A 72,089-nucleotide genomic window follows, 5' to 3' on the forward strand; every position below is an offset into this window, starting at 1 on the left:
TATAATATAATTTTTTCTAGTAATATTGAGTTGCAGGTACTTGTATTTTTAGTATTACTGAAATATAATATAATTAGATATAATATAATTAAATATAATATAATTTTTTTTTGTAATATTGAGTTGCCGGTACTTGTATTATTAGTAATACTGAAATATAATATAATTAGATATAATATAATTAAATATAATATAATTTTTTTTTGTAATATTGAGTTGCCGGTACTTGTATTTTTAGTAATACTGAAATATAATATAATTAGATATAATATAATTAAATATAATATAATTTTTTTTTAGTAATATTGAGTTGCCGGTACTTGTATTTTTAGTATTACTGAAATATAATATAATTAGATATAATATAATGAAATATAATATAATTTTTTTTTGTAATATTGAGTTGCCGGTACTTGTATTTTTAGTATTACTGAAATATAATATAATTAGATATAATATAATTAAATATAATATAATTTTTTTTAGTAATATTGAGTTGCCAGTACTTGTATTTTTACTAATACTGAAATATAATATAATTGGATATAATATAATTAAATATAATATTATTTTTTTTGTAATATTGAGTTGCCAGTACTTGTATTTTTAGTAATACTGAAATATAATATAATTAGATATAATATAATTAAAAATAATATAATTTTTTTTTGTAATATTGAGTTGCCGGTACTTGTATTTTTAGTAATACTGAAATATAATATAATTAGATATAATATAATTTAATATAATATATTTTTTTTTAGTAATATTGAGTTCCCGGTACTTGTATTGTTAGTAATACTGAAATATAATATAATTAGATAAAATATAATTAAATATAATATTATTTTCTTTAGTAATATTGAGTTGCCGGTACTTGTATTTTTAGTAATACTGAAATATAATATAATTCGATATAATATAATTAAATATAATATAATTTTTTTAGTAATATTGAGTTGCCGGTACTGGTATTTTTAGTAATACTGAAATATATTATAATTGAGTTGCCGGTACTTGTATTTTTAGTAATTACTGAAATATAATATAATTAGATATAATATAATTAAATATAATATAATTTTTTTTTGTAATATTGAGTTGCCGGTACTTGTATTTTTAGTATTACTGAAATATAATATAATTAGATATAATATAATTAAATATAATATAATTTTTTTTAGTAATATTGAGTTGCCAGTACTTGTATTTTTACTAATACTGAAATATAATATAATTGGATATAATATAATTAAATATAATATAATTTTTTTTAGTAATATTGAGTTGCCAGTACTTGTATTTTTACTAATACTGAAATATAATATAATTCGATATAATATAATTAAATATAATATAATTTTTTTAGTAATATCAAGTTGCCGGTACTTGTATTTTTAGTAATACTGAAATATAATATAATTAGATATAATATAATTAAATATAATATAATCTTTTCTAGTAATATTGAGTTGCAGGTACTTGTATTTTTAGTATTACTGAAATATAATATAATTAGATATAATATAATTAAATATCATATAATCTTTTTTTGTAATATTGAGTTGCCGGTACTTGTATTTTTAGTATTACTGAAATATAATATAATTAGATATAATATAATTAAATATAATATAATTTTTTTTAGTAATATTGAGTTGCCAGTACTTTTATTTTTAGTAATTCTTAAATATAATATAATTAGATATAATATCATTAAATATAATATAATTTTTTTTTGTAATATTGAGTTGCCGGTACTTGTATTTTTAGTAATACTGAAATATAATATAATTGGATATAATATAATTAAATATAATATAATTTTTTTTAGTAATATTGAGTTGCCGGTACTTATATTTTTAGTATTACTGAAATATAATATAATTAGATATAATATAATTAAATATAATATAATTTTTTTTTGTAATATTGAGTTGCCGGTACTTGTATTTTTAGTATTACTGAAATATAATATAATTAGATATAATATAATTAAATATAATATAATTTATTTTAGTAATATTGAGTTGCCAGTACTTGTATTTTTAGTAATACTGAAATATAATATAATTAGATATAATATAATTAAATATAATACAATTTTTTTAGTAATATTGAGTTGCCGGTACTTGTATTTTTAGTATTACTGAAATATAATATAATTAGATATAATATAATTAAATATAATATAATTTTTTTTAGTAATATTGAGTTGCCAGTACTTGTATTTTTAGTAATACTAAAATATAATATAATTCGATATAATATAATTAAATATAATATAATTTTTTTAGTAATATCAAGTTGCCGGTACTTGTATTTTTAGTAATACTGAAATATAATATAATTAGATATAATATAATTAAATATAATATAATCTTTTCTAGTAATATTGAGTTGCAGGTACTTGTATTTTTAGTATTACTGAAATATAATATAATTAGATATAATATAATTAAATACAATATAATTTTTTTTTGTAATATTGAGTTGCCGGTACTTGTATTTTTAGTAATACTGAAATATAATATAATTAGATATAATATAATTAAATATAATATAATTTTTTTTTGTAATATTGAGTTGCCGGTACTTGTATTTTTAGTAATACTGAAATATAATATAATTAGATATAATATAATTAAATATAATATCATTTTTTTTAGTAATATTGAGTTGCCGGTACTTGTATTTTTAGTATTACTGAAATATAATATAATTAGATGCAATATAATTAAATATAATATAATTTTTTTTAGTAATATTGAGTTGCCAGTACTTATATTTTTAGTAATACTGAAATATAATATAATTAGATATAATATAATTACATATGATAAAATTTTTTTTAGTAATATTGAGTTGCCGGTACTTATATTTTTAGTATTACTGAAATATAATATAATTAGATATAATATAATTAAATATAATATAATTTTTTTAGTAATATTGAGTTGCCGGTACTTGTATTTTTAGTAATTCTTAAATATAATATAATTAGATATAATATAATTAAATATAATATAATTTTTTTTTGTAATATTGAGTTGCCGGTACTTGTATTTTTAGTAATACTGAAATATAATATAATTGGATATAATATAATTAAATATAATATAATTTTTTTTAGTAATATTGAGTTGCCGGTACTTATATTTTTAGTATTACTGAAATATAATATAATTAGATATAATATAATTAAATATAATATAATTTTTTTTTGTAATATTGAGTTGCCGGTACTTGTATTTTTAGTATTACTGAAATATAATATAATTAGATATAATATAATTAAATATAATATAATTTATTTTAGTAATATTGAGTTGCCAGTACTTGTATTTTTAGTAATACTGAAATATAATATAATTAGATATAATATAATTAAATATAATACAATTTTTTTAGTAATATTGAGTTGCCGGTACTTGTATTTTTAGTAATACTGAAATATAATATAATTAGATATAATATAATTAAATATAATATAATTTTTTTTAGTAATATTGAGTTGCCAGTGCTTGTATTTTTAGTAATACTGAAATATAATATAATTAGATATAATATAATTAAATATAATATCATTTTTTTTAGTAATATTGAGTTGCCGGTACTTATATTTTTAGTATTACTGAAATATAATATAATTAGATATAATATAATTAAATATAATATAATGTTTTTAGTAATATTGAGTTGCCGGTACTTGTATTTTTAGTAATACTGAAATATAATATAATTAGATATAATATAATGAAATACAATATAATTTTTTTTTGTAATATTGAGTTGCCGGTACTTGTATTTTTAGTAATACTGAAATATTATATAATTAGATATAATATAATTAAATATAATATAATTTTTTTTAGTAATATTGAGTTGCCGGTACTTGTATTTTTAGTATTACTGAAATATAATTAGATATAATATAATTAAATATAATATAATTTTTTTTTGTAATATTGAGTTGCCGGTACTTGTATTTTTAGTATTACTGAAATATAATATAATTAGATATAATATAATTAAATATAATATAATTTTTTTTAGTAATATTGAGTTGCCAGTACTTGTATTTTTACTAATACTGAAATATAATATAATGAGATATAATATAATTAAATATAATATTATTTTTTTTGTAATATTGAGTTGCCAGTACTTGTATTTTTAGTAATACTGAAATATAATATAATTAGATATAATATAATTAAATATAATATAATTTTTTTTAGTAATATTGAGTTGCCGGTACTTGTATTTTTAGTAATACTGAAATATAATATAATTAGATATAATATAATTAAATATAATATTATTTTTTTAGTAATATTGAGTTGCCGGTACTTGTAATTTTAGTATTACTGAAATATAACATAATTTGATATAATATAATTAAATATAATATTATTTTTTTTAGTAATATTAAGTTGCCGGTACTTGTATTTTTAGTAATACTGAAATATAATATAATTAGATATAATATAATTAAATATAATATAATTTTTTCTAGTAATATTGAGTTGCAGGTACTTGTATTTTTAGTATTACTGAAATATAATATAATTAGATATAATATAATTAAATATAATATAATTTTTTTTTGTAATATTGAGTTGCCGGTACTTGTATTTTTCGTAATACTGAAATATAATATAATTAGATATAATATAATTAAATATAATATAATTTTTTTTAGTAATATTGAGTCGCCGGTACTTGTATTTTTAGTATTACTGAAATATAATATAATTAGATATAATATAATTAAATATAATATAATTTTTTTTTGTAATATTGAGTTGCCGGTACTTGTATTTTTAGTAATACTGAAATATTATATAATTAGATATAATATAATTAAATATAATATTATTTTTTTTAGCAATATTGAGTTGCCGGTACTTGTATTTTTAGTAATACTGAAATATAATATAATTAGATATAATATAATTAAATATAATATAATTTTTTTAGTAATATTGAGTTGCCGGTACTTGTATTTTTAGTAATACTGAAATATAATATAATTAGATATAATATAATTAAATATAATATTATTTTTTTTAGTAATATTAAGTTGCCGGTACTTGTATTTTTAGTATTACTGAAATATAATATAATTAGATATAATATAATTAAATATAATATAATTTTTTCTAGTAATATTGAGTTGCAGGTACTTGTATTTTTAGTGATACTGAAATATAATATAATTAGATATAATATAATTAAATATAATATAATTTTTTTTAGTAATATTGAGTTGCCGGTACTTGTATTTTTAGTATTACTGAAATATAATATAATTAGATATAATATAATTAAATATAATATAATTTTTTTTTGTAATATTGAGTTGCCGGTACTTGTATTTTTAGTATTACTGAAATATAATATAATTAGATATAATATAATTAAATATAATACAATTTTTTGTAGTAACATTGAGTTGCCAATACTTTTATTTTTAGTAATACTGAAATATAATATAATTAGATATAATATAATTAAATATAATATAATTTTTTTTAGTAATATTGAGTTGCCGGTACTTATATTTTTAGTATTACTGAAATATAATATAATTAGATATAATATAATTAAATATAATATAATTTTTTTAGTAATATTGAGTTGCCGGTACTTGTATTTTTAGTATTACTGAAATATAATATAATTAGATATAATATAATTAAATATAATATAATTTTTTTTTGTAATATTGAGTTGCCGGTACTTGTATTTTTAGTAATACTGAAATATAATATAATTAGATATAATATAATTAAATATAATATAATTTTTTTTAGTAATATTGAGTTGCCGGTACTTGTATTTTTAGTATTACTGAAATATAATATAATTAGATATAATATAATTAAATATAATATAATTTTTCTTTGTAATATTGAGTTGCCGGTACTTGTATTTTTAGTATTACTGAAATATAATATAATTAGATATAATATAATTAAATATAATATAATTTTTTTTTAGTAATATTGAGTTGCCAGTACTTGTATTTTTAGTAATACTGAAATATAATATAATTAGATATAATATAATTAAATATAATATAATTTTTTTTAGTAATATTGAGTTGCCGGTACTTATATTTTTAGTATTACTGAAATATAATATAATTAGATATAATATAATTAAATATAATATAATTTTTTTAGTAATATTGAGTTGCCGGTACTTGTATTTTTAGTAATACTGAAATATAATATAATTAGATATAATATAATTAAATACAATATAATTTTTTTTTGTAATATTGAGTTGCTGGTACTTGTATTTTTAGTAATACTGAAATATTATATAATTAGATATAATATAATTAAATATAATATAATTTTTTTTTAGTAATATTGAGTTGCCGGTACTTGTATTTTTTGTATTACTGAAATATAATATAATTAGATATAATATAATTAAATATAATATTATTTTTTTTGTAATATTAAGTTGCCGGTACTTGTATTTTTAGTAATACTGAAATATAATATAATTAGATATAATATAATTAAATATAATATAATTTTTTTTAGTAATATTGAGTTGCAGGTACTTGTATTTTTAGTATTACTGAAATATAATATAATTAGATATGATATAATTAAATATAATATAATTTTTTTTTGTAATATTGAGTTGCCGGTACTTGTATTTTTAGTAATACTGAAATATAATATAATTAGATATAATATAATTAAATATAATATTATTTTTTTTAGTAATATTGAGTTGCCGGTACTTGTATTTTTAGTAATACTGAAATATAATATAATTAGATATAATATAATTAAATATAATATAATTTTTTTTTAGTAATATTGAGTTGCCGGTACTTGTATTTTTAGTATTACTGAAATATAATATAATTAGATATAATATAATGAAATATAATATAATTTTTTTTTTGTAATATTGAGTTGCCGGTACTTGTATTTTTAGTAATACTGAAATATAATATAATTAGATATAATATAATTAAATATAATATGATTTTTTTTAGTAATATTGAGTTGCCGGTACTTGTATTTTTAGTAATACTGAAATATAATATAATTAGATATAATATAATTAATTATAATATAATTTTTTCTAGTAATATTGAGTTGCAGGTACTTGTATTTTTAGTATTACTGAAATATAATATAATTAGATATAATATAATTAAATATAATATAATTTTTTTTTGTAATATTGAGTTGCCGGTACTTGTATTATTAGTAATACTGAAATATAATATAATTAGATATAATATAATTAAATATAATATAATTTTTTTTTGTAATATTGAGTTGCCGGTACTTGTATTTTTAGTAATACTGAAATATAATATAATTAGATATAATATAATTAAATATAATATAATTTTTTTTTAGTAATATTGAGTTGCCGGTACTTGTATTTTTAGTATTACTGAAATATAATATAATTAGATATAATATAATGAAATATAATATAATTTTTTTTTGTAATATTGAGTTGCCGGTACTTGTATTTTTAGTATTACTGAAATATAATATAATTAGATATAATATAATTAAATATAATATAATTTTTTTTAGTAATATTGAGTTGCCAGTACTTGTATTTTTACTAATACTGAAATATAATATAATTGGATATAATATAATTAAATATAATATTATTTTTTTTGTAATATTGAGTTGCCAGTACTTGTATTTTTAGTAATACTGAAATATAATATAATTAGATATAATATAATTAAAAATAATATAATTTTTTTTTGTAATATTGAGTTGCCGGTACTTGTATTTTTAGTAATACTGAAATATAATATAATTAGATATAATATAATTTAATATAATATATTTTTTTTTAGTAATATTGAGTTCCCGGTACTTGTATTGTTAGTAATACTGAAATATAATATAATTAGATAAAATATAATTAAATATAATATTATTTTCTTTAGTAATATTGAGTTGCCGGTACTTGTATTTTTAGTAATACTGAAATATAATATAATTCGATATAATATAATTAAATATAATATAATTTTTTTAGTAATATTGAGTTGCCGGTACTGGTATTTTTAGTAATACTGAAATATATTATAATTGAGTTGCCGGTACTTGTATTTTTAGTAATTACTGAAATATAATATAATTAGATATAATATAATTAAATATAATATAATTTTTTTTTGTAATATTGAGTTGCCGGTACTTGTATTTTTAGTATTACTGAAATATAATATAATTAGATATAATATAATTAAATATAATATAATTTTTTTTAGTAATATTGAGTTGCCAGTACTTGTATTTTTACTAATACTGAAATATAATATAATTGGATATAATATAATTAAATATAATATAATTTTTTTTAGTAATATTGAGTTGCCAGTACTTGTATTTTTACTAATACTGAAATATAATATAATTCGATATAATATAATTAAATATAATATAATTTTTTTAGTAATATCAAGTTGCCGGTACTTGTATTTTTAGTAATACTGAAATATAATATAATTAGATATAATATAATTAAATATAATATAATCTTTTCTAGTAATATTGAGTTGCAGGTACTTGTATTTTTAGTATTACTGAAATATAATATAATTAGATATAATATAATTAAATATCATATAATCTTTTTTTGTAATATTGAGTTGCCGGTACTTGTATTTTTAGTATTACTGAAATATAATATAATTAGATATAATATAATTAAATATAATATAATTTTTTTTAGTAATATTGAGTTGCCAGTACTTTTATTTTTAGTAATTCTTAAATATAATATAATTAGATATAATATCATTAAATATAATATAATTTTTTTTTGTAATATTGAGTTGCCGGTACTTGTATTTTTAGTAATACTGAAATATAATATAATTGGATATAATATAATTAAATATAATATAATTTTTTTTAGTAATATTGAGTTGCCGGTACTTATATTTTTAGTATTACTGAAATATAATATAATTAGATATAATATAATTAAATATAATATAATTTTTTTTTGTAATATTGAGTTGCCGGTACTTGTATTTTTAGTATTACTGAAATATAATATAATTAGATATAATATAATTAAATATAATATAATTTATTTTAGTAATATTGAGTTGCCAGTACTTGTATTTTTAGTAATACTGAAATATAATATAATTAGATATAATATAATTAAATATAATACAATTTTTTTAGTAATATTGAGTTGCCGGTACTTGTATTTTTAGTATTACTGAAATATAATATAATTAGATATAATATAATTAAATATAATATAATTTTTTTTAGTAATATTGAGTTGCCAGTACTTGTATTTTTAGTAATACTAAAATATAATATAATTCGATATAATATAATTAAATATAATATAATTTTTTTAGTAATATCAAGTTGCCGGTACTTGTATTTTTAGTAATACTGAAATATAATATAATTAGATATAATATAATTAAATATAATATAATCTTTTCTAGTAATATTGAGTTGCAGGTACTTGTATTTTTAGTATTACTGAAATATAATATAATTAGATATAATATAATTAAATACAATATAATTTTTTTTTGTAATATTGAGTTGCCGGTACTTGTATTTTTAGTAATACTGAAATATAATATAATTAGATATAATATAATTAAATATAATATAATTTTTTTTTGTAATATTGAGTTGCCGGTACTTGTATTTTTAGTAATACTGAAATATAATATAATTAGATATAATATAATTAAATATAATATCATTTTTTTTAGTAATATTGAGTTGCCGGTACTTGTATTTTTAGTATTACTGAAATATAATATAATTAGATGCAATATAATTAAATATAATATAATTTTTTTTAGTAATATTGAGTTGCCAGTACTTATATTTTTAGTAATACTGAAATATAATATAATTAGATATAATATAATTACATATGATAAAATTTTTTTTAGTAATATTGAGTTGCCGGTACTTATATTTTTAGTATTACTGAAATATAATATAATTAGATATAATATAATTAAATATAATATAATTTTTTTAGTAATATTGAGTTGCCGGTACTTGTATTTTTAGTAATTCTTAAATATAATATAATTAGATATAATATAATTAAATATAATATAATTTTTTTTTGTAATATTGAGTTGCCGGTACTTGTATTTTTAGTAATACTGAAATATAATATAATTGGATATAATATAATTAAATATAATATAATTTTTTTTAGTAATATTGAGTTGCCGGTACTTATATTTTTAGTATTACTGAAATATAATATAATTAGATATAATATAATTAAATATAATATAATTTTTTTTTGTAATATTGAGTTGCCGGTACTTGTATTTTTAGTATTACTGAAATATAATATAATTAGATATAATATAATTAAATATAATATAATTTATTTTAGTAATATTGAGTTGCCAGTACTTGTATTTTTAGTAATACTGAAATATAATATAATTAGATATAATATAATTAAATATAATACAATTTTTTTAGTAATATTGAGTTGCCGGTACTTGTATTTTTAGTAATACTGAAATATAATATAATTAGATATAATATAATTAAATATAATATAATTTTTTTTAGTAATATTGAGTTGCCAGTGCTTGTATTTTTAGTAATACTGAAATATAATATAATTAGATATAATATAATTAAATATAATATCATTTTTTTTAGTAATATTGAGTTGCCGGTACTTATATTTTTAGTATTACTGAAATATAATATAATTAGATATAATATAATTAAATATAATATAATGTTTTTAGTAATATTGAGTTGCCGGTACTTGTATTTTTAGTAATACTGAAATATAATATAATTAGATATAATATAATGAAATACAATATAATTTTTTTTTGTAATATTGAGTTGCCGGTACTTGTATTTTTAGTAATACTGAAATATTATATAATTAGATATAATATAATTAAATATAATATAATTTTTTTTAGTAATATTGAGTTGCCGGTACTTGTATTTTTAGTATTACTGAAATATAATTAGATATAATATAATTAAATATAATATAATTTTTTTTTGTAATATTGAGTTGCCGGTACTTGTATTTTTAGTATTACTGAAATATAATATAATTAGATATAATATAATTAAATATAATATAATTTTTTTTAGTAATATTGAGTTGCCAGTACTTGTATTTTTACTAATACTGAAATATAATATAATGAGATATAATATAATTAAATATAATATTATTTTTTTTGTAATATTGAGTTGCCAGTACTTGTATTTTTAGTAATACTGAAATATAATATAATTAGATATAATATAATTAAATATAATATAATTTTTTTTAGTAATATTGAGTTGCCGGTACTTGTATTTTTAGTAATACTGAAATATAATATAATTAGATATAATATAATTAAATATAATATTATTTTTTTAGTAATATTGAGTTGCCGGTACTTGTAATTTTAGTATTACTGAAATATAACATAATTTGATATAATATAATTAAATATAATATTATTTTTTTTAGTAATATTAAGTTGCCGGTACTTGTATTTTTAGTAATACTGAAATATAATATAATTAGATATAATATAATTAAATATAATATAATTTTTTCTAGTAATATTGAGTTGCAGGTACTTGTATTTTTAGTATTACTGAAATATAATATAATTAGATATAATATAATTAAATATAATATAATTTTTTTTTGTAATATTGAGTTGCCGGTACTTGTATTTTTCGTAATACTGAAATATAATATAATTAGATATAATATAATTAAATATAATATAATTTTTTTTAGTAATATTGAGTCGCCGGTACTTGTATTTTTAGTATTACTGAAATATAATATAATTAGATATAATATAATTAAATATAATATAATTTTTTTTTGTAATATTGAGTTGCCGGTACTTGTATTTTTAGTAATACTGAAATATTATATAATTAGATATAATATAATTAAATATAATATTATTTTTTTTAGCAATATTGAGTTGCCGGTACTTGTATTTTTAGTAATACTGAAATATAATATAATTAGATATAATATAATTAAATATAATATAATTTTTTTAGTAATATTGAGTTGCCGGTACTTGTATTTTTAGTAATACTGAAATATAATATAATTAGATATAATATAATTAAATATAATATTATTTTTTTTAGTAATATTAAGTTGCCGGTACTTGTATTTTTAGTATTACTGAAATATAATATAATTAGATATAATATAATTAAATATAATATAATTTTTTCTAGTAATATTGAGTTGCAGGTACTTGTATTTTTAGTGATACTGAAATATAATATAATTAGATATAATATAATTAAATATAATATAATTTTTTTTAGTAATATTGAGTTGCCGGTACTTGTATTTTTAGTATTACTGAAATATAATATAATTAGATATAATATAATTAAATATAATATAATTTTTTTTTGTAATATTGAGTTGCCGGTACTTGTATTTTTAGTATTACTGAAATATAATATAATTAGATATAATATAATTAAATATAATACAATTTTTTGTAGTAACATTGAGTTGCCAATACTTTTATTTTTAGTAATACTGAAATATAATATAATTAGATATAATATAATTAAATATAATATAATTTTTTTTAGTAATATTGAGTTGCCGGTACTTATATTTTTAGTATTACTGAAATATAATATAATTAGATATAATATAATTAAATATAATATAATTTTTTTAGTAATATTGAGTTGCCGGTACTTGTATTTTTAGTATTACTGAAATATAATATAATTAGATATAATATAATTAAATATAATATAATTTTTTTTTGTAATATTGAGTTGCCGGTACTTGTATTTTTAGTAATACTGAAATATAATATAATTAGATATAATATAATTAAATATAATATAATTTTTTTTAGTAATATTGAGTTGCCGGTACTTGTATTTTTAGTATTACTGAAATATAATATAATTAGATATAATATAATTAAATATAATATAATTTTTCTTTGTAATATTGAGTTGCCGGTACTTGTATTTTTAGTATTACTGAAATATAATATAATTAGATATAATATAATTAAATATAATATAATTTTTTTTTAGTAATATTGAGTTGCCAGTACTTGTATTTTTAGTAATACTGAAATATAATATAATTAGATATAATATAATTAAATATAATATAATTTTTTTTAGTAATATTGAGTTGCCGGTACTTATATTTTTAGTATTACTGAAATATAATATAATTAGATATAATATAATTAAATATAATATAATTTTTTTAGTAATATTGAGTTGCCGGTACTTGTATTTTTAGTAATACTGAAATATAATATAATTAGATATAATATAATTAAATACAATATAATTTTTTTTTGTAATATTGAGTTGCTGGTACTTGTATTTTTAGTAATACTGAAATATTATATAATTAGATATAATATAATTAAATATAATATAATTTTTTTTTAGTAATATTGAGTTGCCGGTACTTGTATTTTTTGTATTACTGAAATATAATATAATTAGATATAATATAATTAAATATAATATTATTTTTTTTGTAATATTAAGTTGCCGGTACTTGTATTTTTAGTAATACTGAAATATAATATAATTAGATATAATATAATTAAATATAATATAATTTTTTTTAGTAATATTGAGTTGCAGGTACTTGTATTTTTAGTATTACTGAAATATAATATAATTAGATATGATATAATTAAATATAATATAATTTTTTTTTGTAATATTGAGTTGCCGGTACTTGTATTTTTAGTAATACTGAAATATAATATAATTAGATATAATATAATTAAATATAATATTATTTTTTTTAGTAATATTGAGTTGCCGGTACTTGTATTTTTAGTAATACTGAAATATAATATAATTAGATATAATATAATTAAATATAATATAATTTGTTTTAGTAATATTGAGTTGCAGGTACTTGTATTTTTAGTATAACTGAAATATAATATAATTAGATATAATATAATTAAATATAATATAATTTTTTTTAGTAATATTGAGTTGCCGGTACTTGTATTTTTAGTAATACTGAAATATAATATAATTAGATATAATATAATTAAATATAATATTATTTTTTTTAGTAATATTGAGTTGCCGGTACTTGTATGTTTAGTATTACTGAAATATAATATAATTAGATATAATATAATCAAATATAATATAATTTTTTTTAGTAATATTGAGTTGCCGGTACTTGTATTTTTAGTATTACTGAAATATAATATAATTAGATATGATATAATTAAATATAATATAATTTCTTTTTGTAATATTGAGTTGCCGGTACTTGTATTTTTAGTAATACTGAAATATAATATAATTAGATATAATATAATTAAATATAATATTATTTTTTTTAGTAATATTGAGTTGCCGGTACTTGTATTTTTAGTAATACTGAAATATAATATAATTAGATATAATATAATTAAATATAATATAATTTGTTTTAGTAATATTGAGTTGCAGGTACTTGTATTTTTAGTATTACTGAAATATAATATAATTAGATATAATATAATTAAATATAATATAATTTTTTTTTGTAATATTGAGTTGCCGGTACTTGTATTTTTAGTAATACTGAAATATAATATAATTAGATATAATATAATTAAATATAATATAATTTTTTTTAGTAATATTGAGTTGCCGGTACTTGTATTTTTAGTATTACTGAAATATAATATAATTAGATATAATATAATTAAATATAATATAATTTGTTTTAGTAATATTGAGTTGCAGGTACTTGTATTTTTAGTATTACTGAAATATAATATAATTAGATATAATATAATTAAATATAATATAATTTTTTTTTGTAATATTGAGTTGCCGGTACTTGTATTTTTAGTAATACTGAAATATAATATAATTAGATATAATATAATTAAATATAATATAATTTTTTTTAGTAATATTGAGTTGCCGGTACTTGTATTTTTAGTATTACTGAAATATAATATAATTAGATATAATATAATTAAATATAATATAATTTGTTTTAGTAATATTGAGTTGCAGGTACTTGTATTTTTAGTATTACTGAAATATAATATAATTATATATAATATAATTAAATATAATATAATTTTTTTTTGTAATATTGAGTTGCCGGTACTTGTATTTTTAGTAATACTGAAATATAATATAATTAGATATAATATAATTACATATAATATAATTTTTTTTAGTAATATTGAGTTGCCGGTACTTGTATTTTTAGTATTACTGAAATATAATATAATTAGATATAATATAATTAAATATAATATAATTTTTTTTTGTAATATTGAGTTGCCGGTACTTGTATTTTTAGTATTACTGAAATATAATATAATTAGATATAATATAATTAAATATAATATAATTTTTTTTGTAATATTGAGTTACCAGTACTTGTATTTTTAGTAATACTGAAATATAATATAATTAGATATAATATAATTAAATATCATATAATTTTTTTTAGTAATATTGAGTTGCCAGTACTTGTATTTTTAGTAATACTGAAATATAATATAATTAGATATAATATAATTAAATATAATATTATTTTTTTAGTAATATTGAGTTGCCGGTACTTATATTTTTAGTATTACTGAAATATAATATAATTAGATATAATATAATTAAATATAATATAATTTCTTTAGTAATATTGAGTTGCCGGTACTTGTATTTTTAGTAATACTGAAATATAATATAATTAGATATAATATAATTAAATATAATATTATTTTTTTTAGTAATATTGAGTTGCCGGTACTTGTATTTTTAGTAATACTGAAATATAATATAATTAGATATAATATAATTAAATATAATATCATTTATTTTAGTAATATTGAGTTGCCGGTACTTGTATTTTTAGTAATACTGAAATATAATATAATTAGATATAATATAATTACATATAATATAATTTTTTTTTGTAATATTGAGTTGCCGGTACTTGTATTTTTAGTAATACTGAAATATAATATAATTAGATATAATATAATTAAATATAATATAATTTTTTTTGTAATATTGAGTTGCCGGTACTTGTATTTTTAGTATTACTGAAATATAATATAATTAGATATAATATAATTAAATATAATATAATTTTTTTTAGTAATATTGAGTTGCCGGTACTTGTATTTTTAGTAATACTGAAATATAATATAATTAGATATAATATAATTAAATATAATATAATTTTTTTTAGTAATATTGAGTTGCCAGTACTTGTATTTTTAGTAATACTGAAATATAATATAATTAGATATAATATAATTAAATATAATATTATTTTTTTTAGTAATATTGAGTTGCCGGTACTTGTATTTTTAGTATTACTGAAATATAATATAATTAGATATAATATAATTAAATATAATATAATTTTTTTAAACGTGAAAGTGTTCCTTGTGTAGAGACGAAGATTAGATATAGCTTAGGCATTTTAAAGGAGGAAGAAAGAGAAAGGTATTCAGTGTATACATCATAGGAGCATGCGCCCGATAGTAGAGACCGGGCAAAGGGTTAATGTCTTGTGGTAGGAAAGAGTATGTGTGTGAAGCGCATGTGGAAACAAGTTTTGATGATAGCCATGTTGGCTTGTTGTACTCACATTAGCTGCCAGCGAAAGCCTGGGAGAAAGCAAGAAAGAAGGTTTGCAATTTCACTTTTTATGTACTCGATCACATGATTGAGAGCTGGCTTGTGATTGGACAAGCCAGGGAGAAAATCGATTTCAAATCTCGAGCCACGAGAATTAGCTCCTCCCTTCGATTGTAGCAAGTTTCGAGTGCTACATATGTCTGGCTTGGCTCACAGACAAAGAAGGGTGTGAAAGCTGGCGATAGGCAGAGCTTATCTACTCTTTAAGCAAACCGGAAATAAATAGATTGGACAAAAGGGAAGAAAAAGAGGAGGAAAAGCATGAAACTCTAAATATGCAAGACTTTTAACAAAATTGTTGAATGACTGTGACCCATCGAATAAATTGCACACATAACAGCTGAAGTTATAACTGCAGACTAAGCAACTGTTAATTGACCATATTGTCGCTGGCTTGGAAAATATGTGTAAGGTGTGGAAACAGCCGATAATAAATACCGTTGCTTTCAACTGAAAAAAAATCATGTCAAATTTCTTTCCTTTGTTTCTTTGTGAAACTTTCATGCACAAAAAAATGTGATGACCATGTTACAGTAAGTTATTAAAATGTGATGACCATGTTACAGTAAGTTATTAAAATGTGATAACCATGTTACAGTATTAAAATATATGGCAATAATGTTTCGCATTTTATTACTATAACCTGATGATTTCTGATGGGACTAAAACATGGTAGATTATGTGTAGCTTAATCGTCATGTATTTTCATAACTTACTCTTTATATATATAGGAAAATAGATGGAATAGTAACAGCAGCAATGGGAGAGAAGGAAAGTAATGCCATAAATAGATTACATAAAAAAAAGAAAAAAGTCTAAAGTAGTAACAGTGTTAAACAATGATAATAAACTTCTAATTTACAGCAAATAAATCGAGATGAGCTGCATCCTCCCAACCAATCTGAGAAGAGAAGTGGAGACCTAGAAAACTATCCAGGAACTCTCTAGCTTCACTACCATATAACTAATATGTTGCATTGCCATACAAATAAGTGACTTGTGTAGTGAACAGAAACAGATGTTCGTCTCTCTTTGACATGGAAAGTAATGTCTCTCAATAGACATTGATATTTTCTGCTACTTTCTCCACCTGGCTTAAAACAATTAGAAGGACAACAAATAATTCCATTATTTGCTCTGGGATTTAATTTTCTTCTTTCACTAATTTCTAACAAGTACATCCAAATGAACCGTATGAACCAGTCAGTTGGTTATGTTGGTGTGGCCATGTTGGAAGGAACAATTAGTTTTAAGCATAGAGATAAAGAAGGGGGAAAGTTATTGATGGTTGTTGTAGCTAGAAATTTGTCAAAGATGAGCATCAGTCATTTCAGCTGGGGCCAAGTGGGATATGAGCGGTGGTGGTGAAAAGATTGAGGTTTTGTTTTTGATGCTTTAAAAATAATCAGTCATTTTTTTACCCTATTGTACCACGTATTCCAGGTTGGAGGAGAGAGAATCAGAAAGATCCTGGCCTGTGTCAGCTTTTGAAGTGTTGCTGTAGATGATAGTATCGTCTGCATAGATGTTGCTGAATAATCATAAAATATGATTTGGGAGACCATTGATGAAGATCAAGAAGAGAGTTGAACCCAAGATGGATCCCTAAAGCACATTAACATTATAAGTGTCGGAATTCTGCCCATCAATGGTTACTTTGATAAACCTCAAAGAGAAAGAATTGATCGTTGAGAGGACATTTCCAGCTATTCCATAAATGGAAATCTTGTGAAAACTTGTGATAGATTTATGTCCAATTCTATAAACCCTTAGATATGTCAAGAGCTCTTCCTCTAGAAACGATGCCACTATTAATAGATTTACAGATCCTGTGTGATATTGCCATCAGTACATCAGTCGTTGATTTTTCAGAACAGAAGCCATATTGCTTGTCACTAAATTGGTTGTTTTTGCTGAGATGGTTGACAACTTCTCTATTTATCACAGACTCAAGCAACTTACTCATGACGCACAGGAAGATGCAGAAGATCAATCCTTCATATTTTCATATATTGAGTGGACTGTCAAGTTTTTCAAGGTTTTAGAAAGCAACAAAAACAACATTTAAGCAACTTTTTAAGTATAGAAAGCAGCAAAAATAACATTTAAGCAACTTTTTAAGTATAGAAAGCAACAAAAATAACATTTAAGCAACTTTTTAAGTATAGAAAGCAACAAAAACAACATTCAAGCAACTTTTTAAGTATAGAAAGACAGCTTTTGTTTCTGAACATCTGTTTCAATAGAGATTTTTATGTGCAATTTTAGTGAGACATTGAGGAGTGTACCAGCATTAGCTATTTGGTTTCGGTTTTGCTGCATCTGAGTAGTTTTTTGGGTAGTTTATTACAAAAATTAGTTGATAATTGATTTGAACAAAAACCAAGTTGTAATCAGCAAGGAAGGAATCTCATGGCAATGTGTTTCACAGATGTGAAGCCCTTACAAAGAAATTCTGTCCATGGAAATTCCATCTAACACTAGGCACAGAGCGAAAGGAAAAGTCTCTTTTCGTTGTGGTAATTGTTGGTCGAGTTCTTGTTGTGAATGTCTTAAAAGGAGTATTGAAAGATTGGAGTTCAGTTGAACACCTTCCATGGAAATAATGATTGAGTAGAGAGAGACTGACAATGTCTCTTTTGTGAGAAAAAGATTGTAGGAAAGAGAACGGATCATCAATTCCACTAGATATCAAAGTTGATTTTGTATTCTGTCAAGACAAGAAAAGGTGCTCTATGCATCTCTTCAATACTAAATAATGTCGAGTTCTGCTGCTAGGAAATAGATGTGATGTGTTCAAAAAAAAAAAAAAGAGAAAGAGGATAAGTGAAACACAGTATTTATTTTTATTTATTTTTTATTTTTATTCATTTATTTATTTATTTATTATTTTTATAATAAATAAAAATAATAAATAAATAAATATTTTTTATTTTTATTTTTTTTTTTGCTAGCGAAGCACCAATTTGGCCAATGACTTGTTTCGTTTTACAAGTCAGATGGTTGGTTGGTGGCAGCTAATTGTTTTGTCCTTCATTAAAAAGAATAAAATAAAAAACGCATTGTCAATAGACAAAGTGTTTTCTTTTTGTGGGTCACCTTGAGGAAATTATTTTCTTGGACAATCAAAACAATGATTCACATTTCAAACTACGCATCAAATTTGTGCATGTTTGATTTCTCAATGTAAGTAAAAATTAACATAATCACAGGAACCCACACACACATTATTATTTTATTTTTTTATTTTTTTTATTTTGATGAACAAATGTTGGGTTACTCGACGTTGTCCAGGCCGTATAGATAATAAACTAGAAAAGTTACAAATGGATAACATCTTTCTCATACCTCACCCCCCCCCTCTCTCTCTCTCTCTCTCTCTCTCTCTCTCTCTCTCTCTCTCTCTCTCTCTTGCAATTGGCTCAATATAATAGCAAGAGAAAAAAGGAAAAAGAAATCTGACTGGCTTGGTTTCAGTGTTGTTTTTTAAACAACTATCAGTAACAATGAAAAGGGATATTGTTTTTTATTTGTTTTTTGTTTTTTTTCACTCTGCATGCATTAATTTTGTCAGAGGTGAATTTGAGCAAGTAAATATTACTGTATTTTTGTAGATTAGCTTAAGATTATGCTGAAAGAGACAAAACAATAAGCCACATAATAAGTGAATGCAGCAAACTAACCCAAAAAGAATATAAAAATAAACATGATCAAGGGGGAAAGGGAGTACATTGGCAATTATGCAAACAATTGCATCTTGAACACACAGACAAATGGTACAAGTATAAACTGGCAGCAGTACTGGAAAATGAAAGTCACAAGATCCTATGGGACATGGATATGCAAATGGATAAACCTATCCAAGCAAGAAGACCGGATGTCATGATAGTTAACAAGAAGGAAATGTCCTGCCAGATTATAGATTTTGCCATTTCAGCAGACCACAGAGTGAAGATCAAGGAGACTGAGAAGCAGAGCAAATACACGGAACAGGCCAGAGAGCTCAAAGGGATTTGGAAAATGAAGAAAGTGAAGATAACACTACTAATAGTAGGAGCAGTAGGAATTATACCGAAAAACTTTGAATCAGAGATTGGAATCAGACGGATGGCAGAGAAAATACAACGAATCTCAAGAATGAAAACTACACAAATATTAAGGAAAATTCTTGAAGGTGGAAACTAACATCACATATAAACTACACACAAACTGGACACAGAACCAGCTACAGACGCAAAAAACAAAGGAACATCACATAAAATCATGAAAACTGAAACTTTATAATTGTAAGATACCACCCCCCTCTTTTTTTTTTTTTTTTTTTTGTGAGTGTCACCATAAACGAACACCATGCCAAATAATGAGGTTCAAGGAGGATGGAAAGACCAAGGAGAGGAAGCACTAGCAAGCCCTCCGTTGGACGAGTGCAAAGAGGTCTGAGATCTTGGGAAGGCTTATTGCCATCAAAATGTGCTTCAATGCCCGCTTTGCACCCTTCAGTTGTTGCATTCAGCAAGGAGAAAGAAAATATTTGTCAATGGGGCATTTCTGATATGTTCTCTGATGACTTCCCAGTCAGCCCTTTTGTATACCTTGACATTTTACGTAATGGCTCCTTACCTTGGGGTTGGGATTTGAGTGCAATGTCTACTGATACTACTAGGTAGTGTGCGTTTCTGAGTGGACTGTGGGTATTAGTTACACAATCCTTAGGTACTGTGGTAAGGAATAGGTCTAGAAGTGAAGCTTGCTGGTGGTCACTATCTGGGAGGCTGGTTGGGAACATGACTGTCTGTGTGAGGGAATGGGCTATAGAGAAGTTATAAGTAGAGCATCCAGCTGCATCTGTGTAACCTGAGAAACCAAGCCAATTTTTATGGTGGACATTAAAGCCACCAAACACATAAAGGGTAAGACGAGAAAAGAAAATTGGGAAGAGAAACAGTTACACGGACGATTCATAAGCATGACAAAACATTTGGACATGGCTACAAAAAAGAAACCTTAATAGAGAAACTGAATCTCTAATAATAGTTGCACTAGATAATGTGATTAGAACCAACTACATCAAAGTAAGGATCGACAAGACACAAAACAGTAAATGCAGACTCTGTGGACAAAGAGATGAAACAATAGACCACATAATAAGCGAATGCAGCAAACTAACGCAAAAAGAATTTAAAATAGATATGATCAAGTGGGGAAGGCAGTGGGGAAGTGAGGAAGAAATATTCAGACAAATGGTGCAAGCATAAACTAGCAGCAGTACTTGAAATGAAAGTCACAGAATCATATGGACATGGACGTATTTAGTTCTCTCTTACTGCAAGAACTTAGATACCAGAGTCAGAAAGAAGTCAGTGCCCCCAAGGAAGGATACTCTGATCTGCAAAAAGTACCTGGGCAGCCCCATTAGCATTCCCCAGTAAGGGCACCTCAGGCGATTAGCAATAAACTAACTCCTTCTCAAAGAGAGACGGCAAGACCTGGGAGGGTGAACCTCCTAGAACTGCACAGAACTTTACCTCCGCTGCAAAATCAACAGGGACAGGATCATTACAGGAATGGTCTAATCTCTGTTGATTTTGGGGGTCCAGAATAAAAATCCCTAGCCGGATGGATATACAAACAGATAAACCCATCCAAGCAAGAAGACTGGATTTCATAATAGTTAGTAAGAAGGAAAAGTCCTATCAGATTGTAGATTTCATTGTTCCCACAGACCATAAAGTGAAGATCAAGGAGACAGAGAATCAGAGCAAATACACAGAACTGGCCAGAGAGCTCAAAGGGATATGGAAGATGAAAACGTCGATAACACCACTGATAGTAGGAGCAATCTTAAAAAACTTTGAAAATGGGAAAGATTAGAATCAGAGGGCTGGCTAAGAAGATACAATGGATAATACTAATAAGAACGGCTGAAGTCTTTATTGTAATAAAGGTTGCCAGAATGATCAGATGGACATGCAATGCCAGGTTAGATCTGATCCGGCATATCAGCTTTGATATTGGCGAGACTGAACATACTAAAGCTTGATGAGTTCCTGACAGTCAGTTGGCTATGTTAGTTTGACCAGGTTCAGAGAAACGATTCTTAGATAAAATAATGAAGAGATCTTAAGGGGGAATGCTGGAAGAAAATTAGATGACCCCCAAAAATACTTGGATGCAAACCATCTACATCTTAGATAATGGAATTTAAATGGAGTCAATCCTCAATCAATCTTGCAATCTGAGATTGCTGATTGCTAGAAATAAGTACCCATATCCTTGTGACCAAACTTTGAAGGGTGGTTGAAGTCTATAACAATTGTGTCTGATTATTTTGACACCTAACTCTCAAAACATGCAAAATTGCTGTCATTTCTTCTAAAGACTTGACTTTTTCAAACCATTAAGTAACAAATTACTTTATTGTTTGCTCTGGGATTTGATTTATTTCTTACATTAATTTATAACAAGTTCTAATGAACCATATTAATCAGTCAGTTGGTTATGTTGGTTTGGCTATATTAAGAGGAACAATTCTTGGATAAAATAAGGAAGAGATCTTGAGGTGGAATGTAGGCGGAAAGTTGTATGACCCAAAAAACTTGGCTGTAAACCATCTACAAGGATTTTAAACAATAGAATTTAAATTGAATCAATCCTCAAAACTGTCAACTGGGGTTGAATGTTACCAGAAATCGTCAGAAATCTCTGACCAAAAGAAAATGGTAAAATGGATTCGATTGATTTAACACCACAACAACCACTTGAATTTGCCTGTCAAGTATAACTAGAGTTAAATATAAAAAAAGAATTGCATTGTAAACAAATTGATTGGCACACTGCACATAATGCCATTTGTTAGTCACCCAGTTTGGTGGCATCAGGATGATCTAATTCCTGCTAGTGATTTTGTTTAGATTAAAAGTGATGGCAGACCATAAAATAGATGGAAAATTAGCAAAAATCAAACAAGGAGCTATAGAAACACTAAGAATTACAATGAGAATATAGGAATTCAATTCGAAATGAAAAACTTTGCTCTGAAGATGCGAAAACTCGAAACAACAGAGGCATAAAATTTCTTAATCAAGAAATGATGAGAGCATTTGGTAAACATAGAACTCCAAATATCTGTCATTCTGGAAACGACAGCATCAAATCAAAAAGAAATAATTAGAAGTGATGACTCAAGAAAAAAGTTGAAACTAAATTAAATAGAAATGTAGAAACATGATAAAAGGAACAAATAATTAAAAAGCATCCCGAGTGACATGCTCTGAACGCTTCATAAACCAGGCAAAAAAATTCTTGTATCTGAATCAAAGAAGCAGGAAACTAATGTCCATGCACTGTGTACTGCATCTGAAGGATGATACTGACCGACTTTATGTAAAATGGAAAGAAGGGGCAAGTTTGCTTGAATGATACAATGGAACGATTAGAAAAACAATACAAAATACAGAAAGGCTGATTGCCGTTGCCAAAAGACCAGCCAAGATGAAAAAAGCAGGAAGCAATAAATTGAGAAACAAAAAACAAGAAAAGTAAAATGAGAAGATTAGCAGCTACTTTAATGATTTATCAGATTGGCCATAGAAATAGTGAACAAAACCATGAACATAGCTATGAAAAGGAAATTTAATTACTTCTTACAACTGCACAAAACAATTCAATTAGAGCAAACTATATAAAAACTAAGGTCGACAAGACTTAGAAAAACTGTAAATGTAGATTTTGTAGATAAAGTAACAAAACAGTAAACTACATCATAAGTGAATGCAATAAACCTAAAGCAAATATAAAAACAGACATGACCCAATCAGAAAGCTAGTCTATTGAAAACTGTGCAAACGATTACATTTTAAACAATCAAACAAATGCTGTAGGTATAAAGGAATCCATATTGAAGGCATAAAATCTCCTAGAACATGGAAATACAAACGGAGAAACTCTTCCAAACAAAAAGACCGGGCATACTCAGAAAAAGAGATAAAAAAAAAGTTGGAGCGTCTTTGACTTGTTATCTACAAGGAAAATAAAACCATAGGTCTCTAATATTTTTCAATATATGAATCTTTGCGTTAAACAATGATTTTTCAATTCCTTATGTATGTGATCTGGTATTGGGATTGACAAAAGTTTGCTAATTATTTACTGAAAAATAAGGAAAATTGAGTTGGTTTAAATTAACATTAGCTCCGCGTTCATCAGAATAGATTACTGAGCCTTCAGCAAAATCTTGTTGGATAATTTAGCTGAACTTTCACACAGTCTCTTCTTTAAACATTAGGGTCAAGCTAAGGGTTCTTTTAAAACCAATGAAAAGTGTATGCTCTTGTACCGTGTTAATTGCAATATGGGACGTAGATTACATACCAAAGTAGACCCGTGCTATGTTGATGACAAGCCAAAGCGGCACAAACTTATACGTTGGGGATAACTCCTTGTACAACACAAGTGATTATGATGTGACAAGTTTGTGACAAGGTAACCAGCAATCAAAAACCATTACATAATTCTGTTCTCAGCTCTGAACCCCATATTTTCATTTCTTTTAAATTAAATTTTCGACATAAATAAAATGAAACGTTACATTTGGTGGTTATGTATGTCTAGTAGTGCAAACACTGGCAACATTTTTATAAAAAACAACAAACAAAACAAACTAATCCTCGTTTGCCATACTACCAACCTGCTGCTTGTCGACCACAGAATTGTAGAATTCGTTATGAGGTCACAGTATGGCTTTTATGCCCAATCAGCCCTGAACAGTCACGGATAGAAAAAACAAAATTACACATAAATTTTATTTACGCAGTAGCTTATTCTTGCTTCGTAGTATTTATTCTAAATTTAATCATTATACAATTAAGCCTGTTCAGTTACATAACTATTTATAACTGACAAATTTGAAAGTCTATTTTTAGGCATTCTTGTTATTACACCAATTGCAAACAAATCTTATCTGCATATAAACATACTAACCTATTTTTAAGTATATTTGCTTCATAAAAATTCTTCTAAATATAACCATTATGCAATTAGGCCTATTCAATCATGTGGATCTGAAAGTCAGTATTTTAGGTTTTATTTTAATCCAACTGCTATATCATGACAAATAACACCCTACCTGAGAATTCTCCCTTAAAACTCTTCAGCCTAACATTTGTGGACAATATGAACACGAACAAATACATTGAGGACATTGTAAAAGCTGCTGCAAAGAATGTGGCTTCCCTCTATCGAGCTAGAAGACTACTCACACCTGAGAATATCATGCAAGGCCAGCATTCGCCCATACATGGAATATTGTTGCCACATCTGGTCTGGTGCATCTACCCCTAGTCTCTCCTTCTCGGATAGGATCCAAAAAGGAGTTCTCAATCTAATAGATCCAACCCCTGTCCCATCACCACAATGTTGCATCGCTGTGCCTGTCTACAAATATTTTAATGGAATGTGTTCTGATGAACTTGTTGCACTTGTGCCCCTTGACATACATATCCCTGACAAACCCGTTTAGCAACAAAATCTCACCCCTTCACTGTTAAGGTCCCTAAATTCTAGAAAGCTTTCTATTCTAATAGTTTCTTCCCTTGAACAGCTAGACTTTGGAATTCTCTTCCTGCTACCTGCTTCTCTGGCTATACTCATATGCAGAAATTTAAATGTAATGTAAACCAGCATCTTGTTAATCTTTCCTTGGTCCCAAATAGTAGCCTTATGTTCAAGTGGCGATATGCCTCGTTAGGTGAACTTCAGTAAAAAAAAAAAAAAGTCACACCAATTGCAAAAAAGAGACATTTCTATAGTTAGCTTCATGCTTCTCTACAATAACATTGTCGCAAAAAAAAACTGATTAAATTGTAGATTACAAAGCAAAATATGATCAAAGAAGAAGTTAATAAATATCTTTCCCACCCAAAAATGTATTTCTTTATAAAATTAAATTTCATCATAATGCATTTCGATTCTGTAATATAAAGATCAACTAATTTTATTTTTTGTTTAAATTGTAAAATACAAACAAAGCCACATTCTAAACATACCACAATCAATCAAAATGTCAGTAAATATCCTTCCCACTTCCAAAAATGTTTTTCTTACGAAATTAAATTCCACCAGAATGAATTTCGATTAATTTGTGGAATAACTTAATCAAAAAAGTAATTTCATATTTGTACGTATGTTATCACCTTTCACACAACAAATAATGACAGACTGATGTCAGAATATTGCTAAAGTTGATCATGTATTCGTAATTCCCTAAAGAGGGCTCAACTTTTTTCTTAAAGGGTCCTTATAACTATACTATTTTTAAATATTAATAATGATTTTTAAACCTACAGACACATGTGTTTGTGGAATAAATGATTATATACCTGTATGTGCAGGATTCACTCCTAAATGAATGAATTAATTATTAAGTATTTTGGAATACAGGTGTTAAACGCAAAGGATGATAAGTGATGTCGACTATCTATATTTAGTTTAATTCTATGCAAATGGGGCAAAGAGCAGGGTAGAATCCCTTTGTGAAAAGTTAGATATGTCTGATTTTTGTGAACATTTTACAATAGGTATTAAACATCTATAATGATGGATGAATGGTGTTCGTTCTCTATTATAATTTTAGTGGGATGAAACAAGGTTCATCTGATTCCAAATGAATAGACGACAAAAGATGAGAGAAACGTTCAGACAGAAATACCTCTTGTTTGAAAAGGAATAAAAACTATTAAGCGATCTTTATAAAAGGTGTCAAGTGATGACATGTTTCCATGTAATTGGTGATTGGTGGCATATGAAATACATCTTGTCTACACTGTTTCTTAGCTCTAATTAGCCAGGTGAGAAAGCGACATCATGTGATCACTGGAGAAATAGTCTGATGATTATTATATTTCTACACCAAAACTTCTGATTGGTCATTTTCTCAGAAGTAAACAATTAAACCAAAATATTTACAGCAAAGGAAAATACATAAAAAGATATACTACACATAATCAATAAATATTCCCTAAATTTTTAGCTTATTGGGAGTATTTTAAATTCCTTTAAGAGGTATAATATGGGAACAACCTCCAATTTAAAAATTTTTATATTTCAGATTTGCATTGAATTTGATCCATAGTCATTAGCTAGGTTCCCTGAATTTCAATTTCTTATTAGGACCCTTTAAGATTTGAGGCATTTTCTAGAACCAAATGCAATGAATTTTTATCAAAATTAGAAAAGTATTCTATACATGAGGTTTAGTCGATTTTAATCTTTATAAGGATATAAAATGGTTCAAAACTGTTCCATTTTGGTGATCAATTTTATTTGTCCTTTGATAGATATTCATTCAATATGTATAGATTTATAATTATCATCCACATACATGTATGTTTAATCCTTTTTGAGAATCGTCAGTGTGGAGATAACTGTTCTGCTGGTTGCATGGTTCAAACTTCAGACACAAATCACCTTTCAGCTTGAGTCTTCTGTTCATGTGGCTGACTAATAGTTGTGCGAAACGAAGAAAATTAAAGTATTACATCATACATTATATCTTTACAAACTGCTACAGTGTTTCAAAAAACTTTCAGCTACACATTAATTTGGTAGTATATTTGTTGTCAAATAAATAAATAGTTACTTTCAAAGCCCGAATGCATTGGATTTCAAAATTTTGCTAGCAAAGTTATGTTTGATCTTGTTAAATGGTTTTGCTTAGAATTGCTTTGCTAGTCAGAATTACAAACCTCATGAAGGCCGAACAAGGACAGCATATTTGAATTACTTTCAAACAAATAATTCTCGACTGGAAGTCTCCTAGACCTTTTTCTTCCAATGTTCCCAGCACTGTGTATCCATTGGGATTTTCCAATCATTCAGTGGTCTCAGTTAAAATAAAGACAAAATGTAATAAGTTCTTTGAACAGTATATCAATACTTTATGACTGACTAGGATAGCTTCTGAACATTTATGTTAGATATACCTCTACGTTCCATATTCAAAAAGAACGTGTCCTCTATAGTATCAGACCTTTTCCTGGGGAAGCACCACCTTTTGATAAACTTTTGAGACTGACTTTGACTCCTGATCTAAAATGGAACACATGCTTCAAAGTCGTAGCCAAGTTCGCCAGAAAAATGGTTGGATCATTCTACCACTCTGGTAGATATAGCACTGCCAATGCAATCCTCTACCTAGGATGGAATACTGTTGCTACATCTTGGTAGGAGCTGCTTGGAGACCCTATCCTGCCTTAACATAGTTCAAAAACGGCTTCGAAACCGAGTCAGTGATGTCCTTTTCTTTTCTTTGTAACCTCTTTCCAACAGAAGAGACATTGTGAGCCTGTCTTTGTCCTATCATTATTTTCATGGCAGATGCTCGTCTGATCTCCAATCTATGATTCCCCCTTGCCAAACTTTCACAAAAAACACTCGTCTAACTAAAATCATTATCAACAATTTCCCCCACTCTCTATATGTACCTAAATCTAAAGAGATTCCCTGAACAAAGCTTCTTTCTTAGAACTACCCACCTGTGGAATTCTGTTCCACTGGACTTTTTTCCAGCTGACTAGAATATGGTTATCTTCAAGTCTAATGTAAATAAGTTCTTGGTGAGCCGGCCCTTTGAATAATCCAATATTACTCAATTTCCACCACTAATGATTATTATGCTGTTGTCCTGGTGACCACTTCACAGTCATGCTCAAGTGGCCCTTGAGCCTTGATAAATGCTAACTCACTTGTAAAAAAAAAAGATATACTCATAGCAGAGAATATGACGACTTCTGCAGATATTGACCGATTATCTTATGCAATTTGCAATACGAATTGTTTGTAATATGAATCAGAGCTGCTGGAGCCAGATTCAACAAAGCATGACATGTACTTTGTTAAATTTGTTTTCTCTTTTCATGGTAGGATATTTTTTAGATGTTTTTAAGAATATGTAAACATTATGAAACAATCGGTGGAACACGATACCAAGAGACTACTTCTCAATGAACAGTCTTTTATAAATATTTGTGGAGTTGTAAATTCCTCTGAAGTAATATTCTGCTTTTAATCCTCTCATGATGACAATCATCCTCCAACTGATGATCTCTTTCACTCTTATCCTCGAGTTGCCCCCGGGCCTTAATAGACAATTAATTATCTTATATAAGTAGAGACATTGTTGGCCTGTCCGTCTGTCAGTCACAATTGTTTTTAAACATAAATACATTGTGTAATTTATTTCATTTCGAAATATCAGAAAAACTAATTTAAAAAATGAAGACTGTTGCATTAATAATAATAAATGAATTACCAACAAATACAGCGAGTGCCATGACTGCAAACCGAAACTTTTAGATTTCTGTCTAAAGTACTACAAACTGAACCTTTTGAATTATCTTAAAACATTACTTTAACAAAATAATATTTTTCGTATGATGTCATAAATTTATGACGTCATGTGTAAAAATGTATTATATGCAGTTCTTTCACAATTACATAATCCGCCCAGCCTAACAAAAATATGCGAATAGGAGGGAATGGGGTGTATATTTGCTAGTGAGTATGGGGGTGTATATTTGCTAATGAGTAAAACAAAAATGGGGGTGTATATTTGCTAGTGAGTAAAAAAAAAATGGGGGTGTATATTTGCTAGTGAGTAAAAAAAAAATGGGGGTGTATATTTGCTAGTGAGTAAAAAAAAATGGGGGTGTATATTTGCTAGTGAGTAAAAAAAAATGTAGAACGCAGTTTCCTCTACAAATTTTGGCTTCCAATTTACAATTCCTATGATTAAATGGCGAAAATAAATGACGAAAAAATATGTTTCCCTAGTATTTACACTAATATTTATAAATAGAAAACGTCTGAATTGATGAGATTAAAAAAGAAATGATAAAGAAAGAAAGAACATCTCAAACAGGAAAGTTGAAAAAAGAAAAAAAAGGAAAGGACAAGAACCTATAAATCGATATAGAAAGCAGAACACGGAACAAATAACACTTCGAAAAAAAGGACAACAATTCTTGCTGAAAAAAGGATTTAACAAAGATGTCGTCAAAAAAGCCTTATCTTGCTGTTAAAAAATTTACTAAAATGTAAATTATGAGCTGAAACAGAAGTCATAAGACAAATTGCGAGGAGAATTATTACTACTGAATTAACGAGACCAAGTTTTCAGTAAGTACAAAAAAAAACTTTGTCGTTCTAAAAAGCATGTCTTGCTAATATGTCCTATTGTTAAAAGGCATTAGTGTTGGAAAAAGAAAAAAAACTCCTGCAAAAGTAAATAATATATTTTATTTTATTGGCTAAAGCGAGTATTCACACAAATTCAAAAAGACGTTGGATTTTAATCCGATTAAAATAAACTTTTCACTGGTCGATGAGAATGCACGTCAAAGAAGAAAAAAAAACAATTTCGCTAAGTACGACTCACAAAGTTCGCAGAGGAATCGAAAAGAATAGCCAATAGTAAATAAATGCTACAAACTCTCTTCCACAGATGAGTAACTAATTCTCTTTAAGGAAAAAAGAGGAAAAAAAGGTGTAGGATCATCAGGGAATTGAACCAGTACCTACACGTTGCGAAAATTGAAAAATGACAAATAAAATCTACTGCTTTCTGTATAAATGCAAATGCTGAATTATTTTCTCAGACAAATTGCCACACGAGGAAATAAATATATGAAAAAAATATTCGTTAAATAACCAGGTACAAATTTTGTAAACGTTTTTTTCCTATAGAGTTTGTACTATAGGAAAAGTAAATCAACAAATTGTATTGTTTCTGAAAAAACTCATTTTGTCATTAAGTAATTTCATACCGTCCAAAAAAAAATGGACGATTTTGGAAAACAAATTTTGGAAATGGTGAAATTCCAACAAAGTCAACTTGAAAAAAGGTTCAGAGAAGAGCATTTGGCAATACAGAAACAAAACGAAGAAAAACAGTTAAATTTGATAAAATATTTTGAAGAAAAACAAGGAAGAGAAAAGAAAAAAATGAACAAACAAATATTGGAAAAGCAGCTAGATTTAATGAAATTCTTCAAGGAAAAACAGGAAAGAAAAAGGAAAGAAATGAATGAACAAATATTGGAACTGAAAAAATTACATTTAGAGCAACAAAACCAGTCAGATAAAAAAAAAAATGGATTTGATAACACAAGTTTTAGTGAATAAGGACAGCGGAGAATAAACCAGCATGGCTTTTTCCCAAAATGCGATCTGGTCAGCTATTGATATATTTTACTATGCTCCTGAGGAAGACCTGACGTTTGAGGCATATTTCAGAAGATTTGAAGCTCTTTTTAAGATTGATTGCAGTGCATGGACGGATCAAAAGAAGGTTCGTTTATTGCTATGGAAGTTAGGTACATTTGAACATAAATTCGTGGACTATATTTTACCAAGAAAAACATTGTCATTTGATGAGGCAGTAAAACTGTTAATGGAGTTATACTGTCCAAAAAGAAGCTTTTTCATAAAAGATGAAAATGCATGAATCGTAAGGAGAGTCAGGACTATACAACTTTTGCATCTATAGTTAATAAGCACTGTGACGATTTCAAATTTTCGTCATTAACAGCAGACAATTTCAAATGCTTAATATTCACACAAGGTTTGATAGACACAAAAGACGTCATGCTCTAAATAAATTGGAATTAGAACCTGATTTGACACTTCAGAAACTGGCTGAAGATTGTCAGTGGTTTGTGACAATGAAGCAAGATTCCTGAAAAATAGAGGAAGCAAGTATCGCTCACATTAAAAAAAATATGCTTCAAAAATAAAGGACACCTGCCCGCCAGCAATTACCAATGAAGAAGCAAGAAGAACCCTTCACAAAATTATCAGGATAGACAAAATCCTAGGACCCCTTGTAGCAAATATGGAGGACTTCATGGGTACCAAAGGAAAATAACATGTGACCTATGCAAACGAGCAGGGCACAAGGCCTCATATTGCAGAGCGAAAGAAGCAAAAAGGAGCGACGTAAAAACTGCAAAAATTGACCCTTCACAAACAGGGAACATAAGAAAATATGTTGCGGTGAGAATCAGAAATAAAGAAGTAAAACTGCAGCTCGATTCAAGGTCGGATTTATCAATTATAAATTTTCACACGTTGAAGAGAATAGGAAAGCCCACGATGACAAAGATGAATAAAGTCACAAGATTGGTAACTGGTGAAAAAATAAATTTTGAAGGTGAGGTAGTTATTAATGTGCCACTAAAAAAATGACAAAAAGCTAAAAGTTTCATTCTAAGGAACGCAACAAACTTATTTGGGACCAATTGGATGCAGGTATTTGAATTATAGGACTCGCCAATGAGTGAATTTTGTCACAAAGTCAAAAACCTAACATCCAAAGCCGACAAACACAAAAAAGATCTAAAAAAATCTTTCATAAGCTTGGATGCTGCACAAAAATAAAGGCGAAATTCGAATTGATGGACGAAGCAAAACCAATATTCAAATAGCCACAGCACATACCGTTCACTTTGAGGGAAAAAATTGAAGAAGAATTGGAAAGACTAGTTAACACTGGGATTTTGACCCTTATTAACTATAGTGAGTGGGCAGCCCCCACCATATACGTGAAAAAAATCTAAAGAGATTAGGGTTTGCGCAGACTTTTTGACTGGATCTAATGCAGCGCTCAAGGACCATTACTACCCGCTACCAAACCCAGACGAAATATTCGCTAAGGTAAATGGCGGAAAATATTTTTCCAAAATAGACTTAAGCGAGGCGTACCTACAAATATCAGTAAAGGAAGATAGCTCGAAACTTTTGTGTATCTCAACACACAAAGAACATTATAAATTCAATAGATTAGCATTTGGTATAAAAGTAGCACCTGCAATTTTCCAACAGGTAATCGATACTTTGCTAAGCAGTTTGGATTTCACAATAGGCTATCTGGATGATATTCTTATGCGTAGTCAAAATTTTGAACAACATAGAGATCATGTATTTCAAGTGTTTGACAGAATAAAAGAATACGGCTTCACATTGAAGGAAGCAAAATACAATTTTTTTTGGAACGAATTAAATACCTGGGTCATATCATAGAGGTTCACAGCTATAAAAGACATGCCAGAACCTCATAATGTAACTACATTGCAAAGTTTTTTAGGGATCGCCAACTATTATCAAACGTTCATTAAGAACATGCATGAATTGCTGGCGTCATTGAATGTATTATTAAAAAAGGACAAAAAAATGGGACTGGACACCTGAATGCCAAGCAGCGTTTAAGAAATTAAAAGATGTATTAAGTCAGATTTATCCATGACTCATTTCAATTCGAAACAAGAGATTATTGCCGCAACTGACGCAAGTTCTTATGGGATCGGGGCGTACATTCTACACAAGATGCCTGATGGGTCCATTAAGCCGATCGCCCATGCGTCAAGAACTTTACTGCCTGCCGAGAAGAATTATTCCCAAATCAAAAAGGAAGCACTGGGAATCATATTTGGTGTTACAAAATTCCAGCGATTTTTACACGGTCATAAATTTAAATTAACTGACCATATTTGGCTCTAAAAAAGGTCTGTCAACTTACACAGCCAACAGACTGCAAAGATGGGGGACCATTCTACTGAATTATGATTTTAGTATGGAATTTCTTACATCTGCAAAGTTAAGTCAAGCAGACAGATTGTCGCAATTAATCCCGAAATCAAGGGAACCGCTGGAAGACACAGTAATAGCGTCACTACAAAGTGGAAAGGACTATACACAAATACTATGTAATACGATCAAGGAACTACCAGTCACTTTGGAAGATATAATAAGGGAGGCTGAAAAATATAGTTTCATCAAAGAAACAAAACAAAAATTTCAATCGGATAAATCGGCAGCGGAAGCTTATTCTATGTGTAATGAGGTACTGTTGTACCAAGAAAGAGTAGTAATCCCAGCTACACTACAAAAGAAAATTCTAAAGGATTTTCATACGAGGCACCCTGGGGTTACATGAATGAAGAGCCTCATGAGGTCCTACATTTACCAGAAAAGTATGGACACTGATATAAAAGGCACGGTAAAGTCGTGTAAGGGATGCGCATTGGCTGTAAAAGCGCCCCCAATACAATTTAGCCCATGGCCTAAAGCAGACCACCCATGGCAAAGAATACACATAGATTATGCAGGACCACTGGATGGAAACTATTATTTAATAGTGGTAGACAGTTTTTCAAAATGGCCTGAGGTATTTCGATGTAAAAGTCCAATGACGGATTTTACAATCAGTGCTCTTCACGAATTGTACGCTAGGTTTGGTATGGTTGATTGTCTAGTGTCAGACAATGGCACACAATTCACTTCAGCAGATTTTAAAAGCTTCTACGAGGATTTCCAGGTTAACCACATAACGACGCCAACCTATTATCCCCGATCGAACGGTCAGGTAGATGTAGACATGCTTAAAAGAGCCCTGAAGAAGGCTAAAGGAACGTCCTCAGAAAAGGCGCTACAATAGTTTTTACAAGTTTACCAAATTACGCCAAATGAAAGCACTCCATCGAAGATGTTGCCGGCAGAGTTAATGTTTGCTAGGAAAATTAGGCCGGTCTTTGAGAAACTTTTGCCAAAACATGTGAAATCGCCGAATACTATAGTTCCTAAAAAGAGGTATTTACCAGGTGAAAAGGCATTTTTCCAGGCACACAACAAAAATAATAATACGATGTGGGAACTAGGAAAGGTCCAGAAAATGGTCGGGCGGATGGTCTACATTATCGAAGGTCCCAGATTTACTCACAAGAAACATTTCAACCAAATTCGGAAACGTATCACAGATGACGAAAGACAACCTCCTGCTGAACAAGAAGAAGTAATGGACCAGATGTATGACACGTTCGACTTGGTAATACTACAAGCAGCCAGACAACGCCGGTCCTCCAGGAAAAGGAAAATGACCGACCTGATATAGATCAACCCCAGGAAAAAGAGCTATACGATCATCCCAGTGGAATGAAAAGCTCGGGAGGGGGGTGTTGTGGGGTACAAATCACCCCTATTTCAGAACTAAGTAGAATCAACCAATCCTATGAATATCACTGGTTTCAGAGACATGTTTAACCGCATGTTACGAACACGTTCCTCTCATACCACTTTAGTGGCACCTGTATGTAAATACATATTATATTTTATACACTTTACACTACTTGTGGTTTCTTTCATTTGCGACCTCTAGCACGGGTCTACAACATTTACAAAATTCAGATTTTGCAGAGGCAAACCAATTGCAATAAAGCAAAACGAAAAGCATTTTGCAAAGTTATCATTCAAAGATGAAAAATGAGCCTGGCTTATTGGATTTGATTTTCTTTAGTGACATGACTCACTGTCACTTGAGTGGGCATATAAACAAGCAGAATATGCACTGGGCCAGAAAGTAACAGTATGGTGTGTCATCGGACGAAATGGCCACATCGGGTCATACTACTTTTAAGAGGAGAATGAGAATCCGGTGATGATGTACACAGACTGTTATATTGCATTCATGCAGACAAAGTTCATTCCTACACTAATGAGGCTGCAATTTCAATCAGATTCGAAGAATGCATTTTTCAAAAAAAAATCTCCTCTGGGAAAAATTTGAAATCCAAATAAAATAGGGCACTTTTTTTAACTACACTGTATGGTTTTTATATTAGAAGTTTATCCGATAATATATTGTGTATTGCTTTTTATTATATTTATATTATATTATTTATATTTATTTATTTATATATTTATATTATATTATTTATATTATATTTATTTATATATTTATATTATATTATTTATATTATATTTATTTATATATTTATATTATATTATTTATATTTATTTATTTATATATTTATATTATATTATTTATATTATATTTATTTATATATTTATATTATATTATATTTATATTATATTATTTATATTATATTTATATTATATTATATTTATATTAGAAGTCTATTCGATAATATATTGTAGGCTTTTTATTGCTTTTATCTTGTTGATATTATTGTTTGCACAGATAAAATTATCAAACAATCGATTTTTCAGTTTGCAGAGCTAGAAATAACCAAAGAATATAAAAAAATGAAAAATGAGACTTGTACAGGATTTAAACCTGTGCCTCATAAATGGGACTGTCTAACGTAGGTGGCGTTTGGAACCATTTGACTAACGAGGCATGCATCCAAAGAAAACTGAAATTGTATAAAGAACGCATCTTCAAACCTGTGCCTCATAATTTTTTACGTTTTTAATAATGATGCTTATCTCGTTGGTGCATCAACAGCGAAATACAATATTTTTATGTTTTTAATATTGGAAGTTTATTTCCACAATCTATTGTGTTTTATGCATTAAACTGCTTTTTTTTTCTTGTTGGTGTTATCTTTTATGCGGATAATATTACTAAATAGGCGATTATTTAGCTCATCGGGCTGAAAATAAGCAAAAAATATCACAAAGTGCAAAATAAAACCCTTACAGGATTCCAACCCATGCCTCAGAAGAGGCACAACTTCTTTGTATGCATAATTTTTACATAAAAGAAGATCCCGAAATGCATCTAGCTGTGAGATCCTTAATTTTAAAGGTTTTAGGGAGCATAGAGTTTCTCTTTATCTGCCACTACACCCACATCTACTCTCACCTGTAGTTGTGGTGGTTTCTGTCATCGTTCCATCGATTGAATATCATCCATGTCCCATGCATGATATGGCATTAAACGGCCTCAGAGATCATTGGAAAAAATGTTCGCATTTCACTGATTAAAAACTTGCATATAAAAAATGTTAAAGGTTGATCACTCCTGCTTTGTTGCAAACCAGTTATGACCGCCGATATCAAAGATCTGAAATAAAAATAGAATTATATTTTTAACAAAAAATAATTTTTTATCTAATCATAATAAGCTGGTTTATCAATTCTGACCTTTGGTTAATAAGTCATCTTAAGATAAAACGGTTATATTCTATCAGTATTCAAATTGACTTTTGTGCCCATAAAATACTATTAAACTATATGCTTGTACTCTGTGTGTTTGTACATATATTATAACCATTTTTTGCATCCATTTTTTAAAATAAAATAATACGATCAGTTGAGACAAAATGTAAATATGATGCTTATGTGATATTCCTTTGCAAAAATTTGGGGATTTTACCTTTTTCAAAATGAATTGTTCCAAAATCGATTAAAACATAGATTGTCATATTATTAAGATTATTTGAACTACTGTCCTTATCTTGATTGCAATACTTACAACATTTTGGCTGACATAACTTCTGACCTTCTTTAGGTGCATTTTAAAGATTAATTTGACTAAATTCCACAAAAAATGTTAAAACTAGAGGTTTTTAAATAAATATTCGGTTTCGTTTTTCGTATCTTGACTCCATGATTAAGTTTTTTTTTTAAGCAAGAGTTAAAAATAATTTTTTTAAATATCATGAGGGTGTATAGTCTCTTTTAAAAACAATATCTCCTTCCAGAACGGTAATAAAATGTGTTTTTAATGCAAATTGACCTGCCCTAATGGTGGAGTCATATCTAGCCGAATTTATGTGACGATAAAAGTTTGGAGACAGTCCGCTAAGAAGTATTTTAGAGTTGATTAAAGAACTGTACCCACTTCCCAGTTAAAAAAAAAAAAAAAAAAAAAAAAAACACTTCCCCGTTAAAAAAAAAAAAACAATCGTTTAAATTAATTTGTTGTTTAAATTAATTTGTTTAAAATTATTTATTTGTTCCAGAAAAAAAAAACTATTTTATACAAATCCAATTTAAAATTATATTTTTTTACGCAAACTTTTCAATCAATGTTTTTACAATTATTTTGATAAATTTTTAAACCATTATGAACATGTCATTTCATTTTCTGTTTTTAATAAAAAATGATCCATGAAAAACTTTTCCGTTCTCATTAATTAAATCGAAACATTTCCAATTAAACAATTATTTTTTTGTTATTTATTTGCGTGGAAAAAATTTATTTCCCTTTCTGGAAGTAATCGTTCGGCTAGATAATCATATATCCCTTAAATTTTATTAGCAAGTGCGTGTGAAAAAAATGGCGTCTTCACTTTTGGCAATAAACTGAAGCACCAAAATTTCATTTAACTTGATCGAGTATTTTTTTTTTTTTTTTTTTACAGCGGAAAAACACGTTCTAATGAGAGCGCGTTGAAGTCAGCCATTATGGAATTTGTTGAACACTCCGCGGGGAGATAACTCCATGCAAAGCGCCGATACTCCCTCCCATCTTTATTACTAGCTTTTCTTCCTAAAAATCGAACCTTTGCTCGGTATCATAAATTGTTTTTCGCGGTAAAAAAAAAAAAAAAAACTATTTGATGAAATATTTTTCCGAGAACTTCGTTCCATAACGGACTGCAGTAGTATAACCTTTTTTTCGATAATTTTTTTTTTAATGTCTTGATTAAACTGTACAAGTATCTAATTGTGTAATGAAAGCAACAATGCAACATTGGATTTTTATAAATTATTTTTTCATTTTCGAACAAATAAATCATTTAAATTAAACATTTTTCAAATGAAAGTAACTTTGAAGGGTCAACTACAAATTAATAATTTAAATGAAACAATTTTCTAAATTCTAAAATAATAAAAAAAAATTTTTCGGGTTGTTGGCATGTAATCGCTTTAAAAAAATAGTTGAATCTCATGGGGAGGAGGGGTCTGGGTAGATTAATCTACAAATTTACCCAAATAATAAAATCAATGTTTATAAAAAGAAATCTGGAAAAAAGAAAGATAATATGAATGCAGCAGATGGCCTTGCCACTGTTAAAAACAAACTAGTCGCTAAAATGGGGTAGCTTTTTAACCTTAACAGAAATCTTTTGCGTTAAATAATTGCGAAATTAATTCTGCCAGGATGCATTTCCGTTTCTTTGTAAACTTTGCTAACAGGTGGATAAAAGAATAAATCACTTCGTGACAATTTGAAATTTGAATGCAATTTGGAAACATTAACTGTGGATCTTTATCAATGTATTAAAAGATTGAAAGTTCTGGGCTATTTACTCTCTTAAAGCAAAACTTAATGACTAAATAATTTAAGTGTCGAAAATAATATTTGGGTTTATAAAAAAGAAAGAAAAGAAAAGTGAGAGGCATAGTTGTTTCTGGCACATTCTCGAATCATGTAGAAATGTATAGGAATGATGAAATGGAAGTAGTTGTGACGTTGACCAATCAGAAACCAGGATTAATCATGCTTTTACCAATCACGTTTATGCAAGGCGACTATATAAATAAAGGCGAGTGGATAAATGAAAAACAAAGCTCTTCAGTTTGCGCGCCCTGAGAAAGGTGAGATTGTCTTTGTTTATTTTTCATTCACCCACTTATGTTAGTAGTTTTTTGTTTTTTTTTTTGCCTAAAATATTTTTTTCTATTTCGTTAGTTAGGATGTTTGACCTGGTATTATATCGGATATAAATGCCGTTTCTTTATCATCTGAAGCAATTATTTTAAACGACCTTTTAGATTTATTAGATGAATATCCTTAAATAGGTTCTATTAAGATTCTCTTTCCTATTTAATTTAACGATTAAACTTTTCATGTGATTTTCATGGCGTCTGATTGCCGCGTTACTTTGTAAAAATAGGAATTGCACTTTCGTTGCGTAATTTTTTTTTTTTTTTTTTTTTTTACATTGCGGATTCTAGATTATCCAAAATCTTAAATTTTCGCTTTGCTATTAGATTTTTTGGTTTTGTATTACTGTATACATAGATTCAAAAGTTGTCAAATATTATCAAAGGCAAGATAAGTTACTTTTCTACCTAACTGGATATATATTGTTTTTATTCGATGTAACATGTTTATTCAGCTCGAAAAACATGCAGTGTTTACCGATGTATTGGAAAATTCAGAATGGCGCCCGACACTCTTTAACATGGTGAGTTTGGGAAAAGGTGTTATAAATAATAAACTAGTCAAAATACTATTAAAACACCGAATGTCAACTTATGTCACGATAACATATGAGCGAATTTCTAACAGGACTTTGTCTAGTTTATTATTTATAACACTTTTTCCTGAATTTACCGTGTTAGAGAGAGTCGGGGGCCATTTTGAATTTTCCAATACATCGGTAAACACTATGCTTTTCGAGCTGAATAAACATGTTTAATTGAATAAAAACACTAAAAATATATCCAGTTTGGTAGAAAAGTAATTTATCTTGCCTTTGATAACATTTATTTGTTATATATTTGACAACTTTTTCAAATCTGTACAGTAATACAAAACCGATTTTTGTAAAAGACTCCACTTTATAAGTGATGTAAATAGAAATCCCTTATGTAATTGTATAGTTCTTAAAGTAGTGACTAAAATTTTAAATAACGTTATTTTGTACCTATTCTGTACTTTAACCTTACAATTGAATAAAAACAATTTTAATTAAACTTGGAAATACGATTTAAAAAAAAAAATAGCGCGGATCAGTAAGTGGATTAGCACCATATTGTCAATTGCAATATCATTTATGTCTATAAAATTGTTTAAAAAAAATTGTTTTAAAAATCAAATTCTGTTTTCTAATATTGTCAATTTCATTCTATTTTATTTATAAAATGACGTCATAATTTCGCTATCGAATCGATGACATTCTTTCAAACCGGAGAGTAAGACGACTGCTGTTTTTTCTTTTAGTTTCCTTAAAGTGCAAGAGGGCCGAAAAGGGTACTTTTTAGATTAGGTCCACCTCCAGTTTTCTTTTAAATGACAACTTAGGTTTTCGACTATGCTGTAACACTTTACTGACGTTGTCGTAACTAAACGATTATTTGTCCTTTTGAAAGTTTGGGTTTGTATTACTGTACACATAGATTCGAAAAAGTTATCAAAAAACAAATATAACAAATGTTATCAAAGGCAAGATAAGTTACTTTTCTGCCAAACTGGATATATTTTTTTTTTATTCAATGTAACATTTATTCATCTCGAAAAACAGTGTTTACCGATGTATTCGAAAATTCAAGATGGCGTCTCACACCCTCTTTAACACCGTAAGTTTGGAAAAAGGTGTTATAAATAAAAAAAACTATACAAAACACTATTAAAAATCCGCCGAATATGTCAGCCTGTCACGGTAACATATATTGAGCGAGTTTTTAACAGTATTTTATCCGGTTTTTTATTTATAACATCTTTTCCCACACTTACCGTGTTAAAGAGAATCAGACGCCATCTTGAATGTTCCGATACATCGGTAAACACTGTATGGTTTTCGAGCTGAATAAACATTTTACATTGAATGAAAACTCGAAAAATATATCCAGTTTGGTAGAAAAGTAACTTATCTTGCCTTTGATAACATACATTTGTTTTGACAACTTTTTCGAATCTGTGTACACAAACCCGAAAGTTTTACTCTTTATGAATATTAAAAGAAAAATTAAACATAATTCCTCACTTTTACAGACATTTGTTTTTAAACTGCTTAAATGTCGATTTTTTTTTTTTTTTTTTTTTTTTTAATAGCATTTGCGGATGGGTAAAAAACGAAAAAAAAAAAAAACTAAACCATTTACTGATAATTTCTACCTTTTTTTACAAATATTTTTAACAAATGTTATCAAAGTCAAGATACCGAGAAATTGTCAGTAAATGGCTTAGTTATTCGTTTTTTTTTTTTTTTTTTTTACCCATCCGCAAATGCTATTAAGTCATTTAAAAACAAATGTCTGTAAAAGTGAGGCATTAATGTTTAATTTCTTTTAATATTCATAAGAGTAAAACTTTTTCAAAAATGTGACAAATAATCGTACAACGTCAGTAAAGTGTTACATACGCTTGCGTCAGAAAGGGAGCGAGCGATGCGTGTTTGTTTGTCTTTTTGTTTTTTTTATGCTGGTCGTCATGGAACTCAACGCCCAATGAGTACCAAAGTTGGGGTTTGTATTACTGTACACATAGATTCGAAAAAGTTGTCAAAAAAACAAATAACAAATGTTATCAAAGGCAAGATAAGTTATTTTTCTACCAAAATGGATATATTTTTTGTGTTTTTATTCAATGTAACATGTTTATTCAGCTCGAAAAACATGCAGTGTTTACCGATGTATTGGAAAATTAAAAATGGCGCCCGACTGTCTCTTTAACACGGTTAGTTTGGGAAAAGATGTTATAAATAATAAACTAGACAAAATACTATTAAAAATCAACCGAATATGTCAACTTATGTCACGGTAACATATATTGAGCGAATTTCTAACAGTGTTTTGTCTAGTTTATTATTTATAATACCTTTTCCCAAACTTACCCTCTCCGAGAGAGAGAGTCGGCCGCCATTTTGAATTTTCCAATACATTACATCGGTAAACACTGCATGTTTTTCGAGCTGAATAAACATGTTAGTGTTAGTGACACTGAATAAAAACACAAAATATATCCAGTTAGGTAGAAAAGTAACTTATCTTGCCTTTGATAACATTTGTTCTCTATTATATATATATATATATATATATATATATATATATAAATTTTTTTTTTTTTTTCTCGAATCTGTGTACCCCAAAGTTGTATTATGAATTCTACTTTTTGACGGCCATTTTTCTTACGCGTGTGCCATAGTCAAATCCACTCTATGACTGACTGACACTGCACGCGCGTAAAAGATGGCCGTCAAATTATACAATGCATAATACAACTTTTCATATCTCGATAACTACTTATTTCTACAAAATTTCGGTACTCCTTGGGCGTTGATAAACGTCGCTCCCTTCCTGGCGCATGCGCACGTAACTTTTTTTTTTTTTTTTTTTTTTTTTTACTGACGTTGTATAACTAAACGATTGCCACTTTTTAAAGTTGTACTCCTTACTAAACATTAACTTTTACAGCCATTTGTTTTTTCATAAACAATATTTTATATATATATATATAATTTTTTTTTTTTCTTTTACAACCCCCCCCCCTTGTTTTGAGGGTTCCAAATATGCTTAAAATAATCATCTGAAACTGAACAAAACATTGTAAGGGACGGGATTATAGATTAAAAAAAAAACTTGTTTGCATACCTTATTTTGATGTCTTAATATCAGAACTTAACTTCGATTGTATTTAATTATCCCGCTTTTGAGTTTTGAAGTGTGAAATTCGGTGAATATGAAGTAACTTAATTTTAAGTTAAGCAAAACAATTTTTAATATTTATACGAAAAAAGCCATTTTAAAATCGTTGATAAATTAATTTCTTTTTAGCGAGCCGAATAATGCATGACCATTATTAAAGAGCATGTTTTGAAGAATATACAAAAAAAAATTCGATAAATATTGTGCCCTTTGTTAAATATTTTTTCGAATCAGTTTGGAAACGTTTGTCGCCTTTCGACTACGGTGGACCAAACGCGCTGAAATTTTTTTATTCTACTTTAAATTGCCCCCCTCCCTATTTTGAAGAGCCTGACCCCCACACACATACACATTAAAAACCAAACTCATACAAATGGTCACCCATCTGGTACTGGCCAGCCTCAGCGTTAATAATACATTGAAATTTTCGTCACTGAAAAATAAATTTTTTTTTTTTTGCTTTTTGGTCTTCCGTATGCTTTTTATCAAGAACAAATGTACTGTTTGTAAACGGTAATCGACTCGAAGTAACTGGTTACCTATATGAATAAGTGCAATTATTTGAAATCCAGCTACTTATATTATATTTTTGCATATTCTCATAGAAAATCACCCTAAATCTTAGACAAGAAATAAACAAATTCTTTCAAACTTTTTTTTAACTAGTCTATACGTAAAAACTATACGTTTTGTGCAAAACAAAAAAACGCCAATTAACTGTTGGAAAATTAAACATTTAAAATTTAATTAAAAATAGTAGAAAAAGTTTTACCTTATTCTGCTTTCTATATGATAAAATTCAGGGTTTTATCTTTCTGGAAAAAAAGTTACTCAGAAATAATGAATTTTAATGTAATTTCGTTTTAAGAAAAACTTGATTTTTCGGCCATTTTTGGCGGTACCTAGTAAAAGACATTGTTTAGTAACGGCATAGTCGAAAAAGTGATAAATATCCAGATACGCTACAACAACGACCACTCTAAAAAAATTTTTTTTTTTTTTGAGGTCGCTGACAAATTAGTCAAACTTGGCAAATTTACCGTTTGCATTGACTCACAAACTACTTTCCACCATTTTGCAGCTTCCGTTGTACGCGTATGCGCTGCAGCATAAACAACGGCTTGCTTCACCTAGCAAACGGCCTTAACATGGCGTGCCGTATCATTCAAAAAAAATTACGTAATGACTTACAATTAAAGTACAACAAATTGGGACTTTTTTGTCTCGCGTAGTTTTTAATGCGGTTTACAAAAACATAAGCACCAAACTTTTTTTTTTTTTTTTTTTGCGGGAGGGGGGAGTCAATTATTATAGAACTTATGTGGCTTAATAGATACTTCTGCAGTTTAGTTAACCGTTTTTCCGTAAGTAACGCACCGACAGTTACCAATTAAAACACTATTTAAGATTTTTCGAAGATTTTACTGAGGGTGTGGTGTTGAGGCGCGCCCCCAATATCACACCCGCCCCCACGTTTACGCTACAGCGTACGCGCGTACCCTAAACAGAAGCTGCAAAATGGTGGAAATTAGTTTGTGAGTCAATGCAAACGGTAAATTTGCTCCAAGTTTGACAATCAGATTCGTTGTCAGCGACCTCAATTACCTGTAAAAAAACAAATTAGAGTAGTCGGTGTTCTGTTGTAAGTCTGGATACTTACCAAACCTATAAAAGTTTTCGTTTAAAGAAAACTGGAGGTTGACCTAATCTGAAAATTTACCTATCCAATAAATTTTTTTGCTATTTTGACAGAGCGTTTGAAAAAAAATAATGGCGAAATTACCTGGTAAATCAAAATTGCGAAATATGAAACGAAACACGCGTTCCGGCTATTGAAAAAAAGAATCCTTCATTTGGAATGTGAATAACAATACGACTTTCCGTCTTTTCCGAGCATTTACGTACAAAGTGGCATAAAAGGCAAATATAAATGTTATCAAAGGCTAGCTAGTTACTTTTCTACCTAATGTCTGAGTTTTTAGTGTTTTTACTCGCTTTATAGCCGCTACTAGACACTTAAATACTTTAATATTTTTAAACCTAATTTTTTTTTTTTTTTTTTTTTTTTCCAACTCATAAAACTTGGTAATCCTCAAGATTCGTCTTTGTTTATAAAGTCAGTTGGCGGAAGTGACGTCCGACATTTTTAGGCGCTTATACAGTTTAGTCAAGACCTTATGAAAATATTGGAAAAGTTATATTGTACGTACTCGTTAGTCTTAAGTTCTCTGAAAAAAAAAATTCACTTCACGAGTAGCTTTTATTTTACAGCGAAAAAACAATTTGATACCGAGCAAAAGTCGATTTTTAGGAAGAAAAGCTAGTAATAAAGATGGGGAGGGAGTGTCGGCGCTTTAACTGCAGTTATCTCCCTTTGGCGTGTCCAACAAATTTCGTAATGGTTGACTTCAACGCGCTCTCATAAAAACGTTTTTTCTGCTGTAAAATAAAAACTACTCGATCAAATTAAATTCTTTTTCGGAAATCTTCAGTCCAAAACATACGTACAATATAACCTTTTCAATATTTTCATTTTTTTTTTAATGTCTTGACTAAACTGTACAAGTACCTATTTTTAGCTACGATGACCAAAAACTGTATAGATTATTTTTATTTTTTATTTTTTTTTTTTTTTTAAGATTTCTCAACCGTACATGACATTCCCCAAATAATTGTCTTTGAACTTTTTAACAAATCTTTGCATACTTTATTGATCTTTTCTAAAAGATTTTAAAATTTCTTTAAAGTCACGTTAGAAAACTCATTTCGAAAAATAAATTTCTAATTTTTTTATTGTAAATTGGTTTCAAATTTTGAATAAAATTTGGTACTTGATGAGGCGTAAACGTCTTTCCACAGACCGCTCCCTTAACAGACATGTGCAGGCTTTCAGTGGTCTATTTAGCCATGAAAAACGTTCAGGCAAAAAAAAAAGAAAATGCAAAATTGATTTTGACGACCCTGTTTTAATTTTTATTTTTGTCAGTATTCTCTGTAAAATTCGATAACGATGTTATATTGCATATCCCTCCATATTTACATGAAGAAACCAGCAGTGGCGATGCTAAGACAAGGCCGTTCGTCGATACAATGCAAATGAACTCACTAAATACACGACTTCAAAGCCCCTTTTTTCTTTTCCTCTACATGCATCAATAGAATAGCTCTCAAATCACTTCAAAGAAAACCGCCCGAGAAGACCACATTAAGAGATAAACCAAAATACAAAACAAACCTCGTAGTAAACGCAACTCCTGCAGCATATCTTTCACGAAACGCTGCAACCGTACAACACCTAGATAACCTTCACAATTTTCTTGGCTTTAAATCGATATAACACATGCATACATACACCAAACAGACGATTCTCTACAACGCATTAAAGCACAAAAAAACCAACACAATTAAAAAGCAAAATGCAAGCCAGTGATTAAAACTCTTTGCCTTCACCTACGTCCGCATCGTGACTACAAACGCGTCGGCCTTCTCGACAAACAGGCAGATAGCTGTGAACCACTCCGTTCAGCAGCCATTAGCAGCTTACGCCTTGCTACTATGCACAGCCAGCACCGCCATGCCATCTCACCCGTGATTCTAATACAGGCCCCTGAAGATTACCCCTCTTCGGATGCTGCCAGATTATCACCGCTAATCAACCCCCTTGCTGGCGACACCGGCTATTAAGGATCATCACACGCGCTAAGCCATATTCCTGCCATCATCGCCTCCTCACCCAGCCGGACCAACTTAGATCGCCGCCGAGTCCTATCAACACCCGACCAGCTTTTATACCAACATGCCGCCACTGCCGCTGCTGCCGTGAAGACTATCCTGAAGCCAAACAGATAGTTTCATGATCGTTTAAACTTTAAATACGTGTTTAAACTTAACCCCATTCGTTTGTCAATTTCTTGCTTTCCATACGCTCTGTTTTGTACAACGATTTACAATACTGGAAACCTGACCACAATTAAAATCGTGTTATTGAAAAAGAACTTCTGATCAATTTAAAGTATTTAAAATGTAAATTTAGTACTTGTCACTAATTTAATGACTGACGAGTATTTGATTATAGTTTTAATCTTTTTCAAAAAAGTTTAAATTAGACTTTTAGAAGCAGAACAATACTTTAAAGACCAAATTTATTCGTATGTAAAAAAAGCACAAAAGTATAAATGAAATTTACTCGGTCGAAACAAAACATGCTTTTTTTTTTTTTTTTTTTTTTTTTTATGGCGACTTCTGACACTTCTACCGCTATGTCATGATGCAATCAAAGATGACTTACAGAAATGGCGTTGCTTTTAAACCTCCCACAAAGGTCGTTTTTAATGGGAGGGGGCAGTTCCCCCCCCCCCCCCCAAAAAAAGGAGGCACTCTGGCAATATCCAAATAAATAGTAATTGTCTCCGTATGAAGGGTTTCCCCTACATTAAACCATTTCAGGGCAGATACTACCCGGGCAAAGGCCAGGTGCTGGTCGTTGCATTCAAAAAGTTTTGTCTTTATTTATATGAAAGACAAACAGTCGACACGACTGGACAATGGGGAATGTTTTAAAACTCTATCAAAAAAAATAGATATCTGTTTGCGAATCTGAGATATTACAATCTAGGAAGTAAAACTTTTCCTGAATCTAACCGATGCGAGAACCTCTAACACACAAAGCCTTTCATGGACAAACGCATGCGCCCACTTTCCCTTTTATATATTCGACTAGCCTGGGTGTCCAGAATTGCCCGGGGTTTTGGATTTTTAGGCAGGAAGGTTAAACATGTAAAATGGCTTAAATAAGCCGGTTTAGATATTAAAATTTAAATCGGTGGGTACAAAGTAAGAAAAAACCAAAAAAAACGAAAAACGAACGTTACATGAAAAATGGCTTAAGTAACACTGGTTCAATATTTTAATTTAAAAAATTGAAAAGACATCTCACACCACGATTCAAACCCAAAACGTTTAGCTAACGAACCAACTGAGCTAACGCGATGTACATGAATTTAGTCAGTTCAACTATTTAAAGTAAAGGTTATGACGTCATTTGTCGCATGCGTAGAACCGGTCGTTACGAGGGGACGATTTTTGTTAGACGACCCATCACTTTTTAATTTCATTATTTTTCTATGTTCCTGTTAATTAAAATTTTTAATTGTTCAATATTATATAAATGTTATACCGAAAGTTTCACCTTGCTAGCAAAGAAATAAAAATCTTGCATATAAAAATTATGTGAAACCTGTAATTTAAAAAAAATTATTTTTTGTAAATATTAAATAAACAATGCTTAATTCAATGATAATATTGGTAGTTTGAGAAAGTATTTTTCTTATATCAAATTCATTAATATGGAATTTCGGGACTTTTTTTTTTTCGTAATATTTCTGTAAAATTTTTAAAAATTACAATGCTTTATTTATATAAAACTAGCAAAAATAAATTGTTTTTTATTTACTACTGAAAACCATAACATTAAAGGTATTTTTTTGTTTAAACAAACTAATACATTTCCACTATTATTTAAATAAAAATAGTTCATTATATTCCGATCATTTGATAAATACTGAAAATTTCATTAAAATTGGTTGATTTACTGATTTTTGAATTTTTAAATAAAGGGAAGGGTGAAAACATTTATACATTTTGAGCCTTTTGTACGTACCTTTCGTTATATATTCACTTTTTCGTGCCTCTGGTTTGGTATGAACTCAAATCTAATATGGCTTTCATTTAGAAAGCCATGGGGAGAGGATGTTTTGAAATTCTGTACTAATTCTGTAGTTCTAATTTAATAAAAGTGTTAAATACTATATTTTAAATAGCACGGTAACATAAGTGCATAAAAACAAAACCTACTTTCCATTGATTGAACTTTTTTTTAAAAATATTTTAGAAAACTTGTTACACTTTGTTAATTTTAGATTCCGTATTTTGATATCTTAGATGAATTCTTTCGTTGGACCAATTCACTGCGAAAGGTAGTCAATTTTATGTATTCAACTACATAATTGTTTTTGCTTTTCCCAAATTACTTTTAAGACAACGCAATTTTTAATAAAGATGCAACTATTTACGGTAATTGTTATTAAACAAGTGCGACGACTTAAAAGTTTGAGAGAAACTGCACAAATATTAAATTGTATTGTGGAGTAATTGTTTTAAAATAGAAAATTTCTTTGCAGTTTCGTTAAAATTAAATTACATTATTTAGTAAAATAGTTCCCTCCCTTAGAACACCGAGTTAAGTTTTTGAATTCCCAAAGTCGCATTTTCCTTATTTTTGTAATGTTAAAGCTTATATTTTGTTACTGTGTTGTTTAAAATAGAAGAAAATATCTTTTTTGAGATTGCTCCAATGTTTCTAATAAAAAAAAAAAAAAAAAAAAAAATTACGATGTCGTTGCATTTTACATTGTTAATTTTATAAAACTTTTTTTTTGGGGGGGGGGGGGTCTTGAATCTGTACAGTAAAGTGATAGTTCAGTCATCAAATGGAAGATTTTCAATGTACTTTAAACAGGTTTTAAACTTCAAGAAGTTAAACGATTATAGCATTTAGATGTGCTGATTCTGAATTCTTAGTTTCGGTTGTACATTAACTTCACTAATCTACAATTGGAATATTTACTTTGTGTGTATTGTTAGGATTATGTAATCAGTAAATCCAGACCTTTTTAATTACTGAAAAGATAACTATGTAAATTTGAATGTAATAAAATTTAATTTCTTTTTTCTTTTTTTTTTCTTTTTTCCCCCAGGTACAGAAATATGCAGATTTTTGTAAAGACATTAACTGGGAAAACCATTACTCTCGAGGTTGAACCATCGGACACTATTGAAAACGTCAAGGCCAAGATTCAAGATAAAGAAGGCATTCCTCCAGATCAGCAACGTTTGATCTTTGCCGGTAAACAATTGGAAGATGGTCGCACACTTTCCGACTACAACATCCAGAAAGAATCTACGCTTCATTTGGTACTTAGGTTGAGAGGTGGTATGCAAATCTTTGTGAAAACCTTGACTGGTAAAACCATTACTCTCGAGGTTGAACCATCGGACACTATTGAAAACGTCAAGGCCAAGATTCAAGATAAAGAAGGCATTCCTCCAGATCAGCAACGTTTGATCTTTGCCGGTAAACAATTGGAAGATGGCCGCACACTTTCCGACTACAACATCCAGAAAGAATCTACGCTTCATTTGGTACTTAGGTTGAGAGGTGGTATGCAAATCTTTGTGAAAACCTTGACTGGTAAAACCATTACTCTCGAGGTTGAGCCATCGGACACTATTGAAAACGTCAAGGCCAAGATTCAAGATAAGGAAGGCATTCCTCCAGATCAGCAACGTTTGATCTTTGCCGGTAAACAATTGGAAGATGGTCGCACACTTTCCGACTACAACATCCAGAAAGAATCTACGCTTCATTTGGTACTTAGGTTGAGAGGTGGTATGCAAATCTTTGTGAAAACCTTGACTGGTAAAACCATTACTCTCGAGGTTGAACCATCAGACACTATTGAAAACGTCAAGGCCAAGATTCAAGATAAAGAAGGCATTCCTCCAGATCAGCAACGTTTGATCTTTGCCGGTAAACAATTGGAAGATGGCCGCACACTTTCCGACTACAACATCCAGAAAGAATCTACGCTTCATTTGGTACTTAGGTTGAGAGGTGGTATGCAAATCTTTGTGAAAACCTTGACTGGTAAAACCATTACTCTCGAGGTTGAACCATCAGACACTATTGAAAACGTCAAGGCCAAGATTCAAGATAAAGAAGGCATTCCTCCAGATCAGCAACGTTTGATCTTTGCCGGTAAACAATTGGAAGATGGTCGCACACTTTCCGACTACAACATCCAGAAAGAATCTACGCTTCATTTGGTACTTAGGTTGAGAGGTGGTATGCAAATCTTTGTGAAAACCTTGACTGGTAAAACCATTACTCTCGAGGTTGAGCCATCGGACACTATTGAAAACGTCAAGGCCAAGATTCAAGATAAGGAAGGCATTCCTCCAGATCAGCAACGTTTGATCTTTGCCGGTAAACAATTGGAAGATGGTCGCACACTTTCCGACTACAACATCCAGAAAGAATCTACGCTTCATTTGGTACTTAGGTTGAGAGGTGGTATGCAAATCTTTGTGAAAACCTTGACTGGTAAAACCATTACTCTCGAGGTTGAACCATCGGACACTATTGAAAACGTCAAGGCCAAGATTCAAGATAAGGAAGGCATTCCTCCAGATCAGCAACGTTTGATCTTTGCCGGTAAACAATTGGAAGATGGTCGCACACTTTCCGACTACAACATCCAGAAAGAATCTACGCTTCATTTGGTACTTAGGTTGAGAGGTGGTATGCAAATCTTTGTGAAAACCTTGACTGGTAAAACCATTACTCTCGAGGTTGAACCATCGGACACTATTGAAAACGTCAAGGCCAAGATTCAAGATAAGGAAGGCATTCCTCCAGATCAGCAACGTTTGATCTTTGCCGGTAAACAATTGGAAGATGGTCGCACACTTTCTGACTACAACATCCAGAAAGAATCTACGCTTCATTTGGTACTTAGGTTGAGAGGTGGTATGCAAATCTTTGTTAAAACCTTGACTGGTAAAACCATTACTCTCGAGGTTGAACCATCAGACACTATTGAAAACGTCAAGGCCAAGATTCAAGATAAAGAAGGCATTCCTCCAGATCAGCAACGTTTGATCTTTGCCGGTAAACAATTGGAAGATGGTCGCACACTTTCCGACTACAACATCCAGAAAGAATCTACGCTTCATTTGGTACTTAGGTTGAGAGGAGGACGTTAAATTTTTTATTTTTTTTTTTATTTATTTTTTTTTTTCAATTTTATTCTCATTAAATAAATGAATTACCTTGATTATTTTGTAGTTTTCAATTCGTTTTTTAATTTTTTCTGCATGTAAATTTAGACTTGCATCACATTTGTTTGCAGCAAAATGCTAATTTTATCATTAAGACATTTTTAATTCTCTGGTAATTTTTATAAAATGTCTTTACTATTGCTTGAAAATGTTTGTAAGTTCTTATGGGATAATTTCATTTTCACTTCTGAAAAATACATCCGAATTTTATTTCCCAGTTTTGCATTACAGAACTTGAAATTTTGTTAAATAACTGATTTCGAGTGGTACCTCACGTGTTGACATGCATACATTGATAATTTTTCATCAAATCAATTAATTGTATGGAATCCACTTTCCTTTTAAGTATGTCCTCTGTAAAAAGAAAAATTTTAATTTTTTTTTGTTCTTATACTTTAAATTTATAATAGCACAATAAATCTGTTTTTTTTTTCAATTTCAAACTCTTACTGTTTGAATTTGATTAATAAACACAAACTTAAGTTGAAAGTAATTTTATGTGTGTGTGTGTGTGTATATATATATATATATATATATATATATATAGGTATATATAATAAATATACCTTGCTTAAGAGTAGTTTGGCACAAGGTCGTGAGGGTAGTATTGCTCTAGTTTAAAACGATGTCTCTTATTGATCAAGGATAGAACATTTGACACTTGCTTCCTAGCGAAGTTATGGGTACTATTTGCTTATATTTGCTTAAATATTTGTTATACAAACTGACTTGTTTTCTTTACTAATTGTTTTCCCCATAGTTTCTGGTCATATAACCCAGCTTGACTTGTTACTTTACCATCTGTCTGGGAGCTTAAAAACAAGGTAGCATCACCAATTTGCTGATCTAACCCTTAGCTTCCAAGTGTAGTGAGATGACCTGGCATCATCTTTGTAGGGATTCTATTTAACTCTAGTTAATGTTTAGAAACTCTTTTATGGTAGGAAATATACTAGAAATCTGATCTTATGAATCTTAGATCAGCAAAACTGAAAACATAACTGGCAATCCCCCCCCCCCTATAGATTTGGAAGAAATCAAATCTTGTGACATTTTTATGGTCTTAACTGATTTACATCAACACATTCTAAATGTTTTCAAGAAAATGTTTGGCTAACATTGATTACATGATAAAGACCTTGCATACTGTAAAGTGAATGCTGAGCATTGATAAATGCAAACTTGATAGGTCCCAGATATCTCATTGCCACAATTTTGCATCTCTAGTTTTGCAAATATTTCGACATATGCTCACATGAACTTGCTGCACCTCTACCTCAAGCACCAAAATAAATACCTCTGTCCAGCAGCAAAATCTCTCCTTCACTAGAGATCCCTAGATATAGGATTTCTAATTCCATTTCTGCATTTTTCATGCAGAAATAAGGAACATTTCTTTACAGATACTTAGAATGACTGTCCCCCCCCCCAATCTGGTCTCTGATTATTTCAGCGTTCTCTAGCAATTTTTTTTTTTTTGGGGGGGGGGGGGGGGTAAAAATAAACCTATAGAATTTAATATATGAAAACCTTAATTATTTCACCATTTTAAAAAAAAAAAAAAAAAAATTATACTAGGTCTCATTAGAAGCAATGCATATGTTGAATAACCTTTAATCATCGGCTTGTGCGAGATTAAGAATAAACTTGTTTCACTGATTTTGTCATGGGTTGTTTGAAGGAGAAACTAGCAGGAACAAGTTTTCTCCAAGCATAGATTTTTTTTTTTAGTATATTTTAAAATAAAAGCCATTTTAATTTTTATTGTGGACTATTCTTGTCTTTTATTAGATGGTGCAATTGATAGATGTTGAATCTCTACGGTTCCAGATGATGATTGAAGATAGCGGTTTCAATCCAACCCAAAGCCAGCCAGGGGTTTACTTGGCCAAAAACGTGGTGAGACAACAACTGTGGATGGCAGTGATTGCTGAGGATGCAGTCAGGAGATTCGAAGTTCCTATCCGTTGTGGTTACCACCTGACTAAGGCCGAAACGTGAAACGGCTAATAAAAGATGAGAATAATAGTCCGCAATAAAACTCATCTCGCTGAATTAAGCAATTAAAATAATATAGGAGCAATTTTGCTTGATATTCGTTTTAATGATTGCATATTGAAAACTAGAACAAGTGTTGGAAATTTGAAATTTAAAGAATTTTTATTCTTTAAATTTCAAATTTCCAACACTTGTACATTTGAAGTTCCTATTCTATAAAAAAAATAGTTTCTTCAGTACGAGAAAATAGATTTTTCTTCATTTTTAATTGTCTTTTTTCCTTAGAAAAAAGGGTACTCCTGCAGTATTTTGCCCACCGATTTCACGATCTTAGCCGAGCATTGATCGACATCCGTCGGAAAACGCCGGAACATGGCGAGCGGTACGATACTCTATCAGCCAATCAGGGCGCTTCAAACGAACGCGCAGCAGACGAATAATTTTCATTGAAATTACACAGCGTTTCATTTCAGTTATTTTATTGTTCAAAGTAAAAATACACAGCCTTTCATTTCAGCTATTTAATTTAGCGATAAAAAAAAAAAAAAAAAAAAAACCGGGACCTGTTGGAAACATATTTATGCGAATTTATGTGGAGACAAAAATTTGGACACAACCCTTTTGTCTCTATAATAAATCAAATCGCGGAAGGCTACCCGGTTTGGGAAGGAGCTTCTTTCCACATCCTCTGAAAACCCTTTGCTCCCTACTTTGCCTCTCTACAGTCAGTAGAAAATCTTCCAGTCGGAACTAAAGATAAACAGTAATTGTTGTCTCCCCCCCCCCCTACAAACATTACTGAAAAAAAAACAAAAAAAACATTGTTGTTACTGTTTAATAACGTTGTTAAAAAAAAAAAAAAAAACATTGAAGTGTTTATTACTGTTGCTTACCCCCCCCCCCAAAAAAAAAAGCTATCGGAAAACAAAATGAACCAAAAAAAAAAATATTCAACAAAATAAATTTATTTTACTTTAAAAAAACTTACGGTAAGTGTTTGTGATTTATTTTATCCAAATATTTTGTATTAATTTTATCCATTTTGTTGTGTGTAATATCTTTTCCTTGTAATGTTGTTGCTATTCACATACTTTTAGCGTTCTTGCACCGTAGCTCCGAATTCTCGGCTTTCGTCGGCGTTAACGCCGAAAGCGTTCGTCAACGCTCGGCTAAGATCGTGAAATCGGTGGGTAAAATACTGCAGGAGTACCGAAAAAAGTAATTTAGCAAAGATTAACACCTATACTTAAGCCCCACCTTTTTCACAATCAAGGTCCAAGGATATGGATTCCTGATTTTGACGGGTAGATGAGGAATGATGGTTGTAATTGGTGAGAAAGTGATTGCTTAAGAGGACAGCTAAACATGAAGTTGTTTACATGGGATTTGAAAATAGTAATGTTATAAGCAGTTGTGTGGCATTGTTCCACAGATGGACACTTCCAGAAAAAACTTCACTCATGGCAGTTCTTAACTTGAGGCCTTCAAAATGAGAAAGAATTTAAGTGGTTGTAGCTAGTTTGTGAGCAGTTTACAGGGGATTGTATTTCTTTGATGTATAATGTGTATAATTTAAATCAGTTTAAAAAGCTATTTGCATTTTTTTTTATGAAGAATTAAGGATTTCTATTAAGGTTCTGTTAGCTTTGTATAATAACGATCAACGTTGTTCCTTAATATTGCTTGTGAAGTCCACTTCCTCTCAACAGTCCAACTTATTCCATCAAATTTCACACTAACGTCGTTCACTACTTCACATTGAAATTTTTCTTTATTTGCTCGGATTGTAACACGATAATCTCCTCCTCTAATCTCCACTGAACGTCTTTATCATATTGCTGTTCACTTTCAGAATTCTCTCCATTTTACTTTCTTACACAAAAGCCTAAGACTCTTCCACATGGCTACCTTGCATGACTACTAAATGTATCATGTTTTTATTTGATTTTGTTAGCGATACTATTTGAATGAATTCAAGTATTTATACAAAAGTACATTTTGACCGCTAGATTTAGCCACTCTGATGAGTCTTAGATGACAAAACACGAGTAAGTGGATAATTATATTTTAAAAATAATATATTCCGCTTCCCATTTAGGGAAATTGGTCAAAGGGAAAATTCTCAACTTGCATTTAGGTAATATATATATATATATTTACGGCATAATTGCGTTGACACACCGGTTCTCGTCAGATCACCGAATTTAAGCAATGTTGAGCCTGGTTAGTATCAGATGGGTGACCATTTGGGAATTCTAGGCATTGTATGTGCTCTCTGCTTATCTCGGCGTTTGTTTCTTGTACACTTCACTTGCCACTGGTATTTAAAAATGTCGACTCAGGAAGGGTGTGGTTGGAGATTGCACACCTCCTACCAATAAGACCTTCACGTGCAGGCACCCCTTCGTGAGTAACCATAGTCTGTCAAAAACTGAGGGAGCCCTATATATATATATATATATATTGTAATAAGAAAAGACTATACACCCCGCCTTCTCTTTGTCATAATAAATGTATGTATTAGTCAAGCAGACTCCCCATTCCCCAACCTCTCTCCATTCCACCCACGCAAACGAAGTCACCGAGACAAGATCCCCCATCGCCTTCCGAGAAGATAGTGAACATGAACGGATGTAAGCCAGACAGAAACCCCAACCCACACCCATCTCAGAAGGGAACACGTGGAGAAAAAAAACTTGAGCGGGAAATTCAGTTGGGTTGTGGACAGCAATCAGAACACTTGGTAAAATCAGCGCCCCTGAGAAAATAAGGTTGAACACCAGCGTAAAACGACGCATAGGTGACTGAAATACAGCCCACTCGACCCAGATCGGCGGATCGCCATCAGACCGAAAAGGGAAATCAACTCAAAGCTTGGATCTGTGTTATTCTTGGAGATAAATATCCCTTCAATGGAGAACTATATACTGAAAATCATGCGTCAAGAATATTTAAAAAAAAAAAAAAAAAAAAAAAAAAAAAAACGGTGACAAAGGAGAGAAAGAACATTTATGTTAACGACGCACGCTTGTCAGGAATGGATAACCACTAAGAGAGTTAAGTATCCTCCAATTTTCGTTCTCCCCAAACTGCTCCCATGTCCTTAGGCTCAAATGTCATTCTTGTTATATATAAATTGACTTTTTGCCATGTGCAAAGAAATAAGAAACATATTACTGTCTGATTCCAAACAATAACTGTGACTCGATTTTCTTTTCGTTCAAAAGAAAAGGGGGGGGGAAGGGACAATACGTCTCCATGAATAAACTTTATTATCGCCCCCCCCCTCCATCTCAGCCCGTAATGTTGTCTGCACCCCTGTTTGCATTATTGTTGTTTTATCTTTTTTTTTTGTATTCACCTGTATTACACTCATGTAAATGAATTAATATATTTCTAGCATGTTCATACTCGATTGTGTCATCGTCATTCTTATTGCCTTATCCTAATTATTAACCGTGAATATCATTGGGGGGTTTCATGACGATGATGCTGATTCGAACCTTGGCAAGTGGCATTTGGTTGTGATATCATTACAACCGGTACGCTGCATATCTTCTTTTATCTTACAAAGTTTGGGAGGAGAATTTCCCCTTGAAATTCCTAACCCCGGGCTACCGACACACAGGATTTCCATCCGGGATCCCAATATATGTCAAACTTCTGGGCTAGACCCAAAGCCATTACTATATATATATATATATATATACACACACATATAGTCATCCAGATACAGTACTGTTTTGGAGCTCATCAGTGCAGCTAGACAGGCAACTAGCTCAAGCCAGGATTGAAACCCGGCTGCCTAAACGACAGTCAAAGCTTCTAACCATTATGCTATATATGACAGCTGCTGTTCGGTTAGTGAATTAACAATGTTTTCACATCACATATATATATATATATATATATATATATATAATTAAAATATGTCGTTACACTAACAACGGTCACAATTGAAAAAAAAATTATCTGCAATGATACACCTTCAAACTGGTTCGACTACTAAAACATACATACACACAAATACACCGTTTCAACTTTGAAAATGTAATGAACTTTTAAAAAAATTTTTGGTTCAATTCTATAGTGACGAATTTACCTCTGATAATAAATCAGAATCGGAAGTGTTGTCATTAAAATACGCAAACAGAAGTACAGTGAAAAAAAAGAATGGACAATGAACAATTTCTAAAAAGAAGTTTTAAAAACTCGTTTTTTTTGCGTTGCAAGTGAAGTAATTCATATTTGCAGTAAAAAAAGAAAAAATTACCAACAGACTCTGTTTACAAAATATAAAAGAATATGAAAAGTTGATTATCACGGATTTACGCATGTCAAAAGCAAGACATGAAATAAAGAAGACGAAAGTTGGTTCAATTTTTTTTTTTTTCACTTATATTATTTTTATTATTTATATATATTATTGTGGGTTACACAAATTAAAAGTATATTCATTGTTGCACATTCATTATGATTTACACATGGAAGAATTCTCCAAAGTCATAGCCCAATTATTCAAATCACAACAGGAACGTCAGCAGCGTCAAATCACAGCAGGAAAGTCGGCAGCGTCAAAATGAACAGTTGGTCTTGTTAATAATGGAACAACAGTTAGTGCAACAAAAATATCAAGAAAAGCAAAATGAAGAGATTGCTTTATTGTTGCAAAAACAAGATGGAAGACAGCAAAAATATCAAGAAAAGCAGGAAGAACATTTCACACTCCTGCAAATAGAGAACGAGAAATATAAAACATTCCAAAAAGAGCAAAGGGAATTTCAAAGGAGCAATGCCAAAGTCCAAAGAAATGCAGAACAAGCATTTAGAAATTTAAAGGTTAACCCTGAGGAAATTAAACAGCAACCAGGCAAATGAAGGAAATTCTACATATTCTAAAACACCATATTTAATTCGCTGGAAATTTTCAAGTATGTACCAGATGAAGAGAAAACGTTTTGAAGTGTATTATAAACGTTATGAGGATATTTTCTCCACAAACTTTGAAAGCTGGTTGAACTCAAGAAAAGTCCGTCTATCACTAAGAAAACTAGATACGGTGGAATTTAGCAAATTTGTAGATTTTATTTGAAGAAAACGAATGAGTGGTACAGTTAAATTGCTAAAGGAGCTGTTTGGTCCAAATATGTCGCTTTGGCATAAGCGATGAGTATGTATGAATGTCTCTGAATCTGATGATCAGGATTACTTAACACATGCATCTATAGGTGTATCAGAATTTTTGTAGGAATTTTTGACACCCCTAACACGAAACTGCGAATACAATATAAAAATCTCGGAATTTCTCTGTTAAAAGTGGGTTATTTATTTTCTTTATGGATTATACTTCCAAAGTAAACTATTACAGTTGTTTTAAAAGTAATAGAAATATATATTTTTTTTTAAACAGTAATGAATTTTCCGAACTCAATATTTTTCAATTAAAAATCTATCAAAATTTTTCTATTGATTCTATTTTTACGATATTTTCAGGGTCAGTGTGAAATTTTATGTTCTTTCCAATAAATCGAATATAATATTTTAGACAAACGTTTTTTTTTTAAATTCACGACCCCCCCATCCCAATTTTTAAGTGTCTATTAAAAAGTAAATACTTAATTTAGTAACCCGAAAGTAAATAATTAATTTACTCACAAATTGAAGAGAAAAGGTCAATACATAATATATTCAAATTAAAAAAAAAAAGACATAGTGTTCTTTTAGAATTTTACCTGTAAAGTTTTGAAGTTTAAAACCTTTTTTTTAAACCACGTTATTTGTTTTTTTTGTTTTTTTTAATGGAACCTTGGTCCTTGCTCCTTTAATTGAAAAAAAACATTAGGGTTTGAATTACATTTTTCGAGGAGTTATAAGCTTGGAAAGACAGGGGGTCGAATAATTCACGCCTCCCATTTTGTAAATGTCTAATAATAATTAATTTAGACCCCCATAAGTACATAATTATTTACTCACAAATTGAAGAGAAAAGGTCAATACATAATATATTCAAATTTAAAACAAAAAAAAAAAACATATTGTTCTTGTAGAATTTTACCTGTAAAGTCCGAAGTTTAAAACCTTTTTAAAAAAAAACACGTTTTTTATTTTAATGAAATCTTGGTCCTTGCTCCTTTAATTGAAAAAAAATTAGGGCTTGAATTGCATTTTTCGAGGAGTTATAAGCTTGGAAAGATGGGGTGGAATTATTCGCTATTTTCACGAAATTTCTGACACTGCTATGTATGAATGTCTCTGAATCTGATGATCACGATTACTTAACACATGCATCTATAGTAAATAGACTGTGACAACTTCAGATTGGCAGAGATTACGGTTGAGGATTTCATGTGCTTAATTTTTGCTCAAGGATTAGTATCAAGAAAAAGTTCCAAAATAAGACGTAGAGTTTTGTCTAAACTCGAATCTGAACAGAACCTTATGTGGCAGAAATTAGCAGAGGATTACCAGCGGGCTGTAAGTTTAAAGAGTCTCAAAAATCAAAGAAGCTGGCATTGTTTATATTAAAAAAAATTTAAAAATACAGTCAGAATACCCCGCAAACAGAAATTGGGGTAAAAAATCGGCGTATTATAAAAAAAGACAAGAAAAAATAAATAAAAAGAATGAGGATAAACAAAATGTCCCACAATATAATTGCAAACGTTACAACGAATAAAACTGAGAGGTAAATTACCCATATAGAAATACAAAATGTTTTGTGTGCAACAAGAATTGACACAAAAGTTTGTAAATTCAATAGCCGAATTAGGCAAACAAGTTTGAATATAAAATCAAATTTGAGGAAATATTTAGAAAATATGTGATGACGGAAATATGTGAAGACGGAAATATTTAGAAAATATATGATGACGGAAATATGTGATGACGGAAATATTTAGAAATATGTGATGACGGAAATATGTGAAGACGGAAATATTTGGGAATATGTGATGATGGACATTTGTGATGACAGAAATATTTAGAAATATGTGATGACGGGAATATATGATGACGGAAATATTTAGAAATATGTGATGACGGAAATATTTAGAAATTTGTGATGACGGAAATTTGTGATGACGGAAATATTTAGAAATATGTGATGACGGGAATATATGATGACGGAAATATTTAGAAATTTGTGATGACGGGAATATATGATGACACAAATATTTAGAAATATGTGATGACGGGAATATATGATGACGGAAATATTTAGAAATATGTGATGACGGAAATATGTGATGACGGAAATATTTAGAAATATGTGATGACAGAAATTTGTAATGACGACAATATTTAGAAATTTGTGATGACGGGAATATTAAGAAATATGTGATGACGGAAATATTTAGAAATTTGTGATGACGGGAATATGTGATGACGGAAATATTTAGAAATATGTGATGACGGGAATATTAAGAAATATGTGATGACGGAAATATGTGATGACGGAAATATTTAGAAATATGTGGTGACGGAAATTTGTGATGACGGAAATATTTAGAAATTTGGGATGACGGACATTTGTGATGACGGAAATATTTAGAAATATGTGATGACTGGAATATATTATGACGGAAATATTTAGAAAATATGTGATGACGGAAATATTTAGAAAATATGTGATGACGGAAATATTAAGAAATATGTGATGACGGAAATATGTGATGACGGAAATATTAAGAAAATATGTGATGACGGAAATATGTGATGACGGAAATATTTAGTAATATGTGGTGACGGAAATTTGTGATGACAGAAATATTTAGAAATATGTGATGACGGGAATATATGATGACATAATATTTAGAAAATATGTTATGACGGAAATATTTAGAAATATGTGATGACGGGAATATATGATGACGGAAATATTTAGAAAACATGTGATGACGGAAATATTAAGAAAATATGTGATGACGGAAATATTTAGAAATTTGTGATGACGGAAATATTTAGAAATATGTGATGACGGACATTTGTGATGACGGAAATATTTAGAAATTTGTGATGACGGAAATTTGTGATGACGGAAATATTTAGAAATATGTGATGACGGGAATATATGATGACGGAAATATTTAGAAACTTGTGATGACGGGAATATATGATGACGGAAATATTTAGAAATATGTGATGACGGAAATTTGTGATGACGGAAATATTTAGAAATTTGTGATGACGGAAATATTTAGAAATATGTGATGACGGAAATTTGTGATGACGGAAATATTTAGAAATTTGTGATGACGGAAATTTGTGATGACGGAAATATTTAGAAATTTGTGATGAGGGAAATTTGTGATGACGGAAATATTTAGAAATTTGTGATGACGGGAATATATGATGACGGAAATATTTAGAAATTTGTGATGACGGGAATAAATGATGACGGAAAAATTTAGAAGTATGTGATGACGGAAATATTTAGAAATATGTGATGACGGAAATTGTGATGACGGAAATATTAAGAAATTTGTGATGACGGGAATATGTGATGACGGCCATATTTAGAAATATGTGATGACGGAAATTTGTGATGACGGAAATATTTAGAAATTTTTGATGACGGAAATTTGTGATGACGGAAATATGTGATGACGGAAATATTTAGAAATATGTGATGACGGGAATATGTGATGACGGAAATTTGTGATGACGGAAATATTTAGAAATTTGTGATGACGGAAATATTTAGAAATATGCGATGACAGGAATATATGATGACGGAAATATTTAGAATATATGTGATGACGGAAATATCTAGAAAATATGTGATGACGGAAATATTTAGAAATATGTGATGACGGAAATTTGTGATGACAGAAATATTTAGAAATTTGTGATGACGGAAATATGTAATGACGGAAATATTTAGAAATTTGTGATGACGGGAATATATGATGACGGAAATATTTAGACATTTGTGATAACGGGAATTTGTGATGGCGGAAATATTAAGAAATTTGTGATGACGGGAATATGTGATGACGGAAATATTTAGAAATATGTGATGACGGAAATATGTGATGACGGAAATATTTAGAAATATGTGATGACGGGAATATATGATGACGGAAATATTTAGAAACTTGTGATGACGGGAATATATGATGACGGAAATATTTAGAAATATGTGATGACGGAAATTTGTGATGACGGAAATATTAAGAAATATGTGATGACGGAAATATTTAGAAATATGTGATGACGGGAATATATGATGACGGAAATATTTAGAAACTTGTGATGACGGGAATATATGATGACGGAAATATTTAGAAATATGTGATGACGGAAATTTGTGATGACGGAAATATTTAGAAATTTGTGATGAGGGAAATATTTAGACATATGTGATGACGGAAATTTGTGATGAGGAAATATTTAGAAATTTGTGATGACGGAAATTTGTGATGACGGAAATATTTAGAAATTTGTGATGACGGAAATTTATGATGACGGAAATATTTAGAAATTTGTGATGAGGGAAATTTGTGATGACGGAAATATTTAGAAATTTGTGATGACGGGAATATATGATGACGGAAATATTTAGAAATTTGTGATGACGGGAATAAATGATGACGGAAAAATTTAGAAATATGTGATGACGGAAATATTTAAAAATATGTGATGACCGAAATTTGTGATGACGGAAATATTAAGAAATTTGTGATGACGGGAATATGTGATGACGGCCATATTTAGAAATATGTGATGACGGAAATTTGTGATGACGGAAATATTTAGAAATTTGTGATGACGGAAATTTGTGATGACGGAAATATGTGATGACGGAAATATTTAGAAATATGTGATGACGGGAATATGTGATGACGGGAATATGTGATGACGGAAATATGTGATGACGGAAATATTTAGAAATATGTGATGACGGAAATATGTGATGACGGAAATATTTAGAAATTTGTGATGACGGAAATTTGTGATGACGGAAATATTTAGAAATTTGTGATGACGGAAATTTGTGATGACGGAAATATTTAGAAATATGCGATGACAGGAATATATGATGACGGAAATATTTACAATATATGTGATGACGGAAATGTTAAGAAAATATGTGATGACGGAAATATTTAGAAATATGTGATGACGGAAATTTGTGATGACGGAAATATTTAGAAATTTGTGATGACGGAAATATGTAATGACGGAAATATTTAGAAATTTGTGATGACGGGAATATATGATGACGGAAATATTTAGACATTTGTGATAACGGGAATTTGTGATGGCGGAAATATTAAGAAATTTGTGATGACGGGAATATGTGATGAGGGGAATATTTAGAAATATGTGATGACGGAAATATGTGATGACGGAAATATTTAGAAATATGTGATGACGGAAATATGTGATGACGGAAATATTTAGAAATATGTGATGACGGAAATTTGTGATGACGGAAATATTTAGAAATTTGTGATGACGGGAATATCTAATGACGGAAATATTTAGAAATAAGTGATGACGGAAATATGTGATGACGGAAATATTTAGAAATATGTGATGACGGAAATATTTAGAAATATGTGATGACGGAAATTTGTGATGACGGAAATATGTGATGACGGAAATATTTAGAAATATGTGATGACGGAAATATGTGATGACGGAAATATTTAGAAATATGTGATGACGGAAATATGTGATGACGGAAATATTTAGAAATTGGTGATGACGGAAATTTGTGATGACGGAAATATGTGATGACGGAAATATTTAGAAATATGTGATGACGGAAATATGTGATGACGGAAATATGTGATAACGGAAATATTAAGAAATTTGTGATGACGGAGATTTCTGATGACGGAAATATGTGATGACGGAAATATTTAGAAATATGTGATGACGGGAATATGTGATGACGGAAATATTTAGAAATATGTGATGACGGAAATATGTGATGACGGAAATATGTGATAACGGAAATATTAAGAAATTTGTGATGACGGAGATTTCTGATGACGGAAATATGTGATGACGGAAATATTTAGAAATATGTGATGACGGGAATATGTGATGACGGAAATATTTAGAAATATGTGATGACGGAAATATGTGATGACGGAAATATGTGATAACGGAAATATTAAGACATTTGTGATGACGGAGATTTCTGATGACGGAAATATGTGATGACGGAAATATTTAGAAATATGTGATGACGGGAATATGTGATGACGGAAATATTTAGAAATATGTGATGACGGAAATATGTGATGACGGAAATATGTGATAACGGAAATATTAAGAAATTTGTGATGACGGAGATTTCTGATGACGGAAATATGTGATGACGGAAATATTTAGAAATATGTGATGACGGGAATATGTGATGACGGAAATATTTAGAAATATGTGATGACGGAAATATGTGATGACGGAAATATGTGATAACGGAAATATTAAGAAATTTGTGATGACGGAGATTTCTGATGACGGAAATATGTGATGACGGAAATATTTAGAAATATGTGATGACGGGAATATGTGATGACGGAAATATTTAGAAATATGTGATGACGGAAATATGTGATAACGGAAATATTAAGAAATTTGTGATGACGGAGATTTCTGATGACGGAAATATGTGATGACGGAAATATTTAGAAATATGTGATGACGGGAATATGTGATGACGGAAATATTTAGAAATATGTGATGACGGAAATATGTGATGACGGAAATATTTAGAAATATGTGATGACGGGAATATATGATGACGGAAATATTTAGAAAATATGTGATGACGGAAATATTTGGAAATTTGTGATGACGGAAATATGTGATGACGGAAATATTTAGAAATATGTGATGACGGAAATATGTGATAACGGAAATATTAAGAAATTTGTGATGACGGAAATTTCTGATGACGGAAATATGTGATGACGGAAATATTTAGAAATATGTGATGACGGGAATATGTGATGACGGAAATATTTAGAAATTTGTGATGACGGAAATTTGTGATGACGGAAATATTTAGAAATATGTGATGACGGAAATTTGTGATGACGGAAATATTTAGAAATTTGTGATCACGGAAATTTGTGATGACGAAAATATGTGATGACGGAAATATTTAGAAATATGTGATGACGGGAATATGTGATGACGGAAATATGTGATGACGGAAATATTTAGAAATATGTGATGACGGAAATATTTAGAAATTTGTGATGACGGAAATTTGTGATGACGGAAATATTTAGAAATTTGTGATGACGGAACTTTGTGATGACGGAAATATTTAGAAATATGTGATGACGGGAATATATGATGACGGAAATATTTAGATAATATGTGATGACGGAAATATTTAGAAAATATGTGATGACGGAAATATTTAGAAATATGTGATGACGGAAATTTGTGATGACGGAAATATTTAGAAATTTGTGATGACGGAAATATGTAATGACGGAAATATTTAGAAATTTGTGATGACGGGAATATATGATGACGGAAATATTTAGACATTTGTGATAACGGGAATTTGTGATGACGGAAATATTAAGAAATTTGTGATGACGGGAATATGTGATGACGGAAATATTTAGAAATATGTGATGACGGAAATATGTGATGACGGAAATATTTAGAAATATGTGATGACGGTAATATGTGATGACGGAAATATTTAGAAATGTGTGATGACGGAAATATTTGGAAATTTGTGATGACGGAAATTTGTGATGACGGAAATATGTGATGACGGAAATATTTAGAAATATGTGAAGACGGGAATATGTGATGACGGAAATATTTAGAAATATGTGATGACGGAAATATGTGATGACGGAAATATTTAGAAATATGTGATGACGGAAATATGTGATGACGGAAATATTTAGAAATTTGTGATGACGGAAATTTGTGATGACGGAAATATGTGATAACGGAAATATTAAGAAATTTGTGATGACGGAAATCTCTGATGACGGAAATATGTGATGACGGAAATATTTAGAAATATGTGATGACGGGAATATGTGATGACGGAAATATTTAGAAATTTGTGATGACAGAAATATGTGATGACGGAAATATTTAGAAATATGTGATGACGGGAATATATGATGACGGAAATATTTAGAAAATATGTGATGACGGAAATATTTAGAAATTTGTGATGACGGAAATATGTGATGACGGAAATATTTAGAAATATGTGATGACGGAAATATGTGATAACGGAAATATTAAGAAATTTGTGATGACGGAAATTTCTGATGACGGAAATATGTGATGACGGAAATATTTAGAAATATGTGATGACGGGAATATGTGATGACGGAAATATTTAGAAATTTGTGATGACGGAAATTTGTGATGACGGAAATATTTAGAAATATGTGATGACGGGAATATATGATGACGGAAATATTAAGAAAATATGTGATGACGGAAATATTTAGAAATTTGTGATGACGGAAATATGTGATGACGGAAATATTTAGAAATATGTGATGACGGGAATATGTGATGACGGAAATATTTAGAAATATGTGACGACGGAAATTTGTGATGACGGAAATATTTAGAAATTTGTGATGACGGAAATTTGTGATGACGGAAATATTTAGAAATATGTGATGACGGGAATATATGATGACGGAAATATTTAGAATATCTGTGATGACGGAAATATTTAGAAAATATGTGATGACGGAAATATTTAGAAATATGTGATGACGGAAATTTGTAATGACGGAAATTTGTGATGACGGAAATATTTAGAAATTTGTGATGACAGAAATATGTGATGACGGAAATATGTGATAACGGAAATATTTAGAAATATGTGATGACGGAAATATTTTGAAATATGTGATGACGGAAATATTTTGAAATATGTGATGACAGAAATATGTGATGACGGAAATATTTAGAAATTTGTGATGACGGAAATATGTGATGACGGAAATATTTAGAAATTTGTGATGACGGAAATATTTAGAAATATGTGATGACGGAAATATGTGATGACGGAAATATTTAGAAATTTGTGATGACGGAAATATTTAGAAATATGTGATGACGGAAATATGTGATGAAGGAAATATTTAGAAATATGTGATGACGGGAATATGTTATGACGGGAATATGTGATGACGGAAATATTTAGAAATATGTGATGACGGGAATATATGATGACGGAAATATTTGGAAATATGTGATGACGGGAATATATGATGACGAGAATATTTAGAAAATATGTGATGACGGAAATATTTAGAAATTTGTGATGACGGAAATATGTGATGACGGAAATATTTAGAAATATGTGATGAGGGAAATATGTGATAACGGAAATATTAAGAAATTTGTGATGACGGAAATTTCTGATGACGGAAATATGTGATGACGGAAATATTTAGAAATATGTGATGACGGGAATATGTGATGACGGATATATGTGATTACGGAAATATTAAGAAATTTGTGATGAGGGAAATTTGTGATGACGGAAATTTGTGATGACGGAAATATGTGATGACGGAAATATTTAGAAAATTGTGATGACGGAAATTTGTGATGAAGGAAATATGTGATGACGGAAATATTTAGAAATTTGTGATGACGGAAATTTGTGATGACGGATATATGTGATGACGGAAATATTTAGAAATTTGTGATGACGGAAATGTGTGATGACGGAAATATGTGATGACGGAAATATTTAGAAATTTGTGATGACGGAAATTTGTGATGACGGAAATATGTGATGACGGAAATATTTAGAAATTTGTGATGACGGATATATGTGATGACGGAAATATTTAGAAATATGTGATGACGGAAATTTGTGATGACGGAAATATTAAGAAATTTGTGATGACGGGAATATGTGATGACGGAAATATTTAGAAATATGTGATGACGGAAATATGTGATGACGGAAATATTTAGAAATATGTGATGACGGAAATATGTGATGACGGAAATATTTAGAAATATGTGATGACGGGAATATATGATGACGGAAATATTTAGAATATATGTGATGACGGAAATATTTAGAAAATATGTGATGACGGAAATATGTAGAAATATGTGATGACGGAAATTTGTGATGACGGAAATATTTAGAAATTTGTGATGACAGAAATATGTGATGACGGAAATATGTAGAAATATGTGATGACGGAAATATGTGATAACGGAAATATTTAGAAATATGTGATGACGGAAATATTTAGAAATATGTGATGACGGAAATATTTTGAAATATGTGATGACAGAAATATGTGATGACGGAAATATTTAGAAATTTTTGATGACGGAAATATGTGATGACGGAAATATTTAGAAATTTGTGATGACGGAAATATTTAGAAATATGTGATGACGGAAATATGTGATGACGGAAATATTTAGAAATTTGTGATGACGGAAATATTTAGAAATATGTGATGACGGAAATATGTGATGAAGGAAATATTTAGAAATATGTGATGACGGGAATATGTGATGACGGGAATATGTGATGACGGAAATATTTAGAAATATGTGATGACGGGAATATATGATGACGGAAATATTTGGAAATATGTGATGACGGGAATATATGATGACGAGAATATTTAGAAAATATGTGATGACGGAAATATTTAGAAATTTGTGATGACGGAAATATGTGATGACGGAAATATTTAGAAATATGTGATGAGGGAAATATGTGATAACGGAAATATTAAGAAATTTGTGATGACGGAAATTTCTGATGACGGAAATATGTGATGACGGAAATATTTAGAAATATGTGATGACGGGAATATGTGATGACGGATATATGTGATGACGGAAATATTTAGAAATTTGTGATGACGGAAATTTGTGATGACGGAAATATGTGATGACGGAAATATTTAGAAAATTGTGATGACGGAAATTTGTGATGAAGGAAATATGTGATGACGGAAATATTTAGAAATTTGTGATGACGGAAATTTGTGATGACGGATATATGTGATGACGGAAATATTTAGAAATTTGTGATGACGGAAATGTGTGATGACGGAAATATGTGATGACGGAAATATTTAGAAATTTGTGATGACGGAAATTTGTGATGACGGAAATATGTGATGACGGAAATATTTAGAAATTTGTGATGACTGATATATGTGATGACGGAAATATTTAGAAATATGTGATGACGGAAATTTGTGATGACGGAAATATTAAGAAATTTGTGATGACGGGAATATGTGATGACGGAAATATTTAGAAATATGTGATGACGGAAATATGTGATGACGGAAATATTTAGAAATATGTGATGACGGAAATATGTGATGACGGAAATATTTAGAAATATGTGATGACGGGAATATATGATGACGGAAATATTTAGAATATATGTGATGACGGAAATATTTAGAAAATATGTGATGACGGAAATATGTAGAAATATGTGATGACGGAAATTTGTGATGACGGAAATATTTAGAAATTTGTGATGACAGAAATATGTGATGACGGAAATATGTAGAAATATGTGATGACGGAAATATGTGATAACGGAAATATTTAGAAATATGTGATGACGGAAATATTTAGAAATATGTGATGACGGAAATATTTTGAAATATGTGATGACAGAAATATGTGATGACGGAAATATTTAGAAATTTGTGATGACGGAAATATGTGATGACGGAAATATTTAGAAATTTGTGATGACGGAAATATTTAGAAATATGTGATGACGGAAATATGTGATGACGGAAATATTTAGAAATTTGTGATGACGGAAATATTTAGAAATATGTGATGACGGAAATATGTGATGAAGGAAATATTTAGAAATATGTGATGACGGGAATATGTGATGACGGGAATATGTGATGACGGAAATATTTAGAAATATGTGATGACTGGAATATATGATGACGGAAATATTTAGAAATATGTGATGAGGGAAATATGTGATAACGGAAATATTAAGAAATTTGTGATGACGGAAATTTCTGATGACGGAAATATGTGATGACGGAAATATTTAGAAATATGTGATGACGGGAATATGTGATGACGGATATATGTGATGACGGAAATATTTAGAAATTTGTGATGACGGAAATTTGTGATGACGGAAATTTGTGATGACGGAAATATGTGATGACGGAAATATTAAGAAAATTGTGATGACGGAAATTTGTGATGAAGGAAATATGTGATGACGGAAATATTTAAAAATTTGTGATGACGGAAATTTGTGATGACGGATATATGTGATGACGGAAATATTTAGAAATTTGTGATGACGGAAATGTGTGATGACGGAAATATGTGATGACGGAAATATTTAGAAAT

At 29.0% G+C, this 72,089-nt stretch overlaps 1 protein-coding gene across 2 annotated transcripts; it reads left to right on the forward strand.

Moving 5' to 3' along the window:
• The first annotated feature begins 19,839 nt into the window (after window positions 1-19,839).
• On the forward strand, window positions 19,840-52,729 carry LOC145246773 (polyubiquitin-C). 2 transcript variants are annotated; one of them, XM_080108557.1, is made up of 2 exons: window positions 19,840-19,907; window positions 50,588-52,729. In XM_080108557.1, exons 1-2 carry the CDS (start codon window positions 19,855-19,857, stop codon window positions 52,653-52,655), a joined length of 2,121 nt encoding a protein of 706 aa, XP_079964683.1. In that variant the 5' UTR covers window positions 19,840-19,854; the 3' UTR covers window positions 52,656-52,729. The 2 variants fall into 2 exon arrangements, with proteins under 2 accessions (XP_079964683.1, XP_079964684.1); XM_080108558.1 differs by lacking the exon at window positions 19,840-19,907 and adding an exon at window positions 39,913-40,058.
• Window positions 52,730-72,089: the final 19,360 nt, after the last annotated feature.

This window comes from Euprymna scolopes, chromosome 24 (genome assembly GCF_053919585.1).
Source record: "Euprymna scolopes isolate OS-2025 chromosome 24, ASM5391958v1, whole genome shotgun sequence".
In the NCBI taxonomy this organism is placed as follows: domain Eukaryota; kingdom Metazoa; phylum Mollusca; class Cephalopoda; order Sepiida; family Sepiolidae; genus Euprymna; species Euprymna scolopes.

What these genes read in the sequence shown, in the direction of transcription:
- LOC145246773 (XM_080108557.1), top strand. Translation starts at nt 19,855, where the DNA reads ATGATTCACATTTCAAACTACGCATCAAATTTGTGCATGTTTGATTTC. An exon ending in TGCATGTTTGATTTCTCAAT is followed by an intron (nt 19,908 to 50,587) that starts GTAAGTAAAAAT and finishes TTTTTCCCCCAG; the next exon opens with GTACAGAAATATGCAGATTT.